General features: G+C 45.7%; 9 protein-coding genes across 21 annotated transcripts; 4 read left to right on the forward strand and 5 right to left on the reverse strand.

Moving 5' to 3' along the window:
- Positions 1-2,466: 2,466 nt before the first annotated feature.
- On the reverse strand, positions 2,467-12,463 carry serinc4 (serine incorporator 4). The gene is made up of 12 exons (XM_023843096.2): positions 12,395-12,463; positions 10,949-11,116; positions 9,158-9,336; positions 8,484-8,563; positions 7,015-7,108; positions 6,508-6,719; positions 5,083-5,178; positions 4,842-4,968; positions 4,677-4,749; positions 4,536-4,587; positions 4,256-4,406; positions 2,467-3,181 (listed from the first exon to the last, which is right to left on the reverse strand). Exons 1-12 carry the CDS (start codon positions 12,461-12,463, stop codon positions 2,968-2,970), a joined length of 1,515 nt encoding a protein of 504 aa, XP_023698864.2. The 3' UTR covers positions 2,467-2,967.
- Positions 12,464-14,898: 2,435 nt separating this feature from the next.
- LOC111859924 (huntingtin-interacting protein K-like) lies at positions 14,899-15,992 on the forward strand. Its single transcript, XM_023843090.2, has 4 exons — positions 14,899-15,098; positions 15,391-15,446; positions 15,562-15,613; positions 15,774-15,992. The coding sequence occupies exons 1-4, from the start codon at positions 14,937-14,939 to the stop codon at positions 15,867-15,869; spliced, it is 366 nt and encodes a 121-aa protein (XP_023698858.1). The 5' UTR covers positions 14,899-14,936; the 3' UTR covers positions 15,870-15,992.
- An 87-nt stretch (positions 15,993-16,079) lies between these two features.
- On the reverse strand, positions 16,080-19,065 carry mfap1 (microfibril associated protein 1). The gene is made up of 8 exons (XM_023843088.2): positions 18,831-19,065; positions 18,301-18,517; positions 18,060-18,201; positions 17,781-17,968; positions 17,347-17,616; positions 17,064-17,223; positions 16,860-16,949; positions 16,080-16,741 (listed from the first exon to the last, which is right to left on the reverse strand). Exons 1-8 carry the CDS (start codon positions 18,910-18,912, stop codon positions 16,562-16,564), a joined length of 1,329 nt encoding a protein of 442 aa, XP_023698856.1. The 5' UTR covers positions 18,913-19,065; the 3' UTR covers positions 16,080-16,561.
- Positions 19,066-19,492: 427 nt separating this feature from the next.
- On the forward strand, positions 19,493-27,276 carry LOC111859922 (protein regulator of cytokinesis 1-like). 6 transcript variants are annotated; one of them, XM_023843083.2, is made up of 16 exons: positions 19,493-19,689; positions 20,464-20,596; positions 20,703-20,825; positions 21,143-21,376; positions 22,159-22,329; positions 22,963-23,112; positions 23,609-23,756; positions 23,848-23,984; positions 24,092-24,187; positions 24,275-24,421; positions 24,532-24,642; positions 24,891-25,004; positions 25,118-25,223; positions 25,353-25,400; positions 25,583-25,620; positions 26,532-27,276. In XM_023843083.2, exons 1-15 carry the CDS (start codon positions 19,679-19,681, stop codon positions 25,600-25,602), a joined length of 1,749 nt encoding a protein of 582 aa, XP_023698851.1. In that variant the 5' UTR covers positions 19,493-19,678; the 3' UTR covers positions 25,603-25,620; positions 26,532-27,276. The 6 variants fall into 6 exon arrangements, with proteins under 6 accessions (XP_023698851.1, XP_023698849.1, XP_023698854.1 ...); XM_023843081.2 differs by lacking the exon at positions 25,353-25,400 and having other exon boundaries at positions 25,118-25,300; XM_023843086.2 differs by lacking the exon at positions 25,353-25,400 and having other exon boundaries at positions 19,494-19,689.
- A 1,803-nt stretch (positions 27,277-29,079) lies between these two features.
- LOC111859902 (solute carrier family 51 subunit beta) lies at positions 29,080-34,080 on the forward strand. Its single transcript, XM_072698266.1, has 6 exons — positions 29,080-29,985; positions 30,277-30,335; positions 30,964-31,296; positions 32,635-32,754; positions 33,254-33,344; positions 33,445-34,080. The coding sequence occupies exons 2-6, from the start codon at positions 30,299-30,301 to the stop codon at positions 33,656-33,658; spliced, it is 795 nt and encodes a 264-aa protein (XP_072554367.1). The 5' UTR covers positions 29,080-29,985; positions 30,277-30,298; the 3' UTR covers positions 33,659-34,080.
- On the reverse strand, positions 33,921-38,514 carry LOC111859905 (ras-like protein family member 12). Of its 2 annotated transcripts, XM_023843046.2 has the most exons (6): positions 37,567-38,514; positions 37,208-37,305; positions 36,850-36,906; positions 36,225-36,298; positions 35,543-35,733; positions 33,921-34,938 (listed from the first exon to the last, which is right to left on the reverse strand). In XM_023843046.2, the coding sequence occupies exons 2-6, from the start codon at positions 37,302-37,304 to the stop codon at positions 34,599-34,601; spliced, it is 759 nt and encodes a 252-aa protein (XP_023698814.2). In that variant the 5' UTR covers position 37,305; positions 37,567-38,514; the 3' UTR covers positions 33,921-34,598. The 2 variants fall into 2 exon arrangements, with proteins under 2 accessions (XP_023698814.2, XP_023698815.2); XM_023843047.2 differs by lacking the exon at positions 36,850-36,906.
- Positions 38,515-38,920: 406 nt separating this feature from the next.
- Positions 38,921-44,051, reverse strand: LOC111859915 (ubiquitin-associated protein 1-like). The gene is made up of 5 exons (XM_023843058.2): positions 43,822-44,051; positions 42,760-43,389; positions 41,411-41,620; positions 40,068-40,169; positions 38,921-39,780 (listed from the first exon to the last, which is right to left on the reverse strand). The coding sequence occupies exons 1-5, from the start codon at positions 43,951-43,953 to the stop codon at positions 39,646-39,648; spliced, it is 1,209 nt and encodes a 402-aa protein (XP_023698826.2). The 5' UTR covers positions 43,954-44,051; the 3' UTR covers positions 38,921-39,645.
- A 2,803-nt stretch (positions 44,052-46,854) lies between these two features.
- On the reverse strand, positions 46,855-58,336 carry LOC111859926 (ATP-dependent clpX-like chaperone, mitochondrial). Of its 3 annotated transcripts, none has more exons than XM_023843093.2 (15): positions 58,206-58,336; positions 57,658-57,727; positions 56,685-56,839; positions 56,296-56,416; positions 55,362-55,516; positions 54,931-55,090; positions 51,555-51,596; positions 49,898-50,074; positions 49,660-49,824; positions 49,434-49,522; positions 49,006-49,170; positions 48,619-48,918; positions 48,326-48,418; positions 48,140-48,246; positions 46,855-47,970 (listed from the first exon to the last, which is right to left on the reverse strand). In XM_023843093.2, the coding sequence occupies exons 2-15, from the start codon at positions 57,710-57,712 to the stop codon at positions 47,880-47,882; spliced, it is 1,875 nt and encodes a 624-aa protein (XP_023698861.1). In that variant the 5' UTR covers positions 57,713-57,727; positions 58,206-58,336; the 3' UTR covers positions 46,855-47,879. The 3 variants fall into 3 exon arrangements, with proteins under 3 accessions (XP_023698861.1, XP_023698859.1, XP_023698860.1); XM_023843091.2 differs by having other exon boundaries at positions 58,153-58,285; XM_023843092.2 differs by lacking the exon at positions 58,206-58,336 and having other exon boundaries at positions 57,658-58,142.
- Positions 57,838-62,785, forward strand: LOC111859900 (maspardin-like). 5 transcript variants are annotated; one of them, XM_072698267.1, is made up of 9 exons: positions 57,838-57,853; positions 59,461-59,528; positions 59,707-59,868; positions 60,002-60,082; positions 60,186-60,331; positions 60,429-60,537; positions 60,935-61,042; positions 61,138-61,278; positions 62,041-62,785. In XM_072698267.1, exons 2-9 carry the CDS (start codon positions 59,466-59,468, stop codon positions 62,149-62,151), a joined length of 921 nt encoding a protein of 306 aa, XP_072554368.1. In that variant the 5' UTR covers positions 57,838-57,853; positions 59,461-59,465; the 3' UTR covers positions 62,152-62,785. The 5 variants fall into 5 exon arrangements, with proteins under 5 accessions (XP_072554368.1, XP_023698809.1, XP_023698808.1 ...); XM_023843041.2 differs by lacking the exon at positions 57,838-57,853 and adding an exon at positions 58,960-59,115; XM_023843040.2 differs by lacking the exon at positions 57,838-57,853 and adding an exon at positions 58,961-59,115 and having other exon boundaries at positions 59,464-59,528.
- The last annotated feature ends 3,979 nt before the right edge of the window (positions 62,786-66,764 follow it).

Consider the following 66,764-nt stretch of genomic DNA (forward strand, 5'->3'; position numbering starts at 1 on the left):
TTTGAGCTGAACATCTGATGTGACTTATTATCTGATCTGGGGGTCAGCATTCCTTGCACTATGTGACCTTTGACTGTCCACTACCATCTTGGGATTCTTGACTACAGAGCTAATTAACTGAGACCGTTTATTCTTCATGTGTTTTGCTGAAGGCTGTCGGGCTCTCTACCTCTGGCCTTGCTGAGTCCGCCGGTGTCTCTGGAGCGTGTGCCGTCTCCAAAGGTGGGGGCTCCAAAGGTGGGGGCTCCCTGCCCCTGGAGTCGCTTCGGCCTGTAAGCGATGACTCACGGGCCCTGAAGTTCGGCTAACTCTCTCCAAGCGGCCGTAACTTTTAAAAGGTCCTTTTCGGTTCTGGTCAGCACATCATTTTCTTCAGCACACTGGAGCGGGAGGTGAGAATGAGCTGGAGGAGGTTGGATCTTACCTCCTGTGCTGTGACATCAGGAGAACTTCAGACACATTCATACGGACAGTCAGGGGTCACTTAGGGTGGTTCAGTACAGAGTCGCTACCAGGGCCGGCTAAGTACAGCAGCTATAGAAATGTTTTTATCCACACCAGTTGCATTTTTCCTCAAGTATATTGCTGGATATTTTTCCGGAGCAGTTCAGTTTAGGTACCAAGACTTAACGTGCTTCTGATAGTCGTACCAGCAACCTTCAAGCCCTTAAAGCTATACTACCAGCTGCCCAAATAGCTTACAGTATGCATGTGGAGTTTTCAGTGATCTTTAGGGAGGAAAGTTTTTAGACTTTCCCTGGACTGCTAATTAACACTGAGCATAAGAAACTCCTCAAAGCCGCCATGCCACCTCCTCCCCACCTCCTCCACCTCCCAACAGCCCAGGCGCAGCTCCCTCCTCGGAGCTCAAAGCTGAAGATCAGGTCCCACCACTGATCATTCACATGCAGCAACCCAAAGCTCTCAATGGTCTCTCTACTTGAGGCACAGATTTACTCACATTTTGAGGATTCTTCCTCATTCAGTTACTAATGTCTGTCTGTTCTTTGTGGGTTGTGTCAGACTGCTTTATCTGTAGAAATGTGTGAACACATAAATACAAAACGAGTATGTGCTACATCGATTGGGGGCTTTGGATTGGGAGGTGTCGTTTGTTTGCTCTAAGTTATGACTCGTCTCCCACGCGGCTCTCACGCAGATTATATCTATACCCTGGAGCGACGGGGTGTTTTATTTATGTCTCTGTGTTTCTGAGAGTGTGTGTCCTGCATTTTCATACATTGTGGCTGTGTAGCCATAGCATGTTTCCCTAAAAGGGGGCGGAGGCCCAGTGAGCGCTCGCCCACCTTGTGCTTACGGCTCCTGTCGTGCCCATCACACGCTGAGAGCTATTCTCGCTGCCTGACTGGTAGTTCCTGTCCCAGTATTCAGTGTCAGGCTTATGCTGGAGCTCTGCTGGCTAATAGCAATGTACTAAAAGTGCTCTCTCTCTCTCTCTCTCTCTTTGCTTTTCTGAAACCTCTACACCACCTCCCTACTTCTCTCTCCCTGTGCATCTGATTGAACTGGGACACAGTTCTACATGCCCCCCACCCCCTTACCTGACCAGCTGGCCCACCAGCTGTGTGGAGTTTTCCCAGGATCCATGGATTTCCAGGATTTGAAGTTCGCTGCCATAAGCATTTTGTGCAGTAAGCATCTCGCGCCGCTCATCCAGAAATGCACTTTTTCTTGAGCTTTCCAGCAATGTACCCATTTCTTTCTCGTTATTTGCCTGTTGTTACTGTGCAAGATTGATGGCTAAACACAGCTGGAGTTTTTTGAGTGCCTGGCATGCAATGCTGCCCCCTGCTGGAGGAAGGCCGCCAGTACTTGCCGATCGCTTGGCCCCACACCATTGTAAAGTGCATGCTTAGCCACGTCTTCTTGGAGCCTGATGCTAAGCTTTCTTGCCCAGGAAGAAGAGTCTTGTTGCGCTGCCTTGTGGCAATTTGGGGCAACAGCCAGAAAAAGAAAGCTAGATTCCACGATCTGGCCACACAATACTCTCCTTAATACCTCCTAAAACCTCAGATGAACAGCTTATAGTTCAGAAACAGATACCGGTGCCTCAAATGAACTTGCTCAGGTCAAATTTTTATATAGTAAGAATTAAAATGAGGTTGGCGCTCCATCTAGGGTTGTTCCCTGCCTTGTTCCCCTTGGCCTCTGGGATAGGCTCCGGACCCAAGCGGTTTCAGATAATGGATGGATGGTTGGAATTAAAATTAAGAACTTTTAATATGACCAACTGCAGTAGGGGAGGCAGTTTCAATCAGAAGACAGCTAATCAGAAAACAGCCAATCAGAAGACATCCAATCAGAAAAACAATGAGTCTGAAAGATCATTACTGTTATACCTCCAGCATTCTACTCCCTTTATTTAAGACACATGTTTTGCCATGTATTTATAATATCACAGGATTAATGTAATCTTTTTCATATTTACATTCAAGTTTAATAGTTTTCTGACAATCAATATCTAATTTTTAAACATTAGTAATGTTTAAAAAATTCACCTCCTGAAAGGCAAAGTTCGGGGATGCACACAGTGGAGCTACATTGTAACTGTTTGTGTCAGAGTAAATCACTGCGGAGATACAGTTTATAACAGTGATGTGAGTGTAACACAGCAGCAGCATCAGTGAGCGATAAACACATTAATGTCACGTGATTCCTCAGGCTTGGGCACCCTACAGCGCTCGGTGCCCCAGAGCTGCACACAGCCTGCAATAGGACTGACCCAGCAGCTCACTCATACGACATCCATCTTTGCTTCAGCTGCGCAGTGACCCCAGTTTCTGCGCAGTGCCCTTGGGTGTGCGCAGGCACCCTGCATCCCACCCACTCTCTTTTTCTCTCGCTGTACATGGCCACTGCCACGCACGCCCTACGTGACTCCGTGGCGTCACCTCCACGCACGACGAGCCCGCGTCCCCGCTGTAGCTCCGCCCGCTGGCCGCATATTCACACGCTGACGGCTATGCGGCACTGGGCTGCGGAGCGCCCACGGATTCGTATGCGGCGAGGCCGTGGGGCCCGCCCAGGCTGGCTGCAGCACACAGGACCCAGCAGCAGTCCCAGGTACAGCAGGACGCAGGCCCAACAGGAGCTCAGCTTCACGTAGAAGGTGGACCAGCTGCCCTGGGTGAAAGTGGTCTCCAGCACGGCCGACTCGTAGCTGTGGGGGCAGACGAGGCGTGGATCTTACCCAAAACCTGCAGCCAGAGTTCCACCAGCTGGGTATTTAACAAGAACAATTCAGGTTAAAGGCTACTGCACACCAAGTCCATATTTTTTGTATGTGTGTTTCTAATGCGTCATCTGATAAATATCTTTATGCACAGAAACCTTGCCCACTGAGTCCGATGCGTTTTATTATTTTATAATAGCGAAAATTCACAATATAAGACAAAACAGACTCGTCAAGCAGTGAGGATGATTTTGTGGTCCTTTCACGTCTTCTGAGAGGGAAAAAAAAGAGGAAAAAAATGTTTCTATCCTCTGAGAACCTGAGGATGTAATGTGGAGGTTCTTGTCCTGAGAAGGCATCAAGAGCATGGAGAATTTGAGCATGGAGAATCGACACAACCTGAGGTAATATTTATTTTTAAATATGCGATACTTTCAGTCGAAAAGTACAGACTTGGTATGCAATGGCCTTAAGTGTGCTGCTCTCGTGTCAAATAGCAGATGTTCTCATAGGGATCTTCAGTCCATGTCTGCAACCACTGCACTACTGCTACATCAACTTACTAACAGGACTCTACATCATCCACGTGTCGTCAAGACTGCTTGTCCAGTGCAACATCAAAGTCGGAGGTGGGTAGTTCAGGTTCAGAGAGTAAAAGTCTTGATCTGGCCCTTTTACTCTCTGGACCTGAATTGTCCACCTCTGGTCACAGTGAACTTGGAACGAGCAGGGGACACCATGGATGGGAGGCCTGTCCATCACCAAGCACACATTCACACAATCACACATCGTGGGCAATTTAGAGATCCTTCAGAATGCATGGTTTGATGCATGGCTTCTCCTGATTGCAGGAGAAAACGTACATGAACATACAGAGAACATTCCAGACACACAGCCAGGGGCACCAGTAATATACAGTCTACAGAAAACAAGGTTGTTTCACACCTAAATCCCATAAAAATTGGCAGGATAACCCTTCAAACCCTGAGTCTATAAAAGAACCTCGAGTTATCCATGTTTGCTCTTGTGTGCGGTGCCTCACAGCCTGAGGGACATACCCACCTGAACCAGTTGGTGAGGGTCATCATCACATAGAGAGATGCCAGGAAGAACACGAAGTGGAAAAAGAAGTAGCTGTAGGTGACCCGTTGGTTCTCGTTGTGAATGACCCTCTGTCTCCCTTGAAAACCTTCATCCACCTCAAACACCACAGCTGCAGAGGAGCGAGACAACGGCCCTTTAGGGCGGGACATAGCGGTGGAATGCCGTAGATAGACAATAAAAGCAAATCTAGGTCATAAAGCAAGCAATTCCAGAAATTTCTACAAATGCCTAGTCTTACCTGGTTCCTGAGCCACTGGTTCTTCTAGGTAGCAGAAACAGCAGGTGGCCTTCTATAAAGGGAGGAGGATTTATGACATTAGGAGGACATCCCCATGGCCTACAGGCGGAATGACAACGACCACTTGCCGAGGATGTTTACCTTGAACTCGTAACGATAAACTTTGATCATCCAAAAAGGGCCGAACATCTCAGCCAGGTAGGAGGCCTCGTTGCTGAATGGATGAAGGGGGTAAAATTGGTTTCATGGGACACATCAGCCTTTGAGTCAGACTAACCCTGCTTCACTGTGTGTCGGGGTACCCACCAGGCAAACAGCACACAGCAGTACATGATAGCCGCCCCAATAATGGCCACAGCATTGCCCTCCTTCTGGATGCCATCTTGGCTCACGTTGGGGTGACACACGGTGATATTTGTACCCTCGTACACTACTACAGACACAAAATACAAATATAGCTAAGCCGGTTCTTCCTCTCTCAAATGCTAGCAGTCGACAGGAAGAGGGGAAGCCTGCTGGGAGCGAATAACTTCCCAGGCCATGGTACCTGTGTCTGGGGGGCGACTGGAGAGCGCCGAGAAGGTCAGGTACATGACGTAGCAGCTGATGATGGACGCCTGCAGCAGGCCGGAGCGAGGCTGCCCTGGCGATACCAGAGATGGGAGCAGGTCAGCAGGCGAGGGGGTGCAATGGGACTGGGGGTCTGTAATAGTGAATGACTCTGAGGCATAGAAACAGTGGAATGTGGGAACACTTTGGGATTAATGAATCTCATTAGCAGATGTAGCCCTCAAAAGTACCTAAGGAAGACAAGGTTAGGTGGGATGTTTGAGTGGCTTGGACAGGGAATGTGTCTGGGTCAACCCCTGTGGTCCCACTCTGTGTCCCTTCCCCGTTTGGCCAGCAGGTGTCGCTGGTCATCCCGTCCTTCGTGTTAGTCTGTGTTCTCCCCTGTTACCTGTCTGGTCATGTGGCTCAATGTGTTGAGCATGTGGTTGCCTGTGATCCTTGTCCTGTGATCGAATCCTGTCTCCTCTGTTTTTGTATTTTGCTCCCTAGTGTTTCATTTGAGTTTTTTACTTGAGTAGTTCTTGTATCTGGTGATTTTGTATTTGGTTTTTGGTTTTGTTCCTTGTGCCCCTGCTTGTGTCTTTACCTGTCTGTAATTCCCCAGTGTTAGTTAGTATTTTTCCTTGGTTAATCCTTAGTTTCCCTGTTTTTAGTTCCTTTGAGTTTATTAGTTTCATCTGTGCCCTGTTTCCCTTGTCTTTGTTAATTAGTCTCACCTGTCCTGTGTTAGTCTCGTTACCCCTTAGTATTTTAGTTCCTGCTTCTGTACAGTTCCCCAGTGGTTCATTGTTGTTGCTAGATGTTTGAAGTTTTATTGTGAAGGTTCTGTTGTTTGTGCTTGATTATTATTCCCTGAGTTAGATGTGTATTTGGTTTTTGTTATTTAGTCTTTGTTAATCCCCTTTAGTCTTTGTCCCCTCGTGGTCCTTTGCTGTGTCCGTAGTGTTTAATAAACCCCGTTGTCGTTCTTGGAGCCGCCAGTGGGTCGTCCACCTTTTTTGTGCCCGTGTCATGCCACGTTCCCGCACCAAACCTGTCTGGGTCCATGACAGGAATGGAGTTAAGTGATATGTGGAGAGTAAAAGGATGTAATGTGGAGGTTTGTGTGCTGTCCACCCAAACGAATCAGCCTCATAAGTCCCCATAAGTCATTATGGTTGAATGTATGTAAATGTTTTAATGTCTTTGTGGAAACTATATGTCAGAAACTACTGAGCATGACTTCAGGGGGGTGCACACAAAATAAATATGAGGTTTCATAAGTGTCTGCATAACAACACAATGTTCTTCAGTTTGTTTTTCATGTATGATTTTTGAACGGCTGCAAATTCTTCATTTCCGTAAAACGAGAGTCCTTAGGTAATGCATTTGTGTGTGTGTAGAGACAGCAGGGGGCGCTCACTCCTCTGTACGCAGGGCGTGACGGCGAGGAAGGACATGAGGACGCAGAGGCCCAGGTTGGTCCACAGCAGGGCCTTGTTGAGATAGCAGGCCGCCGGGTGCGTGTAGTACTTGTACATGAAGTTGAAGGCGGAGGCGGCGACAGCGTAGAAGAGAAGGGTGGCCAGCATGATGGCTGCATACCAGCACTTGTTCTTGGCAGCGCCTGTTAACCTGGGGGGGGGGCAGCAGGTGACACGTTAGCTGGGAAGATCTCCCAGTGCAGCCATAGGAACAGAGACCCTTAATATTATCTGGGTTCTGCTCATATATATATATATATACACACACACACATATACAAAATACACATATACAAAATATATATATAATATAAGCTATGATGATGTATTGTGTATTTTCTATGCCTTCCCACAAACCCACAAGCTAGCCCCCACCTTATAAACACCCCTCCCAAACTAGCCGACCCCAAGCACCTGTACCCACAGCTGTGCCCTTAAGCCCCTCACCAGTTCTTATTCCAGGTGTGAGCGAAAGCTGTGATGAGGATGAGCTGGATAAGGATGAAGGCCAACCCCCCCACCACTCCAATGTAGTGCCAAGCTGGGCGGGGGAAGAAGAACGCAGAGAGAAGAAGGACAGACTGAGAACCGCCGAGCACCAGGCTCCGCCTCAGCATCACTACATTCCACGTTCTAACACTCTAGAACCTTACGTGGAGTGACTCATTGTGCACCACAGCTATCATTTATTCAATAGTGAGAGCTGCATCTGTATAGCAAAACCTCTGAGACAGAACCGCAAATGACTATCAAAAGAAACCAAAATAAGCTTACGAGCACTTACCCTTCACCAACATTTAAAAACATTTTTTAAAGCATGATTTCACGTAATATGTTTGGCTATATCAGTAGTTCTCATACTTCTCTCGGAAATCCCAAGCAATTCCCCATTTTCATTAAACTCATTTCATTAATCTTCAAGTCCATAATTAGTTGACTCAGACGTGCGGAAGCCAGGACTATAACAGTTATGTATGTAGCGCTTCAAGGATGGGTCTGCGTGCTGTCCCAGGAAGATTAGGCTCTCGTTAATGAAGGATACCGGCACGGTCTGACTAATAATTGTAAAGATGTTCTTTAGTGGCTGATAAGCTTTAGCATTTGAAAAAAACTGCTGAAAATATTAAAAGAGATGCAGCTCAATGAATCTGTTGAGTTCCTTGCATGTCTTAAAGAAGTCTCCTCTTAATAAACTTCAAACTAAAACGATTCCCCTAATATGCAGACAGGCTTAGTGGTTTGGAATTAGAAACAGAGGTGTGGATCTGGGCATTGCTTTGATGTATGTCTTGTGCGCGTGTGCATGTGCATAAAAACCTGTTGTTTTGACATTGTGGGGACCAGTTTTTCAGTCCCCAAAAGGGGAGACTCAGTTTTACAAATCGACAGCAATCACCCATCTATGTAAATGCTCATCCAATTGAGGGTTATGGGGGGGGGCAGAGTCTATGGGCAGAAGGCAGGAAACAATCCAGGATGGGGCACCAACCCATCACAGGGCACTCACACACACACCAGTCACACACACATGCACACCTATGGGCAATATGGTAACTCCAATAAACCCCAGCATGTTTTGGGACTGTGGGGGGGGAAACTTGCACACCCAGAGGAAACTCCACAATCACATGGGAACGACATGCAAACTCAACACACATGGAGCCATGGTAGGGGCTCAAAACCAGGCCCTAGAAGCGTGAGGCAACAGTGCAAACCACTACACCACCACGCCGCCCTTTGGCAGCACTCAAAGAATGGCCAAAGTCTTTGTTTGCTTACTTATGGTTACGGTCAGGGCTGGGTAGGGTTGTCATTGCTGGGATTAGGGTTTTTCCCATAAAAATGAATGTATGGTCTCCAGAAAGATATGAATACAAATGTGTGTGTGTGTGTGTGTGTGTGTGTGTGTGACTCACCATGCAAGAATGAGTCTGTCGGGATGAAGAAGGCAGCAGTGCACATAGCCACCAGGATTATGAACTTCAAAAGCCAGAACCTGTAGTTGGGGCAAGATTGGGGCAGGCGATGGAAATGAGGATCAAACTCGGTGAGGAGAAAGACGCCGTCCAGACGAGGCGAGGGATGAAGGGGATCAACTGAAACCAACGTGGTGCATTTTGATAAAATAACCTCCAGCCCCACCCCCCGAACAGAAATAAAAGCTTTGAGAAGGATATTGAGGTTGTCCCAGTAACTGCTCCTAAGTCCTTAATCCCTGCAGCCTCAGCCTTCAAAGTCAGGTGACTGATATCAACATGCCGAGGTGGGGGGTGCCTACCCTACCATTTGACTTTCTGGTGGTGCTTAAAGTCCCTGTTACTTACTAATGTTCTCTTCACACGTCTGTAAGTAACTTTTAGATGAATGTCAGACAAAAAAAATCCAGAATTCTAGGAGAAATGCACACTAACGAACTTCTGGGATCTCTGGACTCTATTGAGTTTAGTTTGATTTTAGAGCTGAAGCAGAACGGCAGGTGCACATAGAAGACGGTGCTGTTTGTCATCCTCGGTCTATAGAAATGTGACAGGGAGAAGCTGTGCGAAGCTGCCCACTGCTAAAAGGACTGGAAGCTTCAGATGGTACTGACCCGTTCTGGATGAGGGCACGGTAGTTTTGGCTGGACCTAACGTCGATGAGGAAGAGCGCCATGACGAGATGGAAGCAGGCGGTTCCTAAGCAGACCCTGTATACTGCCGAGTATCCCACCAGAATCTGACAGTCCTCACCCCCGTGGGCGGGGCCACACAGCAGGGTGAAGAAAGGCACCTGTAACACACACACACACACACACACACACAACCCTTACTGCTGCATATTCAGATTCCAGTACATTTCTCCCATTTTATATTTTATTACAGCACAAGGGACATTAGCTATGTGTGACTCATTGGGCTAAACCACTCTGCATATGTTTGTAAGGTCGCTGGTTCAAGCTCAGCAGTGACAGAACAGTCACACATTGGTGGGCCCTTGAGTGAGGCCTTTAACCCCCCCCTGCTCTCTGGGTGCTGGATGCTGGCTGCCCCAGTGCTGTGACCCCAAGCTCACTCTCCCCTGCATGTGTGTCTCATGGAGCGTAAGATAAAATGAAAACAGAATTTCCCCATGGAGACTAATAAAGTGTTACTATTCTCTAGCCTAAGCATTTAGTCAGCAGCAGAAAGAGCCAGGCCAGAGTAAATGAATGAGAATACTCCAGTTCAAACGCCTATATACTACAGTAATTAAGGCATTTATTCTAAAGTAAGAGAAACACTGTTTATCTCTGCTTGCTGTTGCGTTCCAAGGACGTGGCTCCCATATTGAGCCTTAGTGCCACCTGTGACTGAGGGAACAGATCTGTCCCAGGAGAGGGATAAGCTGGATCATTACTGAAGGTGACTCACCGTAATGAACGAGACATTTTTAATATTCACACCTGCGGCCTTCAATGGGACAGTAATGACGACGGAGTCGTGGGCTGATATTCAGATGAAGAGTTTGCGACAAGAAGCCAAGCGAGATCTCAGATACAGGCGACTCTGTATCCCAGTATTACATGTTCGGTGAGGGGATTTAATCCGAGCCACAATGGTGCATCCAACCAGCCGATCACCATCGTCAAGATGATCTTACAGATTTTTGTAGTTGATTGGGATAATCCCACCAGAAAATACCAAAGGGGGACACCCCCAGTCTCAAATGTAACCCCCAGTATTTCGTATCCGCACAGATGTACAACACTGTACAAAAGTCTTAGGCAGTCAAAGAAAATGTTTAAAGCTATTTACCTGGGTTGTAGGTGTATTTGTGCTCAGAACAAAAACACAATTTAACAGAACATGTATAAATTTACAGTAACACCATAAAACCTAACAAGAACTTCTTCTGTTCCCCAGAAAGTCAATGACATCTTGGTGGATGGCTAGATGAACACCACCCGCTTCAGCTCCCAAACCTCTCCTCAGGGGCACCTCAACCCTGCCATGCATTTGTTACATTTGATCATCAGCTCAATTAATTAATTATTTGAATTAGTTAAATAACTGAATGAGGTATTGATTAGCTAAACCGGGTTGGGGTAGTGATCAAGTAAAAAAATACATGCGCGTTTCGCACAATTGCTGCAAATATCGGGGTGACTGTAGGAGATGTTCTGAAATGGCTAAGCTGACACACTCTGACAGACTAATATCATAGTTTTGCACCAACATGAAGATCATTCAAATATCATTTTCTTTGATTGCCTATGACTTTTGCACAGTGCTATAGCTCTAACTGTAAAGATGATTGGAGACCGCTGTACTAAAATCACTTCCCTTTTCACCGAATCGTTACTTTCTGCTGCTGATGAGTGTTTCACTTGAGCCACCTCTTGAAGGTAAAAACAGGAACTCACGTTCTGGCTCACTGCCTCGGAGACGGTCTTGGAGAACATGAGGCAGGAGACGGTGCAGGCCAGGACGTGGAACAGGGTGTACATGAGGCGTGTGCTGGTGGAAGACTTGATGGAGGGGCAGCCGGAGCAGCAAAGGGAGCAGGGGGCTGGTCCACAGCAGCAACATATCTGAAGAGCAGGCAGAGGTTCGAGGCTCAAACCCATGGACCATGGAACCGGGGGTCCACACCGGACCCCCACCCAGGGAACTTCCAGAACATTGTTAAGAATGCAGTGGTGACCAATCATGAACAAATCACCTACAATTATTTATTTAAGGCAAATAAAACTTTATTAGTAAAAACCTGAATTATATACATCTTTTTTTAAAACGAAAATTGTGATTCTTAGGCAAATGATGATTGATTGATTGCTCACTGAGTTGTACAATCTCATAGCTACCAGTCAATTGTAATTTTAGACTGTATTTAACGTTACTTAATCGCTGGCATCAGTTACATCCCAGCATGCTACCTGAAGCAAAACAGTGTTTTGTGAGGTGAGCAAGTATTCACAATTTACAGTAAAAATGAAGAGGCAGACAGTTATATCTGCGTTTTGTTTTCAATCAAACACACAAGTAGAGATGATTTTATATCATTTTATCAGATAATCTCCAAGAGTTTACAGGACAGACCCTTCAAAGAATTGCCCAATAGAGTCTTTGCATCTTTTTCTGGCAGATGCATCTCTCTCAGCCTTTGTGTAAGTATCGGTGTGACTGAGGACTGGCCAGAGCCACACTGGTGCCGCGCGGAAGCGTCCGATTTCTGAGACCTTTCAGCAACAACATCCAAAGAGACTACTAAGGACTGCTTTGATTAGTTCCACCACACCACCATTAAACCATTACAGGTCATGATAACATTATTCTGCAAGACTTCTTATCATCAGCCACAAACGTCTGTTCTCAGCTTGAAAAATGTCCCAAATGAGTCTATATTATCAAAAGATGGCTGTACCTATGAGGAATTTACTTGTATTCATGGACTGTTTAGAGAATTAGCTGTCTAGAGTTAAACTAGAAGGAATATGACGGGTAAGCATGAAGAAAAGGAGCTCAATCCATTAGTATGTAGCTCTGTATGACTTCTGGAAATTCTGCAATCAGATGCTGGTTTATATTTCTATTTAAATGTATCACTTTTCAGGATCTGCTCTGCATCTGTCTCCCACGGCCCGTGAGCATAACTAAACCTGAACAGAAATCTCTATGGTCCTCTTTTACACCTGTAGAAGCTAGTGATTTTAGGGGATGAGTCTGCATGTATAAACATACCTGTAAGCCATTCAGTTTCCGGACAGCTGGACTAAATCTAACCACAGGTCGCAAACCTTCAGTCTACACATTAGCCACATTAATATTAGTCCATGCAAATCAAGCCTAGGACTGGACCTCTCTCTCACCTGGTAGGCTACCATGTGTAGCAGGTAGTTGGAAACACCACTGCGCTGGTGCACCAGAGAGGAGGACATCTTCATCCACAGGAATGGTTGTTTCTGACCCCCTGCCCCCCCCGCCCCTTAGGTACGGTGTGAGCAGGTGGGTGGCAGGCCTCAATGAAAGCTCACAAATAATCACCAAATGAAAAGGGCATCAATCAGCAGCTGTGATCCAGATCCAGAACATGGTCCTTCAGATGATCCATAAATGATCTTGTCCAGCAGATTTTGGAGGACAGTTGCATTGTGAGGACATTATTCCCGTCTTCCCCTCCCTGGCAGATTAACAGCCTCCACAGGAAAACTGGACTTCAGGTGTCACTCACTCCGTGCATCTGTGATGACCTTAACCAAAAATCCAGAACGAACACAAGCCTGGCCTCCCTGCTCCACCCACTCTCCTCCCCCAAGGAAGATTAGCCAGCTATGGCCTGCACATCATGTCTGCCCATCTGTCCCCCAAAGCCCCTCCCCCACAAGCACTGCTACCTTATTGGCAGATACAAAATCTCAGTGAGTCTTGGCAAAGTTTTAGTACCACTTTGGTAAAAACAACATAATGGCCAATGAGGCGATTCTGCACGGTATTGGTCAAAAGAGGAGCCCCACGGTTTGTCAACAACAGGCCTAATTTCAGCCTCTGCATCCAAGAATTACAGCAAGAACTCCTTACTGTAACTTATTTTCCAGTGACCATGTGGAGTGTCTGATTATTTTGTTTATATGTGCCCCAAGGTGTTACTGCAGTGTGTGAACACACTGCACTGACTGGGGACTGTGTAGGACACCGGATTAAATGTGGGTCAGTGTACAGGGAAGCCAGTAGGATAATCCCACTTTTTTCTCCTCGGTCTTTTCCTGGATGGCTCGTGCTCCAGTCTGACGCACTAATCCATCTAGGAGATGTTAGGGTGTGGGCACACCTTGCTCACACATTCACCCAGAGCTGGGCATATGCTGACCAAGAATGTGCAAACACGCACCTCTCTGCCGCTCCCTTTCACCATTTCATACAGCTTGACCCCGAAGCACTAGGCCGTTCACTCACCAGATTTGTCATCAATGGGTTTAAACGTTTTGGATGCTAAACTCAGAACTTAGCTATTGTATGTTCCTGACTCTCAAATTCTAAAAGCCAATTAACAGATATTAATTATTGAGTTAAGTATTCAACTAAATTCTATTAATCATTCATTTTTATTCTTAAACTTGTACATCCCTTTAGACAAATAAAATAAATGTAAATACCAGCACCCTAAATAATCCTGCACAAGAAGCAGTAGTGCCACGTTAAAGAACTTCCCAAATGCACCATGTATCTGTCCTTCTGTGCCTTGCATTGAAATGACATTTATATAAGATAAAACAAAATGAATGGCTTACAAATACACCATGAGACAATATACTCCTACAGTTTGGCCCAGGATTTAATATTAGACCAGTAATCTTCTGACAGTTAAACCACTACAGCCATGAATTCACATAAACCAATTAGGGGTCTACGTAAGCACACATGACATCAGTTTGTTGTGAGACAGAATAGAATAGAATAGAATAGAACCTTTCTAATAAAGTTGAGAATACACACACACAGATAGACATTTTAAAAATACAAATCAGCAGAGGAGGAAAGTCCAGAATTTAAAAATCCAGACCAAGATTTTCTTTCAAGCAGTCAGTATGACGAGTCATGGTCACAGAGTTACTCTTGGTCTGGATTTTTATATTCTGTACCTGAACCTTCTATCTCTGCAAAATTGACAATTACAGATAATAAACAGCTCAACTTTCAGGCTTTTAAATATAAAGTTACCTATAAACAGCCAAAGTCAGTAGCTGTAGGGCAACAATTAACTGTAGCTGTAGGTCAATGAAACAATTAACAGCATTGCTAATGAAACTGCAAATTGCAAGAGACGATGGATTATACCCTCCCCCCCCCCCCCCCCCCGATACACAAAATAAGTCAATGTCAACATGACAATCAAATCTACACTGATGACAATATTTCTCAGTAGAATAATTATTTGTGCCCTACGAGTTTAGTATTCCCAGTATTTATATTTTATTAGTGACTGAAACAGGATAGAAAACTGTCACGTGCCCAATTAAGAGAAGGAAATCACAAGTTAATCAGTCTGTAATTATTATTAGAAATCTAAGTCAGTCTTCAAGAAAAATCACAAGAACAAGTGTCTGTAGCCGTGGTGACTTTGAATGATTTGCAAAAAGTGGCTTTCATGAAGATCAAACAAGCTTAGGCAAGCCAAACACGACCAAGTCAGAGATTCAGTTAATTCAAGTCACAAATTTGCAATACTGGTAGTTAATAGTATTGTGCTTTGTAAGTTGCTAATAGTGTTAACTACTACGCTTTTTGGGCCCTTGACCGCACATACACCATTCAGCTCTAGATCATGAGAGCACGTGATAACGGTGTTCCCCACATTTCCTTCCGAGTTCCCGCTCAGCCGGCGATAAACAGTTCCGCATTTCCACATACAACATGGCTGCGGAGGGGGACGTAGAGTTAGACCTGGAAGCGGAGGAAAACTGCACTGGAAAACCAGTGGAAAAACCCCGAAAACATGACAGCGGGGCTGCCGATTTGGAGCGAGTCACAGACTATGCAGAAGAAAAAGAAATCTCCAGCTCCGATCTACAAACGGTAGGCGCCAGTTTTCGCTTTCATCAGTAGTCTGTCACTGTGGTACTAGAAACTGTGGTGTTGCCATTGTGATCGCCAGAATAAATAAGAAATGGTCTAGAAAGTAATGCAATGTTTTGTATTTAATTGTAAAAAGGATTTATAGTAGCTTTTTAAAAGTTTTCCGATTTTCCCCCTACAATCAATAATATCCGCTATTCCATTTTAGATTATATTGTTAGTGTTTGGTTGAGCCATTCAATATGTCCCTGTAAATCACAATAGGAAATTAACAGTGCGTTTTTGTCATCAGGCCATGTCAGTGATCGGTGACAGACGATCGAGGGAACAGAAAGCGAAACAGGAGCGGTTAGTTGTTTTTACCTATTGTTTTTTACACTAGCTATTTTTCGAAAATGTAGTGCCCCGCCTGTCGTACAGTTGTATAATTTACGAACGTTCTGTTGCTTTTATAACATTCCAGGGAGAAAGAGCTAGCCAAGGTCATCATTAAGAAGGAAGACGTAGAACTAATCGTAAGCACACTACACATTTATGTACTTGTAAAAACAACAGTTTATACCCAGTTTACTGGGTGTCTGCGGAATCAGACACCCAGTAAACCTTAAATGTGATCATCTATGCACTTCTTTGCACCGAATCTCGATTAACCACACGCCTGTTCCCGGTCCACAGATGAGCGAGCTGGAGATCCCGCGGATCGTGGCCGAGCGCAGCTTGAGGGAGCACATGGGCAACGTGGTGGAGGCGCTGATCGCCCTCACGAACTGAGCCGGGCGGACCGGCAAAGCCGGCGTGCACTGACCTCATTCAAAGCTGGAAGTGACTCATGGGCCAAGTTATTTTAGGACTGCAAATAAAGCATTTCGGGATTTTTTCCCCTCCTTTTCCTCATTGAAGAAAAACGATTCCTTACCTGTTGGACATTTGATGTGAAACGTTACTGCCCCCAACCTTAATCTACAAAAGACAGGCTACAAGTGGAATTACTGGATTTAATCAGTCTATAAAAGCCGTGAACACTCCAGAACATGGTTAATACAAGAATTAAGTTATTTACACAATTTCAAAGAATTAAGAAAATGGAAAAAAACTGAAAAAACATTAGTCTATGCCTAGAAAAAAAACAATGCCTTCATGTTTTAATTACACAGAAAACTGACAGATTAAACTGAGAATATACATAGACTGACAAATAGCATTCCCTGGGAAAAAAGCGAGCACCCATGCTATCCCCATATCAGGAAAATAGAACATATCCAAAACAATCACTTAGGAGAAATGTGTGTCTGTGTGTGTGTATCCATGGGCTCCCAACGTGCTATGAACAGATGGTCCTGTCTCACACACAGCTGTTCCCGTCTGTTCCTGTGGTGGGTGGTCTAGGGCCAGCATCAGTCTGGGTCTATCAGTTTAATGTACATCTTCCCCAACCCCACTCGTCTGCTCCATAGGGGATAAGTTCAGGTCTTCCTCTTCTGTACAGTGGGACGCTCAAACACATCTCTCACACCCCCCGCTTTCTGTTTAAAGAACTTGCTGTTCTGGGCACTCTCTTGAGCCCACGGGGAATCGAAGGAGGTGGTGTCCTGGTCCACCAAGTGTGTGTACTTAGTGCGTCCGGAGCGTCCAAAATTTTTGACCTGAAATTCACAACAGGACAAGACATAAAATTGTAAAAGGCCAATCTTTTGCAGGCATTAATTCAATACGTTATGCAATTCAATTTAAAGGACACGCAGCAGCAAATCCTGCACTGACCTGCATGACTTTGGGAAGGATCGTCTTGTTGAAATGGTCCTCCAAGGTGGGGGCACTGAAGTCTCTCTTGAATACATCCTGCTCTTCGTCCTGTATGGGAGGTGGGAGTGTAGGGTTGAAAAATGTTAATCAAACCAGAGACAAATCAGGCATGCTCTTTAAGCCTTCTGCGCACATATCATACAGTTATCCATGTCTGCTCACCATGAAGAAGGCTCCTCTGTGGTAATACTTCTGGAGGAACTTGTATTTCCCCTTAATGGCCTTGTTGGTAACCTGTCTGCCACTGTTCCGGAGCTCAGCCCTGCGCTCCTCGTCTGTGAGGTTGTGGAACCTGTCAATTTCAGTCTTTTCCTTCTCCATGCTGTGCAACAACACAGTACAGAGAGTCAGGACCAATTCAGCAGGCAGACCCAGCTCAGCCAATTTCTGCTTGGTAGCATTCATGAAAAATAACAGCAAGAACTTTAAAACAAAAAACACTCACGCTTCTCGTGTTTCACGGTCCCGCTTGATGCGCTTCAGCTCACGGACCTTCCAGGCCTCATACTCTTCCTCCTCGTTCTCTCCATCTGTGTCCAATGCTTCCAGGGCGGCCAGCGTGCGTCGGTTCTCCTCAAACTCTTTCTTTGCCTCCTCCTCCACGATCTTGAGGGTGTAGCGCCTTCGTTCCTCCGCCTGTCTCTTGGCTTCGGCCTCCAGCTCCTTCTGCCTCTGCTCCTCTGCCTCGCGCTCAGCTACAGTCACCCTGTCCTTCCTAGAAGAAATGGGCAAATGACAGGCTTAAAAAAAAAAAAAACACACCTGCATGAGAATTAAGTAGGTGAATGAATCGTTGACATTACGACCAGACTTACAGAACACTTAGTTATCTGTAAATAATGGGAGAGTGTGCTCTTGCCATGAGAAAGAGCCTCTTACTTGCGGATGAAGACGGGTTTGAGCCGTGGCTCTGTCTCGTCTTCGCTGTCTGTGTATTCCTCATACTCTGACTCCGACTCTGACTCCTCCCCAGATTTGCCCTCTTCTTCCACCTCCATGATCTCCATTTCTTCATTCTTGCGCTCATGCGCTCGCTGACGCATCATCGCCCTACGCCTCTCGATTTCCTGTGCAGCGGCACCAAAGGCTCAACTGGCTATAATGTCCCAGTCCCCCAAGCTGCTAAGAAAAGAGTAAAACAACCGCCATCCCCTTTACCTCATCATCAACTTCCTCTTCCTCCTCCTCGTCGTCTTCTTCGCTGCTCTCGTCACGTTCAGGTTGCCATGTTCCTTCATCTGACTCCTCACTGGCCTCTGCCACCAGCTCTGGCTCGGCAATCTGTCTATGTCGTGCCAACCTAGGGGAGGGACAGGGAACCCACTCAACATGTTCAGGATACTCAGGCCATCCCAGATTTCACAGAAGCATGAGGGAAGATGCCAGGACCAACTGGTACCTTTCCTCCACATCCTCGGAGACACGGTTCATCAGACGCTTCAGGCGAGGGTCGGACACCTCTTCTTCCTCCAGCTCCACCTCAGGTTCTGCCTCCTTGCCCTTCTTCACAAACTGAAAATCCTCCTCCTCCTCATCCGAGGATTCCATAGGGGCATAATCGGGCCGCTTACCTGATACGTAGCGCTTCACCTTCACTTTCTCCATGGAAATCTCACCTGTAGAGCGATGGCATTGGAAATATCCCGTCTGTTAAACTGTCTCGCCATTGCTGTGAACTGATACTTTGCACTCAAATGCAATCAAAATGGCAACTTTTCACGTTAACGCTGAACTGTGCTAAAGTTATTAGATTAAGTCACTAAAATTGCATCACACGTCACACGTGTCGGTGTATAATATTTTTTTGGAAATTGGAGATATTGCATGTCAGTCGATTTAAACGTATGAACGAACATCAGAGCCGACGTTTCAGAAAAGCTCTGCGTGAGCTTGCGGTCTTGGCTGTCTGTTGCCGTGGCCTCTCCTTACCCTTTTCATTTCGCACCGGCACGGCTCCAGCCGTGGACTGGATCGGCGGCTGCTTCATGTTGAGAGCGTTCTGTCCCGACATGATGAATCAGGTATGCGAATACACACTATTATATGTATTATTTTCTTTATCCAAAGACACCCTTATTTTGCGCCTTCTCCTCTTAGGAACAGGAAGTAAATGTTAGCAACCGGATGTTGATGCTGTCCGACCACCGCAACATACCGTGATCACAAAGGTTCCGAGGTTCGACTTCCGGTTTTGGCCAGGGAGCTGCATATTTATCACTAGTGAAAGGTTGCTGTTCAAAGTTTCGTTCATTAATTAATTAATTAATCAACGCTTGTAGTAAAAATAAGAAATAGTGCTTGTTAAAACGTAAAGTCATAAATAAAATATTAACCTAAAATGCAATTTTTTATATGTAAATTGTGCTCAAGTTATGCTTAGTAGTTCCTTTATCTTCATTGTAAAGATGTTAAGTATATGAAGAGATAGCATTATGAAATGTGCAGAAATTCTTAATTCTAGTTATCTCATGGTGACATGGTAAATATTGCATCTATATGGTCCTACTTGTATACAAGAAAGTAAGCGTCCTCTCAATGTTATAGCAGGGCGCATGCGCAGTTTTAACAGTAGCCCTTTATTGCTATACTGTGACGTGTGGCTGTCCGAGCCAATAGAAAACGCGCTTACGCTCAGACGCAGGATTTGAATTCGATCGAAACTGTCAGTGGGAGAGAGTTGCGGCGAGGCTCTTCAGAATAAAAATATACGCATATATATTTATCGCATATATATATATAAGAAGAACTGCGAAAAGGTCGTTTGGAGCGTTGGTACCATGAGAAAGAGGTAAGTGCGAAATTTGATCGTCATTCTAACGGTCACGGGTGGAAGAAGTGGCCAGTTTTCTTTCTATGAAACTTCTAATTCGACTGTTCAGTGCGGTGCTGCCTCTGGTCTCTGATTCCGGTTCTTTTTGCGGTTCTGCTTCGTCACAGATTTGTCTTTGTGTGACTAGCAGTTTATATCCTTATATAGCTCAATGCTGTGCTTGTAACTACTAAACTAGACAATCCCGGTTAAACCAAGCAGCCGATTATTATCCGAGGCTCCTTATTTAGGGCTGCCGCATAAAAACAGGTGTCTGTACAAAGCGACGTCTGGTACAGCGAACGACCACAGCGCCATTTTGCCCAACACTTGTAACGTTACCTTAACCTTCCTAGAATATAATCCACCCAACCCGTCGAGACATACAGTACAGTCCAACATTTTTCCTAGGAACGCACACGACACCTGCTTGCTCGGTGGTTTGTTTGCTTGACCAGGCATACTCCTCTAGTCGCTTAGCGCTAAACGCAACTGCAGGTCGTTCCTGTGTCGGTACTTTTAAGTTTCAAAGCAGCCAAAGGACGATCATGGTACTGGGAATCGTTCTTTCTTAATACGGACAAGGTTTGTTTCTCATACTGGATCACTGAGTGTAGTTGGGGTGTCAGTCGAGAATAGGTGTGGCTCGTTCTGCTTCTGAGTAGAATTAATGGAGCCTGGCTGCTTGTAATAGGGGTGTGGTGTCCTAACGTCTGCAAAGTGCTCACTTAGGTTGTGGTCGTCTTTTGACAGTGAGGTCCTTGCCGCTGAATCTGTGGCATGCCTAAATAAAGCCCTGTGCCGCCTGAAAGACATCTGGGAGGAAATCGGGATCCCAGAGGACCAGCGGCTACAGAGGACAGAAGTGGTGAAGAAGCATGTCAGAGTGAGTGCTTATGCAGGACATGGTTTAATGGTTTAGGATTGTGCCTCCCTGCCTTTATGTCTGCCTGTGCTGCGTGGTACTCATTAGACTCCTGCTCTGGGTGCAGGGTTTGCTGGACATGATGATCGCAGAGGAAGAGAGCCTGAAGCAGCGATTGATGAACAGCATCGAGACGTGTCGCAAGGAGCTGGACGACTTGTGCAAGGAGCTGCAGCTACCGCCGTTCGAGGTGAGCCGGAGTCCTGAGGCCTCACCTGTGACTTCCTTGTGGACAGCCTGGTGTCTTGTGTTTAAGAGCACACTTGTGGTAGCAGTTCATAGGTCCTGGGAGGTGCCCTAATATAATATAAGGTTCCAGTGCGACACATTACACTGCATTACTCCAACATAGATGTTTCACTTCACCGCTATATTCACGTCAGAATGCTCCTGTTTCTTCCTAAACGTTTTGGCTAAAGTATCAGCTGAATAATCACATGTTAATAAGAATCCCTGGAGAGCGAATTGTTATGCTCAGGTAAACCTGTAAGGTGTTTGGCTCGGTAGGACGAGGATGGGAGCAGCATGCTGCAGCTGGAGAAGGACATCCGCACCCGCCTGGAGGTGATGTTAAAGCAGAAGAACCAGCGCATGCAGGAGCTGAAAGGCCTTCAGGACCAGGAACGTGACCTGTGCGATGTCCTCTGCACGGGTGCTTACATCATCGACCCCGCATGCGTGCCCACCCTGGAGCAGCTTGAGGCCTTCCAACAACACATCGCCGGCCTCGTCGCGGAGAAGGTCTTGCTCTGCTCCCGTCTACAGCCGTTTGTTCTTAATAAACCTTTTTTTTAAAAGTGTATATGAATATATGTATTACTGTTTGATAAAGCTTTACAGTGGGGAATGTACTGTATGTGATCTGAATGATTTTTAATTAGGATTGTGCCAAATGTGGAAGTTATGTGATTTTCACTCATTATAGTGTCCTGAGTTTACAAAGCATGGTGCTTTAAACAAAACAGATCCAGTGGGAAAAGTCTTGATGACAGCAGAGGTTTCCAGCGTCTTGTTAAGTCCTTTCTAGTTGTTCTGTGGGCCGAGAGGCTCCTACCTTGTCTTAGGCAGGAGTAAATGATGGACTAGCCATAGAGTGTATGTGTACTGCGTATTGTGTGTGTATAGGTGTGGGTTGGTATTTGTTACATTGTGTGGACCAAATGTCTCCACAGTGTGGTAAAACCTATTACTTTCATCTTGAGGGGTCATTTTTCAGCTCCCCACAATATAAACCTCAATTATATAAGAATCTGTGAATGCAATCAAAAAACTAAAGTAGCCAAAAGTCTTGTTTTGTCTTGTTACTTATGGTTAAGGTTAGGGCTGGGTAGGGGTTAAGGTTATCATAGTTAGGATTGTGGTTATGCCCATAGAAATGAATGGAGAGTCCCCACAGTGATAGGCGTGCGTGCGTGCGTGCCGTAAACCATCAAGCTGGGTTATTTAGACTGATACTGAGACTCTGACTGTGCAGATGTTGGTAGATTTTGCAGCTGTACTAATAATGTTTGTGTAATCTGCAGGAGCAAAGGCATGCGGAGTTTGTTGACATCAAGAAGCAGATCATACTGTGCATGGAGGACCTGGAGCAGGTGCCTGATACCAGCTTCGAGAGGGACGTCGTCTATGAAGAAGAGGAGGCCTTCTGCCTCTCCAAGGAGAACATCAAAGCTCTTAAGTTGCTCCTGGCTCAGGTAACTGGCTGCTTGGGGAGGGGGGTGGGGTGCTCTTCACACAATCTGGCTAGCCCCCCCCCCAAAATAAAAACCAGCAAGCTCTGCTGGTATTTATGTCTCTACTGCAGGTGTATTCTGTAAAATTCAGTATGTTGTTTTCCCAAAACGAACAAGGCAGAAATCACAGATGTTTAAAATCTTGTACTTACAGTCCATATTTATCTAGGTTATTAGCTTTGCTAACAAAAGCTGCTTTCACGATGGAGTCCCAGAATCTGGTCCCAGTTTACAGGTCCCTGGGCCGCCTCAACCGGGGGACTTTCGTAGCTCCCAGCCACTCACACCACACAACAGGAAGTGGCACCTTTATGCTAGTAAGCATGGGAGACACAAAAAGCTTATAGCTTAAACTTGACACATAATATGAAACTACTCCCCCTTTTATACTGTTTTCATATGATCTGCGACATCCCTGTATTTCATCATTAACCGGCAAATTGATCTTTCGGTCTCATAATATATTGGCTTAACATATTCCGCTAGGAAGCCAGTACCGGCGAAATTAACCTAAAGTATATTGGTTATAGATTCGATTTTATTTTATTTTATTTTTTAAAATAAATTTCACACTAGTCCTGTTTCCTTGAACAGCTGGAGGAGCGTAAGGCTGAGAATGAGGCTCTGTGCAGCTCCTACCGCAGACAGATCCAGGAGCTGTGGGATCGGCTGCAGGTCCCCCAGGTGGAGAGAGATCAGCTTTCCGAGCACATGGTCACGTGCAAGAAGAGGAACATGGAAGCGGTAAGAGGCGCTGAAATCCCGGCACAGCCGGGCCCTCGATGTGGCACCTCCATTCACAAACAAATCACAGTGACTGCACTGATATCTACATCACGTAACGGTGTGATGGAAATGACTGTGATATGCTGTCCTCAAATCTGCTGATTGGCAGCATTTTGTCCAGATTGACCAAGGACTGACCATTAGACGCTGAAAGGAGCTGGATGGAGCTTGTGGAGCGTGTTGTACTGAAAAATGAGAAAATATTGCTTTTGTTCAGATTGACTTAAAGTGAAGGTTTCTTTAAAAAAAAGAATTTAAGATTGTTTAACTTAAGTTCTTTTAATTGTACATTCAGGTGTCCTTCAAACATGTGAGGATTGTCTGTAGATGAATACAGTGATGATGTCATTTTTGGACACGGTTGGCCCTGGAGGATGCTGATCCAGTGTTAATGCTTATGACTATGGCTGTGTACAGAGACAGTGACACCCCGGTGTGTTCTCCCCCCTGTCAGCTGGCGGCCGAGCTCCAGCGCCTGGATCAGTTGAAGATGGAGAACATCCGTGTGTTTACGGAGGCCGTCCGGGCGGAGCTCGCCTCCTACTGGGAGAAGTGCTTCTTCAGCGCCGAGCAGCAGCAAGACTTCGTGCCGTACCACCACGGTAAACGGGAGGATCTGACCCGGCCGACACGGTTGCCCCGGGGTCTCAGCTTGATGATGTCAGCGGGTCTCATGGTTCTCTGTGTGTGCAGAGGAGTTTAGTGAGGAGCTGCTGCGGCTGCACGAGGATGAGCTCCAGAGGCTGAGGCAGCACTTTGAGGAGCACCAGGAGCTGTACGAGGGGGTGCACCAGTGGCAGGAGAACTGGCTGCTGTTCCTGGAGCTCGAGGTGAGCAGGGCAGGCGGGAAGGAGACGCCGCGACGGGCTTCGGTGTACCGCTCCATTCTGTTATCACGTCTTAGCCCCACTGATTCTGTATCAATAACCCACTCCAGAAAAAAGCGACAGATCCCTCGAGGTTCACCAACAGAGGAGGAAACCTTCTCAAGGAGGAAAAACAGAGAGCCGACCTGCAGAAGAACCTGCCCAAGGTGAAGTCCGTTCAGATAGCCGTCGGCTGCCGCCGGCCTGGCGGAGCCTGCGCTCTCTAACCCTCCGCTGCTGTTTGTGCCCTGAAGCTGGAGAAGAAGCTGAAGGCCCAGATCGATGTCTGGGAGCAGGAGCAGGGCCGCGAGTTCCTGATCGACGGCAAGAAGTTCCTGCAGTTCGTGGAGGAGCAGTGGGAGCTTCACAGGACGGAGAAGGAGAGGGAGAGGGTGGAGCGGGTCAGAAAGCCGCCTTTGGCCCTGGAGCAGCATGCTAGCATTATGTCCATAACGTTATAGTGGCTACTAAGATGTTTGTTTTGTTTTGTTTTTTGTTTGTTTTGAAACAGCAACTGAAAAAAAGCAAGCAGACGGAAGAGGACATGCTGTATGGCACTGCTGTACGAACTCCGTCAAAACGGCGACTCCCGGGAAGCACCACCCCTGGGAAAACGAGAAAGGTATCTCATTTTATTACTCGCACGTGTGGCAAGAGCTTCATGTCTGTTACTATCTATTAGATGAGACTGACCTGTCATATTGACCTGCCACATGCTTGTGATTGGCCTTTAACCTCTACCGTAGGCTAACGTAGCCTGCGATTACACTGCTGTCGGCCACTGGCTGTTCGAGCTTGTACCAGTTGATGCTGGGAGGACTTTAACATGAAAGCTGCCCACGCAACTAACTGTACCCGCCTCTTCCCTAGCTCAACGCCACCTCCAGCATCTCTAGCGCCACTCCTAATAGCACGATGCGCTCCGTTTTTGGAGGAACCATCTGCCATTCACCCATGTCCCGCCCTCCACTCTCTGCAGCCAAGGTTTGTGTAGAAACTGGGCGGGCTCTAGGACCCAGGGTTCTTGCCTCAGTGAAACACTAGTGGATGACTCTGATTGGGTGGAATTTCTGTCTGTCTCCCTGTCTCTTCCCAAGCCTGGGCTTTCGTCACGAACGCCGGGACATGGCAGGCCTCCACGCAGTGCCCTCATGGAGCGTAACAAGGAGAACATCACTCAGGCTCCGGGGTCTCTCCTGAGAGGTGTGCTGAGGACCCCTGCCAGTCCACAGCGTAACTACAGCATAAACTCTATCGCCAGCACCTATTCTGAGTTTGCGGTAATTCTCTGTTTTAAAAATACTAAAACTCCTTTTCCCTGGATCTCTTCAGCAACACACAGTCTAGGCAGAGGAATTTCCTTCAAATGGCATTTAACTGGTGCGTGTTAATAATTAAACATGGGTAAACGGACGCATCAGTGATTGCCAAAGTCAAGCCATTTAAATGTATAAATACGACGCATTGCTCTGATGCAATGAATTCCCTTTCAATCTATAGTTCTCTCTGTAGTTCATTGCAGTACTGGTCAGGTGTATTTCTGATTCTTCGTTCTGTTTTAGAAAGAATGTGTCATCCCTGACCCCCGCATCCCTCCCAGGTACTTGCAAGCAAGCCCCCCCACTTGTTGAGTGCATGAGCTGTTAACCACACCCCTGTAAATGCCTAACATTTCAGGTTTTATTTTCGGCGACCAGCCCCCTATTCTCAGCCTTGAGACCAATTTTCTGTGAGTTCCTAATTAGGCTTGACTGTGTGACATCAACCTTTTTTTATATATATAAACATAATGTCATTTTTACAGTCCTATAAAGTATTGAGTAGTCATTAATAAATGTCTTTTATCTTAAGGGTTATAAATAAGAAAAATTTGTGTTAAAACTCTAATCAAAACTGTCGCAAAGGCAGAGCCGTCGTTTTCAGCCAGCGGGTCCTTAAAGTGTGATGTCATTAAGCGCAGAAGCTGCATATTGAGGGAACCCCCAGGACCAGGGCAGAGCCGGGCTGGGCTGTGTGTTGCTGTTTTTACTCTGTCTCCATACTGAGGGTTTCTGGTTAACCGGTCTGTCATACTTGCACTCCAGCAATCTAACCACCTGTATGACTTACCCACCAACTCAGGCTCCTGCTGCAGACTAATTCATCTGATACTTTTCAGTGTTTCACTAGCCTTTCAGCTTAGAACCACACTGCTAACTTAGTGTTGGGATAGGTAAAGTAAAAAGTCAGGGACTGGTTTCAATCACCTGTGCTCTGTCTGACTCTGTCTCATCTATTTAAATGTGTGTATTTGCACAACTTAGTATTATATTTCATTATACATCCATAAAAGTTGTTTTGAATAAAGTGACTAATTTAATGATGATTTGCCAAATAGTAAGATTAATAATTTTAGTATATTTGTTGGTTCTCTAAGTGTGATATGAGGGAGTTGTACCATGTCTTGGTGTAGAACAAGTGGGTTTCAAAGAGGGTTGATCTTGTTTCACATTCTTTCCTCTTTCTCCTCAGCGTGAGCTCTCAAAGGCTTCCAAATCTAACTGCAAGACCGGTGCCCTGAACTCTACCATCACTCATCGGTGACCTGGGGGGGGGGGGGGTACTTCCTGTCACTACGGTTATGAGACATACATGAAGGTGAATCTGACCTTAGGATGAACACTATAGAGACAAGCTTATGTAATGACATGTATTTTTTTTAAATAAATGTACACTATTTTAATTAATTATTTTTGCACATACCAAAACATGTCTCTGTTAATTAAGCTGGCATGTCTCGTGTATATTAAGCTTAGTCAAGCTCGAAATGCTGTGTCATAACTGAGTCCTCTTGGTAGAGCTGAATGTAGGTGATTGTTTAGCTATGAAGTAAGAATCAGTGCGATAGTGTTTGGGTGCGCGGCGAGGCTGTGGGCTCCCCCCTCCGAAAGCGTGCCGTTCTGCATGCTCATCTTCATTAACATTTTGCACATTACAGATAGTCGCAGAGCATTACTTTTTGTATTTATTCATGGTGCTTTTCTGTTTTTATTTGGACACTTCCTTGATTGATTTTGTGCCTGTATTTGCTTTATGAATGGGCAACTCTTCTGAGCTGTTCCAGCAGCCCGCCTGTACACTGTAGTTTACACTTGCTGAGAGTTGTTACTTGTGGTCCCTCCCTCTACCTAACCTGTCTCTTGTAAATAAATGTTTCATATTTGTGCTTTTTTCTGATGGCCCTGTTGTCATATTAAGTAAAGAAACTTAAAATCTACTTGTACTGTCTGAAGTTTGTTACTGTAAATACACTACGTGTGTTAAACGGTCATTGTGGAGTTGTGTGACAAAATGGCTTCATAGCTGATTTAACATTTAAAAACATTTTCAGCTTCAGTAGTGATGTTTGCCATATCAGACATAGATTTGACTTGTGAATGTTTGTCACAAATACTAGACAAAGAAGACTGATTCAGGTACATGTGTGCATTTGTTAGTGTGTAATCAGAGTGTTGTGGAATGATAGTCCTTAAAAAATGTCTGCAGAGGTATTCTTTATTCATGCACGGTCTAGCACACCCCAAAAGTCGCTGGCAGCGAACATGCCTAGCAATACTACAGTGAGGAGCACAGATCAGCAATGTGATGTAACAATCTTCTGTTAAGATGCATGGATTCTCTCTGAACTAAATGGCCATTTATTTGTATATAAATACAACTAGCGCTACTAAAACCCAGAACTTCCCAGTTCTCTCTTACATGTCCTAGGTTTACGTTTTGCATTACTAAGTCCCTTACTCAGTCACTATATTCATTGTCTTTATATTTTTCCACATTTCAGTTTGAACCATTTCCACTCCCACAAGGGGAATGAGGGCCAGTTGTAGCTTATTTGCCTGAGAGTATGACTACCTCTCTACATATCACCGTTTCAATGTGACACCCCTCCAAATCATTGAATTCAGGTGTTCCAATCACTTCCATAGCCACAGGTGTAGAAAATCAAGCACCTAGTCATGCAGACTGCTTCTACAAACATTTATGAAAGAATGGGTCACTCTCAGGAGCTCAGTGAATTCAAGCGTGATACCACCTGAGCAATAAATCTGTTTGTGAAATTTCCTTGCTATTAAATATTCCATGGTCACGTATTATAGCAAAGTGGAAGCAATTGGGAACAACGGCAACTAAGCCACGAAGTGGGAGGCCATGTAAAATCACAGAGCGGGGACAACGCATGCTGAGGCGCACAGTCTGCACAGTCAATAGCTACAGACCTCCAAACTTCATGTGGCCTTCAGATTAGCACAAGAACGGTCTTTAGAGAATGTCATGGAATGGGTTTCAATGGCTGAGCAGCTGTATCCAAGCCTTACATCACCAAGTGCAATGCAAAGCGTCAGATGCAGTGGTGTAATGCACACCGCCACTGAACTCCAGAACAGTGGAGACGTTCTCTGGAGTGTCTAATCATGCTTCTCTATCTGGCAATCCGATGGACGAGTCTGGGTTTGGCAGTTGCCAGGAGAATGGTACTTGCCTGACTGCATTGTGCCAAGTGTACAGTTTGGTGGAGGGGGGATTATGGTGTAGGGTTGTTCAGGGGTTGGGCTTGGCCCCTTAGTTCCAGTGAAAGGAACTCAATGCTGCAGCATTCAAAGCCGTTTTGGGCAATTTCATGCACCCAACTTTGTGAGAACAGTTTGGGGACGGCCCCTTCCTGTTCCAACATGACTGCGCACCAATGTACAAAGCAAGGTCCATAAGGACATGGATGAGTGAGTCTGGTGTAGAGGAACTTGACTGGCTGCACGGAGCCCCGACCTCAACCCGATAGAACACCTTTGGGATGAATTAGAGTGGAGACTGAGAGCCAGAACTTCCAACATCAGTGCCGGACCTCACAAATGCTCTCCTGGAAGAATGGTCAAAAATTCCCACAGACACACTCCTACACCTTGTTGACAGCCTTCACAGAAGAGTTGAAGCTGTTATAGCTGCAAAGGGTGGGCCAGCTCCATATTAAAGCCTATTATTAAGAACGGGATGTCATTAAAGTTCATGTGTTTTTAATGGCACGTGTCCCAATACTTTTGGCAGTATAGTATATCTGCATGAGCTGTGGTCTGTGGAGGCCGACCTGATTATTTTACTTCAGGTTTGTAGGACCTGTCCCTAAAAGATGTTTGGTAACAGTTACCATGGAAGTTTTCTAAGGATTTCATACGAGCCTAATCCACATCCCAGTCCATCTCAGGATGTACAATATGGCCAGTCTGGGATCTAATCTCTTATAAGTAACGTTTCAGTGAAAGGTGGCTTTTTGTCTAGATACTTCGTCTTCACATGTTCTTTAAGGTGGTGACTAACTAATAAATCCAGAATTGTTCTCTGTTCCTGAATATCTCTGGCTGTAGCGTGAGGGTCATTCACCTTTCCTGGTGTGCAGTAATCTCACCATAAAGGAATAAAGTCATCACATCATGCTAGTTAAACGGACACACTCCAGCTTACAGGCACACCTGCATGTTCGCTCCAGTTACTCTTGAAAGGTTTTACTCTAAGGGATCCTTTTCTTAAAAGCCTTAGATCCAGAGTGGATCTAATGAAAGGATGAGCAGAAAGGGACATTTTTTAGAAATGAAGATAGATGTCTCATAAGCAAGAAGCATATTTTGGAAATTTGTGTAACACACCTTTGATCTGTGCCTTGTAACCTAGATGAATCTGAGCTCAGGAATATCCGCAGCCCTTTGAAATGAAAGTTTATTTATTTATTTAGTTCTTGTAATCATTATGTAAGCACTAAGATTGCATTGTCTGTGATCCTTCATTTTGTGATGTTTTTTTTCTTCTCTTCCTTATGAACATGTTGCCAAGTACAATGTTCTCAGGAAGGAGAGAAGTTGTTCCCACCCACAAGAGTCTTAGAAGTCCTCTTCCTGTGAGAAACTTGTCCTGGAGGTAGAAGACTACGAAGAAAGAGGTATGTTTCACTGTACTGGCATTTAGACTGGTAAGACTGTAATGAATATTTGATCTTGAAAAAGAAATTGTTTTTTTTGTTAAATTTCAGACCTGCAGACGGGTTTATATTCTCCTCTGCATACAGATATTTAGATGATATCACAAGCGAAATAAGCACAGAAATAATTTTTGATGGACATACTGAGATGCCTTTCGGTACAGAACCGAACAGGAACGCACTGCACTAGGTCATAGGGCCTCTGTTAGGAAGCAGAACCCAGGCTAAACGGAGCGGACTCCTGTGTTTCAGCCAATCCAGTGAGGCAGACAAGATGATGCTGGAAGGGTTTGTGCTGTTACTGCTACAAGGTAAAAGAAACAGAGGCTTTGGTTAACCACAGAAAGGGAGTGTGTGTGTGTGTGTGTGGGGGGGGGGGGGGTTAAGTATATATTACATTGAAGGGACTAAATGTCCCCACAGTGTGATAAAGACCTGTGACTGCAATCAAAAAAACTAAAAATGCCAAAAGTCTTGTATTTTGTTTGCTTACTTATGGTTAAGGTTAGGGCTGGGTAGGGGTTAAGGGTGTCATAGTTGGGATTAGAGTTTTTCCCATAGAAATGAATGGAGGGTCCCTAGAAAGATATGAATACAAACGTGTGTGTGTGTTTTCTTAATGGTTTTGTAACTGAAAAGTATTAATGGCAACATCGCTTAAGCTCAAAATGTCTCACATTCTGTCTTCTGTCTACTTCTGTCACCATCATCCATCCATTTAATATAACCGTTTATCCTATTTCAGGTTGTGGGGGGGTCCAGAGCCTATTCTGGGGGCTACCGGCACAAAGCAGTATAGAGGACACCAGAGATTTTTAAATAAAGTCTACTTAACATACAGCCTATCCTTTTGATTAATTCAGCTATGTATTACATTATGCTGCAGTGTGTAACGTCGGCATAGCGCGTTTCCATGACAGCACATGTGTCCATATTCAGGGACGGGGGCTTTCGTGATCCGCAGCCCTGTCCCCAGCCCATGCCTGGGGGCCTCCTCTGGGAAGGAGCGGCTGCGCCTGAGGCCGTGTGACCTGGACTCCGATCCTCCATTAGCAGCTGTTCATCTCCTGGTTCGCCGTGGTATGGAGCAGCCCCTGACCACAGAGCCGCCGGGCCCTTGCATCTATGACCCCAAGACCCATGGAAAGCAGAGGCCATCCCCACGGATCTGCCTTGACAGTGCCCTGCCGCTGGCTTCTGACAGCCGGGACGTCACGCTGCCTTCGGGAAAGCTGCTCCTCTGGGAGGCCAAGCTCAGAAAGGAGAATCAGCGTGAGTACTGATCTCCGGACCAGTCACATGATCACATGGCGGTTATGTGGCATGCAGTTCATCGCTGTGCACTTACTCTGTGCACTTATTCAGTTTTCTTTGTGTTTGACTCTGTGCGGATAACTGTGCACTTTGTGTCCATCCCTGTGTATCTCTGTAGTTTCTCTTTCTTGATTTATAAGTTTCATTCTTTATCCCTGTATAGTTAAACTATACAATATGGAAAAAAGTATTGGGACACCTGCCCATTACACCCACAGGAACTTTGATGACGTCCCATTATAAATCCATAGGCATCAGTACAGGGTTGGTCCCCCCTTTGCAGCTATAACAGCTGCCACTCTTCTGGGGAGGCTTTCCACGAGATTGTGGAGTGTGTCTGTGGGAATTTTTGCCCATTCATCCAGAAGAGCATTTGTGAGGTCAGACACTGACGTTAGATGTGAAGGCCTGGCTCACAATCTCCATTCTAGTTCATCCCAAAGGTGTTCGATGGGGCTGAGGTCAGGTTCTGTGGCCAGTCAAATTCTTCCATTCCAGACTCACCCAATCATTCATTCCAGACCCCGCTTTGTTACTTTACGTGGTCTACCACTTCATGGCTGAGTTTCTGTTGTCCCTAAACACTTCCACTTTGCAGTAATACCACTTACAACTGGCTGTGGAATATCTAGCAGGGAAGAAATTTCACAAACTGACTTATTGCAAAGATGGCATCCCATGACAGCACCACACCTGAATTCACTGAGCTTTTCAGAACAACCCATTCTTTGAGAAATGTTTGTAAAACTGACTGCATGGCTAGGTGCCTGATTTTATACACCTGTGACAATGAGTGTGAATGAAATGCTTGAATTCGATGATTAAGGTGTGTTTTCTTTGAAATGTGACTCTGTATTGGTCCCTGTCTAGTTACTGTTTATCTCTTTATATCTTTGTAGTTTCTCAGTCTTTATCTGCAAGTTACACAGTTTATCTCTGTGAAGTTACTCTGTCTGCTTTTTCTGTTTTCCTTGTATACTTACTCTGTGTTGATCTCTGTGTTGTTATCCTGTGTTAGTGCAGCGATATAGAGGGACAATCTCTGACTTTATCTGTAAGGTACACAGTATATCTCTGTGCAGTTACCATCTGCTTTTTCTGTTTTCCTTGTATATTTACCCTGTTGATCTCTGTGTTATTCTGTGTTTGTCCCTCGATATCGCTGCACTATCTCTGACTTTATATGTAAGGTACACAGTATATCTCTGTGCAGTTACAGTGTGTGTATCTCTACATGCTCGTTCTGTGTTCCCATTATGCAGATGCTGGCTCTAACACAGACTCGCTGTATTTCAGGTTACAGAAGGGCTTTTGATAATGGAGATGATTCTGAGGGAGAGTCAGGGGATGCAGACGAAAGCGACCCAACGGAGGAACAGAGGGAGTACTTAAAATGGTATTACCGCACAGAGGACCGTGAGTGCCTTAGGCTTACTAAATTACCAAATACAAACAGCAAACTAGACATTTCCCTGAGAAAAATGTAGTGACTATCTTTAAATACTTTCGGCTTTACAGTATGCTATAGCAGTGTTTACCAGCCCATTCTTTGCGGAGCAAAAACGTGGACTGTCAGGCAGGGAGCTGAGAGGGAGCAAAAACGTGGACTGTCTGGCAGGGAGCTGAGAGGGAGCAAAAACGTGGACTGTCCGGGGCTTCCCCTGGGACCGGGTTGGGATACACTGTACTATAGCCTCATGATACCCTTTAGTCTTCATTTTTTAATGCATAACAAAAGCAATAAGGTGTTAGTGTAAAATCCAGTAGCGGCTCCTTAATGGAGTTCCTTTCCCGAGCCTCTTCACGTCACCAAAAAGAGCCCGACGACATTGACGGTATTAGGGTCATTTAGGATTTCGTAAATATTGGAAGTGCGCTTGCATCTCAGCTTGGCCTCTCTGTGTCTGTGTCGCAGCCTCTTCCTGGAAGTACGCCATGCTGGCTCTGTCCTTTGTAGCCCTCCTGCTGGGCTCTTTACTCTTTGGCCTGGGCATCATGGCTGACAGGTGAGCGGTTAGCGTCCAGCGCTCTGGTGTAGCGTTTCTTCCCAAAATGCACAGGGTAGCCATTTTGGGATGCTGACCCCCCCTCCCAACTCCCTTTCAGGAGCAGGAAGGCCATCGCCATGTACAAGCCTGCCATCCAGCTGTTAGAAATGGAGAAGCTGGACAGTGGGACCCAGAAGAGAGGGACCTCAGATGCTTCACCCCAGGGAGACTGGGCCACAGTCACTGCCCTTGTGAACCGCGATGAGGTAGACAGGATGAAACCAGGAGACATCGTGTTAAAGTGGAAGGACGGCAACGTGTCAGTGCTGTAGCCGGAAACCCAGAGCCCCGGTCCCACTGCCAGGCGACTGCTCCCTCCCAGCTAGGGGATCGGGGGCCTCCTCAGCAGTGCTCCCCAGCCGCTCCTCAGGACCGCCTTCACTGTGACTGCCAAGGACATGCAAAGCAAAGACCACACCTCACTGCACAGCCTGAAGAACAGCTGAGTCACTGCATTGCAGTTCAGGGTCAGGCAATGCTGAACTGGCCAGTCTTTGCAGCAGGGCTGGGGGTATACAGTCACATTGAAGTCAGTCATAAATAATCACCTTTATTTTCCTCATTTTGAATTTACTTTAAATGCTCCTCCAATTAAACAGAATTCTGTTTCCAGCAAGTTTTTCAAATAGAACAAATACCTGAATATAAGATACTTCCCCGTAAATATAATGACAAATAAAGATTAGACAATCAATACATTTCTTTGATAGCTTCTCTACTGAAGATGAAATATTTTATCAATTATATTTTTGGTGTATTTTATATGTGGTCTGCAAAAACAACATGACTTATGCCTGAGACAATCTGAAGAGAATAAAAATGATGAAAATATAAATTAAAAATCCATCCACCAGGGTGAGCGCTGTATATGTAGCACTGACCACTGGCTGAACTGGAACCACAGGCTTTTAAATGGATTAAACTGTAACAGGGTTTCAAACTGTACGATCTTTGCTCTTCCTGTACTTATTGTCCTGGACCACTAGAGGGTACTCAAGAGCTGGTCTTTTGGGGCGTCGCTAACTGCGCATCAGTCCGCAAAGCTGGAGCAAACTACAGTGAAACACTTTGGGTGGTGTGTCTCTGTTCATTCCAGTAGTCTTTTTTTTTTAAATCTCAGTTTTTTATTCGCTGATTCTTTGGCTCGTATGTCCTGTTCCTCAAAGGTAAATGTCATCCATGGTTCTCATCAGCTTTACCCCCCTCCCCAGCTCAGAAGATCCTGAAGCCTTTCAGCAGAGTAAGGGTGGGTGCCCGGCGTTTGCTCTGTGCCCGTGACGACTTGACAGGGACGACCCTGGCACCGGCGGGTGTCGGCGGCTCTGCGAGGCCGGGTCCCAGCGGCAGGGTGGTGGCCAGGCTGGCGGATGGCCTGTCCTCGCTGATAAAGAGGGGGCTTGTGGGCCGACCCCTTTCAGCGTCCCGCCGCGCCTCTCGCACGGCCTCGTGAAACACTCGCTGCACCGAAATGAAGTCCTGGCAGGCGGATACTTCGAAGAACAGGCAGCTGTAGTGGGAGGCCAGGGCGCAGCCGTCGGACTCGCTGACCTGCCTGTGACGGAAAACGGCAGAGCAGGATCCACTGACCACCAGCAACACCGCGGCTGACTGGCCGAGTAGATCACCCACAGGCTTACACACGTGTTCTCACATGGGCCCGCTGATACTCATGTGAGCTTATTGCCCCAGGACCTGTATTAGCTTGTGTAACACCTGTTAGCCTCTTTAGCATGATAATGTAAGTCAGTGTAAGTCAGATAATGTACAGTAACTTTGTAAGTCAGTGTGCACACTTACATTCAAATCGGTTAGGGAACTACATTTATAATGCCCAAAACATTACAAACCATGTTACAAATATATAACATGTAAACTCCACATGCACAAAAGCAAAGGTGGGATTCGAACCCAAACCTCTGGAGCTCTGAGGCAATAGTGCTACTCACTGATATTTACCATGCTGCCTACATAATGTAATATGTTGATATATGCATTGTGTATGTATGTATGTGTGTGTATATATATATATATATAATATACACACACATACATACACTCAATATATTATTGGTATATATGAAGGGACAAAGAGTCAATAAACTGCAATATGACAAAACCCCAAGTTGATGAGTTAGGTCCGGTAGTCCAAAGCTGACCGGTATCGCTCCATGTCCAGCTTGTTCCCCAGCAGGAGGACGGGCAGATCCACCTGCAGCGACTTGGCGTGAGCCGCCACAACGTCTAGGTACCGCTGGCAGCCCTCAAAGGTGCGGCGGTCATCGATGCTGTAGACCACCAGGAAGGCGCCGGCCCAGGTCAGGTATCGCTCACAGTTCACCGGTCCGTCCTGCAGTTTCCAGGCGGGATTTAAAGTGCAGTCAGAGCAACAGAACTTCCCCGTGTGTCAGTAAACCTCTCTGGGTCTCTGAGTTATGTGCAAAGAACAAACTCAAAACAGGTTCTGCTCTGCGGTGAGAAGTGTGACAAAGCTATACAGAGCTTGTGAGTGCAAGAAGCTTTTTAACATTTGTAAAGATTTTTATCCTGTCTATGGTAAAAGAGCTTTATACAGCTGCAGGGATCTACCTTACTCAACGCATTACAGTCCCTAAACATCCATCCACCTTCATATCTGCTTAACCAGTCTATAGGTCACAGTGAGACAGTCTGTCTCAGGATGCCACACCATCACAGGGACAGGGAAACCTACCAGCTTTAATTATAATTAATAAAGATGGTGACTGAGAGAAACCCTATTTTAATAGAACCTGAACTAGACCGGAAACCTAAATTACACTCATGGTCAAACAGATTTCATCTCCCCGATTGTATATGTACCTGGTCAGCAGTGTCCATAACCTTTACAAGAACTGGCTGTTGGTCCACAATCTCTTCCGAACTATATATATCCTCTAAAATACAAATAAGTTAAACAAAAATGTTAACATTTTTAGAAACATCGTTCTCTTTTGTTGTCATATATTTCTAGTTTTCATTTCTAGCTTCATAAGGACTTCTGAAATGTTTAGTTAAATCAATTAAATCAAATCCCCATATTTCTCCCGTCCAATTAGCGTCTAATTAGCTTAAAATGCCTTTTCTGTCTCACCATATGATCTTTATGTCTTTTCATCTGAATTTCTACAATTTTTTTAAACGATCGTTAACACTTCAGACGCAAGGCGAGGCTCAGCGGTAAAACACGCCGTTGTGTTCGTATGTGCGCTCGAGTGCGGCGTTTGATCCAGCCCCGTATCTGCGATCGCCTTGTGCCCCTACCACCCCGGTCCAGCCACCGCCGCACGCCTTTTGGAGATCAAAGCACACTGCGGGTCCCCCAGGGAAGCTCGTTTTGGGGATTGCAACGTTAGATAGACTTTCAAACACACGTGTGAGCACTTTACAGTGTCTTATCTACTGAAGATGAAAGCATTCCTGTCATCTCTTTGGGAGGGAGACTCACCCATGTTAGGGTCATATTCACTGATGAATCGCCTCGTTAGAAACTTCACGGTCAGAGCTGGAGGAGAGACGCTTCCTGTTTACACTGAGCAACGTGACGATGCAGGCGACAATGCGAGCCGCTGTACATTTGAGACCTGCAGGGGCTGCGGGGGCTTCGGGGGCATGAGAATCCCCGCTTTACAAAAGCAAGCGCATTTAAAGCACTGCTCACTCACGCAATGCTTTAGCTGCATATTATGTTTTAATATGTTTATTTTAATATAGATGTTGACTGAAGAAAGACTTTAGAAGACTATAGCGTTTGTTCTCTTGAGAAATCTATTACATAAATGATTAAAAATAGTAAGTTATATTACCTGATTTGCCCGAACCCCGTATTCCTAACACAGCAACATTGCACTCAGCTCGGTCCGGCATAGCGGAGGTCCTAGTTTTCCCAAACATCGAAGACATCCTAGATTATTGGAATGTACAGATATATAAAATAGGTTAGTTCGACGTATAACGTGGTTTACGTGTGCGTTCATAAATTATAAGCTAATAATGGGCACAGTGTTTAATGACTTTACTTATTGTATTGACAAGCACAATATTCTGTGTAAATTGTAAGTATACGCTAACGCACGGCAACTTTGCTCTTTTTAGTTCAGATTTAGGGTTAAAATACGGTTACTGTCTTGCTCCAAATAAAAAAGAATTAATGAACGCTGCTTACCTTCTCACTTCGAACCGCTCATTCGAAAATGCAAATAAATAAAACCTTTTTGGTAGTGTCAAATTCGAATTGGGCTATTCAATTAAATTCCCTCAAACGACAACTGCATTTCCCGTTACATTAATCCGTAATTATATTAATTTAAGAAATGTCCTGATGTGATTCCGAAATTTCTGCGAGCACTTTGCGCCCTTTGAGAGGAGACGGACGTATTTAAAGGGCTGATTTGCTGTTAATGGTGCCGGATGCGTATCTGATTGAATGCCAAGTTCCTTGTGATAAACTCGTCGTTTTTTTCCGAAATATGCATGCAGGGAGACGACCTTCCCTCTCCTCTCATGGGAGGTCTTTTTTAGAGGGATTTATGAATATTGACGGGATACACTAAAAAGCAACAGTTTATATTGCAGCATGCGTAATAAGAAATACTATCGGTTTGATCCCATAACTCATGTTGGATTACAATATTTGTATTTGTCGTGACTGTAGGCACAGCATTACTGTAGTTTTCGGACCACAGCTCGTTAATTTAAGCAGTTTGGAAATTGATGGTAGACAGAGAGATTAATCATTTTCAGTAAAGTAACTACACTATACTTGGATAGAAGTTAACATACACGAAACACGGTGATGTACACATTAGTAAATGTGTTTTGACGTTATATCGTACTTCAATTTAGATGAGGATTACTCTGAACACTACGCGCTTTACTAATAATGAAGATTAATTAAATCAACCGCTACGACCAGCAGCATCGCAGCGCTAATTGATTATCGTGTTTGTTGGATTCTCGGAAATATTGCAGTTTTATTTTAGCTTTGCATAGTATTCACCCTTAACCAGGGGAGTTTCTAGCTATTTCTAGCTAAAGTCCAGGGGTGAAGTCAAGTTTACGTGACTTTTTATTTTATTTTTAAAAAAAGAGGAAGATTGGTGTCACGCCCCGCTCCGTCCGCTCCTAGTGTGTGCCACGCCCCCTCATTATCCACGTGTGCTTCCCCGATTGTGCCCAGCTGTTTCCTGTTTCTTTTGCCTTGTTCTGTGTATATGAGTCCGTGTCTCCCCATGTATGCTAGATCCGGCATTGTATTGTCCGTCGATGTCCGGCTCTTGTGCATTAAACCCAGTTTACCTGAAGTCCTGGCTTGCTCTCCTGCTTCCCTGCTCGTCTCCTTCGCCGATCGTGACAATTGGCGTCGGGGATAAAATACTCTGAGCTAACCTTAAAATACTCCAGGCTATAATCCCAGCCCGGAGTATTCAGGCCTGACTGCCGGACAGCATAGGAACCTCAATATATGTGCCAAACAATACATTTCAAGACAGGGATGTCTGTTCATATTCATTATTTATTTATATTTATTGAAATCGTTTCTTAAGAGGAATTGGAGATTTTTGTTGTTCTGACCCCTAAGGCATATTGAAGCAGAAATGTAATGTAAATGTTAAATGTAATCATGAAATTACCCAAAGTAGCTCTATGATTTACAGATGGCAACTGGGAAAGTAGAATCATCCCAGAATATCTACAATGTCAGCTACGGAAAGTTCCAACTATATCCGACAGCCAAAATGCTGGAAGGATTCAATTTACTAGATTATCAGGAGGCATCAGAGGAGTTTGGACAGTTATGGTTTGCTAAAGAGACAAATTGGTCAGCTGTGATTCATTTTGATTACTTTACCTTGAGCTCAGTTCTCAATTATATATGGTCAATCAAGTAAATGTCAATGAATAAAGCAGGTTATGTGATGAACACCTCATCGTCTGAAGGTTGCTGATCCAAGTTCTAGGAGGGGCTGTCCATATAGACTGTTAGAAAAGGTATTTAACCTGAAATCCTCCAGTAAAATATCCAGCTGTATAAATAAATAAAGTCACATTGAATGAAAGCATCAACTAAATAACCAAATGTGGTCTAAGTATTTTGTTTTAAAATAAACTGCTATTGCTGTGTTGTTCAGCTGTTAACTGTATTGTAATGCATTTGAACCTGGAACCTAAACCTGTTTTTTCAAAGCTTTGAAATACTGCTAGTGGTGGACTCATTTCATGAGTGGATTTGGGTTCTCATCGTTTAGCCTGTTCGTGTCATTAGCTCCTCCAGGGCCCGCTCCCTGTGGTTCTCGTGGACGAGCAATGCCTCTTTGATCACATTCTGCTGGAAGCCCATCTCATTGAACTGGGTGAGGAGATGCAGGAACTCAGCGGCCTGTAGTGGCAACAGGAGAGAAGCAGCAGACCCTGATTAAATCTGTTGGTTTCTTCAGAAAGCAACCATCTGCTGTGGAATGTGGGGAGTTTTGTGGGATGTCATTCAACCCATAAAAACAGCATGTTCAGATGAAGGCTCCTCAGCTTCAATCAGAGACTAGAAAGAAGAGAATCCAGTTGTTGCAATGATCTAGGTGAGACCAAGATTAATGAAACGTGCATGGAAGGAGAACAGCTTGGAAGTGTGATACCACTGGTGGCAGTAAAACCTGAGAGGTGACTCACCTTCGCCTCACAGTTCTGGAACATCTCAAGGGCCTCCTCTACCTGCGTCTCATCGTAGCCCAGTTTGCAGAGACGGTCATGGGCCAGCAGGTAGCTCAGGACCTGGGGATGGGCACATACAAGGGGTGAGAGGAGGGAGGAGCTGCTCTCTGAAGCTGATTTCTCCATAAAGCATCTTTATCTTCATCTTTACTGAAGATCCATTGGTGCAGACCTAACCCCTGTGTTCACTATGGCACTAAAGGTGAATAAATTTAGTCTTACACAGGACTATTTTATTATTTATAATTGTTAACAAAACAAAGTGTGGATGGGTTTGGCTTCTGCGGTGTGGCAATGATGGTGATGTTTGGTAAAGGTCCACTGGAGGAAGTCAGACCTGGTGGTGGGGTGAGATTGTTGACCCCCCCAGCAGAAAACGTAAACTAGGGGAACAGGGTTGGAGTTTAAGTAGAGTTTCCATAAACAGCTGATGCAAGAGGAAATGGATTATAGGGACTAGGTTTGATTAATAATAAAACTTAAGTCAAAACCTGGTGTAAACAGGTTAATGCAGAGAAGCAGATAACTGACTAGACACCTGTGCTGAAGTGACGTAGAGGAAGCGGGGAGGCCTTATTTTAAGAGATCCTCCTCAAACAGGATGCAGTGAAATGGCACTGGCTGCCATGTGTAACTGTACACCACTGAGAGGATGATAGTGACCTAACAGCAGGCTGCGGAGAAGCAGGCACCTGCTGGCTATTTTCATCCACAGGCAGTCAGCAGTAAGTTTGTGAAGATGGAACCGGATGTTTCTTCTTAAGCAACAACCACAGCTGCTTTTAGCGTAGGCCAGGCTGAGGGGCTCGCAGCCGCGTGATGTTACAGTCAGCACACTGACTTTTGTAAGTCTCGTGAAATAAGATAAGATGAACAAACATATGGAAAACGTATCCATGTGACAGGAAACCAAGAATAAGCAGTGGAACACGTCTTTTAGAGGGGGAGATCTCCGGGAGTCCAGCTGCCTCCGAGCTGCCCCCCCCCCCCGGGGTTGTGCTGCTGTGCTGGTAAGAGGGGGCGTTTGCCAACTGGTAGGGGGTCCCATCAGCAAACTAAAACAAATATTGACCAAGTTGTGGTGATCGTAGGCGGTCCAAAAAAGGCAGTCAGGCCTCAATAGGGAGACACTTTCAATCTTCCGGGCAAAAGGGGGCCCCACAGCCCCCCCATGTCCCTGCCTAACTATACTCCATTATCCTCTACTCCATGTCTTATGCACTATAGGGCTACATCAGCAGTGCTCTTCTCACCCTCCGTCAGTGAGGGCAGTACCTCGCACAGACGTGTGCAGCGCTCACCCTCTCGGCACTCTGACGACCCGTCTTCTGCAAGGCGGTGATGGCCGTGTGTAGCGGGTAGCCTTGGTCAGTGATGGCGTCCAGGAGATCCCTCTCATCCTGACTCAGGGCTGACAGCAGCTCCGCCGACGAGTCCGGGAGCGTCGCGTGGGAATCGTGGGCCCGACGCACCGAGCGGGGTGGTGGCAGCCGGGAATAGCGGCTCAGGGACTGCAGAGGAAACAAGGCAGGGTCACGACCCCTGACCTGGAGCTGGGAGCATCCTGGGAACACCGCTGCAGGGCTCAGTTTAAAATCCTCATTATAAATCAAGTTAAATTTCCTCCAGGGAAATAGAAAATGTGGACAAAACTAATTCTAAAGTCTGCTAAAAGCAACTGGTAACATGGCTTTTTTGAATCATTGGAAAGAGGAGCAAAATCAAAGAGATTTTTTAAATGTGTTTGAATATGTCAACAGTTCACATCCCAGGACTGACTGGAGGTAGTAGCCCTAAGACACAGGCCCTCAAGCTGAGTAGTTCCAGAACATTCACCAACTATACAAATGGGTTGAAACATATTACTCTGGATAAACCAATTGAAAAAATCCCCTGAACAGATTTCCTAACACAATAACATTTACAGCTATATTAATCCTAACATTTTCAGTGAGTATCTGTTTTTGGTGATCAACACAGGTTCCTAAGTGTCTGTGATTCACTTCAGGTGCCATGAGGGAGCCAATCAGAGCTGCTGTTACATCAAGTGTTCAGATTTCTGATTGGATGTCAGTGTGCTGAGTGACCTTTCAGGGTTGGGAGTACATCTATACTCTGATGGTCCTGTGTGAATTGAGTTTAATTGACTCATGTCATTGGATGAAAGTTTAGTGGCCATTTGCACTGCTATCTGCCTTGTATGTCAGTTTGCAATTTGGAAAGTTTATTTTAGGGAAATGCACTGCACTATAGTTATACCATAGTAAATACATTCTTGGAGATGCCCATTTGTAGTGATGGACAAATGAAGCTTCGTGAACCATTTGCTGTATTTTCTGACCCCACTAGATGGTGCTCTCTATCCGTAAAAGGGCTCAAAGCATGCTCCAAAGCAAACCAACAGCACCATCTAGTGGGGTCAAAAATACAGCAAATGGTTCATGAAGCTTCATTTGCCCTTCACTACCAATTTGTAGATGTTAAGTGATTTAATTCAAGATATGCAGTTGAATCAGCTGCTTCATTACAAAACAAAGCCTTCCTGAATTTTCCCAATAAATGGCCTTCATGTACCTTTAATAGCCATGCCCTAGGGGTGCAGTTCCAAATGTACCGCAGTGCATTGTGGGTAGCGAAGTCATACCAGTACCGAGGATTTGTACTCTGCGGTTGAGGGCCTGGGTGGTGGCCGGCTCCTGGGCGGAGAGGAACATGGTGGCTGAGGCGTTAGGGAACGTCTGTGGCCCAGTGTGTGTAGCTTCCTCTTGGGGTGCCGCTGGCTCGTGAGCTGCAGGATACTCTCAGTTGGCTGCACGGGCTGCCCGGAGTCCTGGGGGGCCAGTGGGGAGGTGGTCCTGCGCCGGCGGTGCTGGCATGGCGATCTCTGGCGCCGCAGGTGTGGTGAGGAGCTGCGGCGACACTCCCTCGGTGTCCTCGGCCTGTGCCATTGAGCCGCCCTGACCCGTGGAGATGCCCCGTCCTCCTCCGTGGAGGACGACTCGTCATCCTCAGAGTATCCACCCTCACCTTCTGAATCAGAGATGAGCAGCTTGACACGGGGGTGCATGCAGCGGCCTTCAGTGGCCGGCAGGCTGCGGCTCCGCTGGCGCAGCGGCGCCTCCCAGAGGTCGCTCCTGAGTCTGGCCAGGCGGCTCTCCTGTGGGCTGCTGAACATCAGCCAGTACGGAGGACAGGAGGGCCGGGGCTTAGAGGATGACCGTGGGCAGGCCGAGCCCTCCTGGGTCCCAGTCAGCACCCAGTTCTCCAAACAAAACTCATACTGCCGTATGCAAAGAAAACACAAAGACAGACCACGATGAACATCCCTGTACAATAATGCTAATTCTGAGGAAACATCAGGTTAGAGAACAGATTCTGCATCTTCAGATTTCCTGTCATATGTCTTAGATTCAAAATTAGTGTTGTGTTGTGTCTAAATTATTGCTTTGTACCTTGTTTCCTGGGATCAGCCCTAGGATCTCTGTTACATCGGCTAAACGGTCAAGGAAGATACAAAAATGGATTTTATTTCTATTCGTAATAAATGTACAAGTAGTGATGGGCAAAATGATACTTATGAACCATTTCATGTCTCCACTAGCCCTTATTACGACAGCAAACTGAGGTAGAAGCTGCAGGGTTCCTGCCTAGGACTGCACTACAAGATGCAGATAAATCATTCAGCAAACGTAGGCTCTCATGGGGTCCTGACCTTTGTTTCTAGGAGGATCTTCTCACGGTCCAGCGTGGTGAGTTCTGGGGCAGTGACAAGCTCCACTTTGTCCTGGGGACCTTCCAGAGGGCCCAGAGGGATCTTGAAGGGCACCTCATCCAACACATTCATTCTGCTCGCCAGATGGGGTGAGGGAGCACAGTGACTGTTGAGATCCAAAGGGCCTGTTGCAGATGACACAGAGAACAATACAGAATAACGAATTAACCTTCTACCTTCCGCTCCCTGTCGTCCCGTTTAATAGAATGGATTTAATAGTAAATTATGGAGAGTAAATCTTTCCAGGCAGATGTAATAAATTTGTTCCCCTGGTTCTCAGACCCAGTTGCTGGCTAAATTTGTCTCCAGTGTTACGCGACATAAGAGCAGCCTGCAGAGTGGATTAGGGATTATGCCGCCCAAGTACATGGGAGCTGCATGCCACATGCTGGGGGGGCGGTGCTGAACGAGACCCGGGCACAGTGCCCTGGAAGTATCCAGGTGAATCTATGGCAAGCTCTGAGGGTGGCCCCTCCTCATTGCTGCTTAATATGAAGAAGAGCTGATTAAGCGCTGATGCACTGTTTGCAGTGAGATCTCTGAAAATGGTTTTTCCATTTTGATTTTTCATTTCTTCCTTCTCGCTTCTTGTCCACATGCTGTGCAGGAATTCCTCTGGCCAGGCACCACCATGCCTCCCTCGTGATCCACATGCCTTCAGAGATCCTGCTTCTACTACGAACCCCCAGATGTGTTTCAGCAGCTGCTACATACAGCTGGGAGCTCAAATGTGAAGCCAAAACTCTACACGTTACTGCTTGTCTGGGGTTTCTCCTACTTGGTGCTACATATCCTAGTTTATGACAATCTCTGCGAATATAGCATCAATGTTTCTTTTATTATCTAATGACTGCGGCAGACATACAGTTGACTTAACACTTTGGTGAGTTGAGTCACTGATCAGACTCCACAAGACCAGTGCTTTGCCTTACACTCCTGCGCTTGTATGCCCCCTTGTGGATAGTTTCATGCCGCAGTTTCACACTGGTTTAAATCTGACAGCGATCCAGCTATGAATGATTTAAATCCCATGTCATCACAGAAATGCAAAGGAGGTTTGCTGAATGTTCCCCTCACACACCGCACCTGTACAGGAACCTTTGCGTCAACAAAAGACTGCTTACTGCTTTCCAGAAAGGCGAGTCATTCAAGCTAATCTCTCTTAATCCAGTGATGTAACTTGCTAAGATCCAGTGTTTACCCAGCGTTACCCAGCAGGAACGGAAGAGTGATGAAAACGATCATGCAGACGCTGACAAAGAAAAACCTTGGATGAATCATTCAAGGAATACTGAGCAGAATGTGGCTGTGAAAACCAACTTTATCTCACATGGACAGTAAGAAGAACCTGAGAAGGACGATGGACAAACAGTCCAGCCGAAAAGCAGAATAAAATAGGTGCCATACAGCAGCTGGGGACGCGCTGATCACAACCCAGCTAATTTGTCACAGATTCATAGGAAGCTTTAACTCCTAACAGTTTGACTTTAGTTTGCTTCATCTTGCTTCTGAGAACATCACTGAATATACCTGTTACTTCTAATCCAGACCAGGAGGTCTGTGCATTGCTCAGTCAGAATGGCTCAGCAGCCCAAAAGCCCCTATCAGAACCTGTAATAGGAAACATTATAACAGGCAATTAATTCATTAATTCATTCATCTTTTATACTGCTTGTTCTATACAGGGTTTTGTGGAAGTCTGGAGCATTTCCTGGAAACGGAGGGTGCAAGGCAGGGAATAATCCAGGGTGGGGTGTCAGCCTATCGCAGGGCACATTCACACACCATTCACACGTACTGTATAGCAAAGCAGCCTGTTGCTGAATTTAGCCCTGGTGGTGCTGAGAATCTGTACTGTGTTACGGTTTACCCCACTGGGCCTGCTTTCAGCAGCTTGTTACGGCGCTATTTTTGGTCACAGGGGGATTCAAAAGCGCTGAGCTCATGGGAAACGGTGGGGATTTCAGCACAGCCACAGAGATTACACACACGCAGAGGGAACGGGCCGAGCCACACTGCGGAGGGGATCCGCCTTACTGGGGGATGATGGTGCTCTGCAGCCAGATTGAGCTGCACTGGATCCATTTTCTGTTTTGTCGAGTATCATTTAAAACTGTCTGTTCATGAAAAATGTGCTTATTTGAGCAGGAGATTTGATCACAGCCTTATCCAGTTGGTTCAATGCCTTTTTCAAGACAATCACATAAAAAATATAGAATCACACAAAACATAGGGATGGCTGCAAGGATGGTTGTTGATAGTGGTCACATTTGTACACTCAATCACATTGCTACATGAAATCTTGCATCATGGACCTGTTACCAGCTAGTGCGGGAGAACAAGAGCATCCTCTGCTGGTCGAAGAAGAAATGGACAGGGCACCTGCAACTAGGGACTCCCTTGTCCTTAAACGCTGTGATATTGCATTTCTTTTTAATCACTCTTAAAAAACCCGTGTAATACACAAACAGATCTGACCCAGGATCTCTGAACCATTTCTGCATGAAAGTTAAACCCATAATGCTTATGTCATACTCCCAATACACATCAGATTCACCACCGAGTTGATATTTGACTCTGCAGGATAGGACTTTCTGTGATCAGAAGGCTGCTGGTTCAAATCCCCTGGCTGGCAGAGTGATCGTGTCATTTGGCCTTTGATGGGAACCCTAACCCACAGCGGTGCACTCTGCTGCCAAGCTTAGCTCACATCTGGGTCTGTGTGTCTGTGTGCCTCGCAGGACATTAACATGCGATTTGTTAATATCCTGCTCATTCATATTCATCCTGGCAACAGGTTCTAAGCAGAGAAACATCAGTTTCTAGTGCTTCACCTGCTTATAAATCACACTTTAAAGAGTGTTTCCCTGTGACAACTTCCCGCAAATCAGTCATCTTTATCCCATATTTTTTAACAGTAACGAATTACATGCATGTGTGACTGTGTGTACTATTCAACAAAATACAAAATACTTTGTGTGGATACATTTTTATTGAAACAGGTACATCTGCAAATCTATTCAGATTTTATGAACAAAACGGATTATTTTCAGCTTTAGAGCAAATGCTGCCAGGTATCCATTTCCAAATCAGTACTTTGCTTTTCCTTCAAATCAGCCCCAGACCCAGAGAAGGACTTAGGAGGACAATGACAGTGAGGGTGGCCTGAATGTCCCAAAGGCGTTAGGCCTGTTAGCTGTATGCTGTTCTAGATGTCCCATAAGGAACTCTTAAACCACCAGGAATCTAACACATCCCATCTCCACCAGTACCCGCGTTTCAGGGCTGCTTGGGGCCTGTGCCACTGAAACATGGACCAGGCCAACGTCTGTCCAGACGTGCACGTGACAGGGGAACGTGGGAGACGTCTTATTCCCCCGAAATACAGCAGCAACTCAACTGTAACAGTTAAAAACCTCAGTCAGCCTTTAAATGTGTTCTATAAAATGTACTGGTTTCGATGATTGTAATGGTATATCTTATTTTTCGGGGCTGTGCTCAAGAAAAGAATCATCTGACATTTCGGCTCAACTTTCAGCAAAAAAGTACTTCAGGTCGTAACCCAAGACGATCGCTCCAGAAACACTGGAATAACTATGTGACCAGAGTTCGTGTCGCAGTTCAATACTGGCTGAGCCTTGTTAATATGAACCCCTTCAACTTACTAAACCATTTGCACTCTATCATTTTCAAAATAAAATTTTACATTTCAATTTTTAACCAAACAAAAAAAAACACCCCCTTTACAGACTTACCCCCCCCCCCCCCAGTTAATATAAAGTAGATTTTTAACCTGGTGGTAATGCAAGGCCTAGTGTCCAAGATACAGGAACATGAAAGGGCCCCCGGAGAGTGTGAATCGGCTGCCTGCGGTGTGCACTCCAGCAACAGAGAAGCAGTCTAGATCTGCAGTCTAGGTCACGGATCAGGTATTTCCCACCGGTCCCAAGCTTCCCCTACAAACGGGGACACTCAGGCTCGATGTCAGCGACTCCACGTCAGTTATTGGCAGCGTCTGCCTGCCTGGGCCAGTTCTCTTCCTCATTTCCAGAATCGAAGTCCTCCTCATTAGAGTCCTTTGCGGGCGCTCTGAGGGGCAGAATGATAGAGTCATAAAATTTTATGAAATACATGAACCAGAATCCCTGCTGTGTACCTTTATACCCCACAGAACTTCAAGCCTCATGCTGAGGGTCAAAACTCGCATCCCAAGCTCAAAGGCTCAAATCAGACCCTTGCTTAAGGTTCCGGTACTTGCCTTATGTACCGAGGTTCTGATAGGCCAAAAACCACATCTTTAGTAAGTTCCACGGCCATGATATCTGAATGTGGGACCTCAAACATAGGTTCCAGCAGCAGTTTCTCCTACAAAGACAACAGCAGGTCACGCACATGGAAGTCAAACACGCAAGACAGGTATGTCAATGGGTCTAGATGTCATTACCATGATGGATCTAAGGCCACGAGCTCCAGTCTTCCTCTCAAGTGCCAGTCTAGCTATGGCCCGCAAGGCATCCGGGGTCACAGACAGCTCACACTGCAAAGAGGAGTCCAGCTCACATCACTCTCCGACGTGTATCATTGTTGACAGTGCGAATTATCAAAAGAAATATCGTTGGGGCTTAGAAACCCATGACATAATGACCAAAGTGGTTTAAACCAACCAGTATGGATGGATAGATGAATGTAGCAAGGTGATGACTTAGTACCATTACCAAGAGCGGAGTAGTAGGATACCTTGTCCATGCTGAAAAGCGCTTGGTACTGGGGCACCACTGCATTCCGCGGCTCCGTCAGGATGCGCACCAGCGTGTCCTCGTCCAGGCTATGTAGAGGCACCACCACGGGCAGCCGGCCCACGAACTCGGGGATCATGCCAAACTCGATGAGGTCACGGGCTTCCACATGCCGGAGTAGCCGGTCCCGCTCCTCCATTTCCTGCACGGTGTCCACCTCGCCGCTGCTGTTGGCCAGGTCGGCTGCTGCCGCCGCTCGCCGTCCCTGGCCCAGGTTGGACGGGCTGCCGAAGCCCAAGTACTGTCGGCGATTGGGAAATAAGTCATTGTTTTAGCCCATTAACTCTAGACACACCAATTCAATTCATACCCTTCACATGGGTCCCACCTTCTCATTCTTCCTGCGGCTGATTATCCTGTCCAGCCCATTGAAGGCTCCAGATGCTACAAAGAGGATGTTTGTCGTGTCCACCTGCACCGTCTCACCCCTCAGTTTTCTGGAGTTCTTCTCAGGGACGTTGACGATGGTGCCCTCCAGTAGCTTGAGTAAACCCTAAAGCACATGGGTGAAAACCGACACAACCCCTTAACGCTGAAGAAGAAAGACGCAGAGTTAAGCTCTTTCCAATATCTTTAACACCTTGTGATTCTTGACTCATAAAAATGGTCTAGATACAGGAAGTCAATGAGGGAACATTCCATAAACATTGCAGAATCCACAGTCTGCATCTCAAATTTTGTAAGACATGACGTACACAACACCCCGGCAACAGTCAGAATGATGATCTTGAATCCACACCGAACTGTCAAACTAACCTGCTGCACTCCTTCCCCACCCACATCACGCAGTTGGTGGATTCCAGGAACACTGCCAATCTTGTCTACCTCATCCAGGAAGACGATGCCTGGAAGGAAAACGTCAGCACTGACGTCTGCGATGTGTCACAGGGCTCACAGGCAACGAGGAACCTAAATGAAGGTGCCTCAGCTCCAGCAGATGGGCATGAATGACTTGTAAAGGCATAGACCCAAGGTGCCCCACCTTGCTGCGCCTTCTCCACCACGTAGTTGGCATCCTGAAGCAGTTTCGCGATCACAGACTCTATGTCCTCTCCCACATACCCCGCCTGAGTCAGCGTGGTACAGTCGCAGATGGCAAAGGGAACATCCAGACATTTCGCAAGAGTCTGAGCCAAAAGTGTTTTACCTGGAAATACCACAATATTAGTACAACATCTTCGAGATAAACTGATATCCCAGTTGACTTCCTGCTGACTGACCTGACCCGGTGGGACCTAACAGCACAATGTTGCTCTTCTCCAGCCTGATGTCACTGTGTGGGGAGTCCAGCACCTCCCCTCCTCGCTTCTCCTGAGGCGGGTGTTGGTTCACCTGCTGTTGCATGGAGGCCCCCAAGGCATTACCATGGGGACTAATCCCTGCGATTTGGAGCAGCTCTGAAATGAAAGGGGACCAATCTGTGGGGTTGGGAATATGACTGAGGGGTGGGGGCTACAAAACGGGATCATGCTGCAGTTTCAGGCAAACATCAAGCAAGGAACACAACCTCTAGGACAGGGGTCACCAACTCCGGTCCTGGGGGGCTACTATCCAGTAGGTTTTCTATCCTACCTGGCTTCTGATGAGCCACACTAGTTCTCAGGTAAATACCAGGAGCAGGTGTGGGTCATCAGAAGCCAGGTAGGATAGAAAACTTACTGGATGATAGCCCTCCAGGATCGGAGTTGGTGACCCCTGCTCTAGGATATATTTCATTCATGTTTCACATGGCTGCGAGTTCTCTCCAGGCACCAGAGGTGGAAAGCTGGTTTCAACCAACCAGTTGAGTACTCTGTGAATGCGACTCTTTATACTCAACTGGTTGGTTGAAACAAAATCCTGGTCCAGATTCGTACTTTCTGAACCTGAACTATCCACCTCTCCCAGGCACCATGAAACACATGGGTCACAGGGTGAAAAGAAGGGTATGTGACCTCTAAGGCAGTGTTTCTCAATCCAATCCTTGGGGACCCCAGACAGTCCACATTTTTACTCCCTCCCAGCTCTCAGCCAGTCAAGAACACCAAATACAAGGTACAGGGGAGCTGGGAATTGGGAGGGAGCAAAAATGTGGACTGTCTGAGGGTGCCTGAGGACCGGGTTGAGAAACACAGATCATGTGTAGTGGATTTATCCAATTTTTAAAGTTAGTCATTTTTGCCAAAAGCAAACACCACTACTGCTGGCAACATGTCAGATTGAATACAAAGACGACACACTAATTTGTGTGTCGTTTTGAAAAACTGCACCCTTTGAGTGTCCAAGAAATGTGAGGCTAGTTCTACACTCCTGTAGAGGAACGAATATGGCTGAATGGAATGACAAGCACCACCCTCACCCTCTGAAGCGAATGCATTACATAACTATGCTTGTATTCAAAACCTTTCAATCTGTTCCCTGTCACACCACCAATTACCAGGTACAAGAGGACGTTGGCCAGCACAGCAGTCTGTTATTGTACAGTATTTGTGGGGAAAAAAGAATCCTTCCGCCTTGGAGCAGTGATACCCTTAGAAGAGAGGAACCCCAATGCTTACTGGAGGAGACCAGCCTCAAAAGGTTTCAGGTAGGTCAAGAGAGTAGGATAAACTGGGACAATATACAAGCAAACTCTTCAGACTAGGGCGTTGTAACAGCCAAAAAAAAAAAAACAAAAAAAACATGTATGACAGGAGACTACATGACGATTTTAGAAAAAAAATCCTGGCATTAATGTTTGCGAAGTCGACAGGTGTGTTTCAGTGTGAAGCGGGATTTTTGGCATTTGTACAATTCTGTCAAACTTGTAGGAGCATAAAAGTCATTGCACATGGTCAAATTATCCAACATCTACCTCTGCATGTCGGGAGTAAATATGCGGATGGAATCATCACTTACTTGTGAATCTGTACTCATCCTCCCGTCTTCGTATCTCTAGCTCTATAGAGAGAGGATGAAAGTCATCACATCATGAGCATCCACCAAAGCTGGAACCTAAAGCCCATTAGCATCCACCTTTAGTGCTAGCCTTTAGCATCCACTCACAGCACTCACCGTTAGTGTCCACCCTTTAGAATTTGCCCTCTAGCATCAACCCTTAGCATCCACCCTTAGCACTCACCTTTAGCATCCATTGTTAGTTTGCCCTTTAGCATCCACCCTTAGCACTCACCGTTAGCGTCCACCCCTAGTGTTTGCCCAGTAAAATTTGCCCTACAGTGTCCACCCGTATTTCTCGCCTGTTAGAATTTGCCCTATAGGGCGTTTTTCCACCGTACCAAGTACCGTACTTTTAATGCTTTGAGAAAACACTGAAAGTACGGTACTTCAAGGTGATGCTTTTACACTGTCGCAAAAACCGGTACCGGTGCCGAATGACATCACAGCAAGAGGCGGGGTTCCTTGTACTGAATTTGAAAAATGGCTGTAGTATATTATACGGGTTGGCGATGTGCAATATTAATACCAACATTGCATGTTATGCACATGCAATTCTTACATCGCTAGTTAGCTATATTAAAATAATGCTTTTTCTTACTTTCAATTCTGTACGGACATTGTAGCGCAGGGGGTTAAAGTTTCGCTAAAATATTTTTACTCTTATTCTGTCATAGGAAAAAAACTTAGTAAGCTTTGCAATTTTAATTATCGTTCCTTTTATAGATTCTTATATGCTTAAAAATCAGTTTAAAGTTTACCTGCCCTGCTTTTGCATGAACACTGCATACATTCTTTGAGACAATCATAATCATTTTCATCCTTGGTGTTTAAATCACTTGAAGACAGGTGTTGAGGAATTTATGAATTCCTTTTTTGTTTTATAAATACCCCAATATTTATTACAACAAAATCACATTGCAATATTTATAACAAAACCACATCGCTAGGACAGCAAGCTATATGCGTGCCATACTAGTATATTCAACAAAACACTTTAATTTCTCTTTAAACCATCTGGATCTTTTTGTTGTATATGTTCTCACAACCTAATTGTTTTTTTTTGTTTTTTTTTTTACTTCATTTATCATAAATTTTCTAAGTTTGCAGCTGTTTTCAAGGCAGCGTTTGTATTGTGTTTCAGCGGCAGGTTATTTGCATAACCAATCTACAAAGAAAGCATCTCCAGTCCCACCCCAAAGTACCAAAGAAGTACCCCAGCTAGTTTGGCACTTTGGGTACTGGTACTTGACCAGAAGTCAATGGAAAAGGGAAAGTACGGTACTTGGTGTGGTGGAAGAGCGCCCATAATGCCACCCTTTGCTGTCCACCCTTAGCGCTCGCCCTCTTCTGTCCGCCCTTAGCTCCCGCCCTCTTCTGTCCGCCCTTAGCTCCCGCCCTCTTCTGTCCGCCCTTAGCGCACGCCCTCTTCTGTCCGCCCTTAGCTCCCGCCCTCTTCTGTCCGCCCTTAGCTCCCGCCCTCTTCTGTCCGCCCTTAGCGCTCGCCCTCTTCTGTCCGCCCTTAGCGCACGCCCTCTTCTGTCCGCCCTTAGCGCTCGCCCTCTTCTGTCCGCCCTTAGCTCCCGCCCTCTTCTGTCCGCCCTTAGCTCCCGCCCTCTTCTGTCCGCCCTTAGCTCCCGCCCTCTTCTGTCCGCCCTTAGCTCCCGCCCTCTTCTGTCCGCCCTTAGCGCACGCCCTCTTCTGTCCGCCCTTAGCGCACGCCCTCTTCTGTCCGCCCTTAGCGCACGCCCTCTTCTGTCCGCCCTTAGCGCACGCCCTCTTCTGTCCGCCCTTAGCGCTCGCCCTCTTCTGTCCGCCCTTAGCTCCCGCCCTCTTCTGTCCGCCCTTAGCTCCCGCCCTCTTCTGTCCGCCCTTAGCTCCCGCCCTCTTCTGTCCATCCGCCCTTAGCTCCCGCCCTCTTCTGTCCATCCGCCCTTAGCTCCCGCCCTCTTCTGTCCATCCGCCCTTAGCGCACGCCCTCTTCTGTCCATCCGCCCTTAGCGCACGCCCTCTTCTGTCCATCCGCCCTTAGCGCACGCCCTCTTCTGTCCGCCCTTAGCTCCCGCCCTCTTCTGTCCGCCCTTAGCTCCCGCCCTCTTCTGTCCGCCCTTAGCTCCCGCCCTCTTCTGTCCATCCGCCCTTAGCGCACGCCCTCTTCTGTCCATCCGCCCTTAGCGCACGCCCTCTTCTGTCCATCCGCCCTTAGCGCACGCCCTCTTCTGTCCATCCGCCCTTAGCGCACGCCCTCTTCTGTCCATCCGCCCTTAGCGCACGCCCTCTTCTGTCCATCCGCCCTTAGCGCACGCCCTCTTCTGTCCATCCGCCCTTAGCGCTCGCCCTCTTCTGTCCATCCGCCCTTAGCGCTCGCCCTCTTCTGTCCATCCGCCCTTAGCGCTCGCCCTCTTCTGTCCATCCGCCCTTAGCGCTCGCCCTCTTCTGTCCATCCGCCCTTAGCGCTCGCCCTCTTCTGTCCATCCGTCAGCTCCCGCCCTCTCCTGTCCATCTGTCAGCTCCCGCCCTCTCCTGTCCATCCGTCAGCTCCCGCCCTCTGCTGTCCGTCCGTCAGCGCTCGCCCTTAGCACTCACCAAGCCTGATTCCCTTGACACCAGCTCCATCAGCATTTGTGACAGCAGCACATCCATGAGACAAGTTAACATATGAGACACTGTACAAATGCCAAACTACATGGCCCTAACCAGTACATGGGTGTGCTTAAAATATCAGCTTGGCACTGGGAATCAGCAGATATAAATACTAAAAGGATTGGATAGGAGTACCAAAAATGTGGATTGGCACATCCATAGTTATAGATTTTGAAAAGCAAATAAAAGGATGGCATTATTGTGTGTTTTTTTCTTTCCATGATTAATGCATTCACACCCTTTTCTCAGCCCTCACTCCCTGGTGACACACGACTGGGTGCAGCACCGAGATTGTGGTACTAGCTGACAAATGGCTCTGCATGCTGAATTCCATGTGTTTCTGACAGACCCAGAAATGGAAGAAAAAAAACAGCCTAGAGCTGTAAGATATAGAGTCCAGATTAATGGCACAGAATGACTATTGGGTCACAGGGTGAAATCAGTGAGATTCATTGGCTGTAAAATCATTCCTTAAATACAAGTTTTGGGGGACTAATTTAATCTGCACTACCAAACCCATCTAACTTACAAACATCCAACCTATAAGCAAGCAGCTCAGTTTGTCGTCAAAACTCCATGAAACAAAACTGCAAAGCATTCAACGTGGACAGACGGCAGCCCCCTCTGCCGCAGGCATGAGGGGCCCCTTAAGGAGCAAACCGGCATTTGGGTTCCTTGCAAAAACCGCCCTCACCTCTGGGAGTCAGACTGGCCTGCTTGTCCACTTCCACTTGCGGCCTGGAGCTGGCTGGGATGTTGTTGTAGATGCGCTTGTAATGGTTGTACACAGCCACGGATAGCACCTTCTTGGCATGAGATTGGCCCACCACGTACTTATCCAGATAGGCGTAAATCTGCAATGAAATAACAGCAAGCCTTTGTTTGGCTGAAACAGCACAGGCACCCAGGCTGGACAGGACACACGACATCTGGAGTGAACACTTAACATCTGGATTATGGGGTTCTTCCCCTTCTCAGTTCACAGGTCCCTTGAAATCAACCTCATTCACATCCAGTAAAAGAACCCCTACATTAGATTTCCTAGATATCCAGAAATCCAGCCAGCATCAGATAAGCAGGATTAAAGACAGAGGACAGCTAACCAGTCGCCCAAATGTGGCTCACCTTCTTCGGGGGTGGGGGGGGCTTCTGCTGGAAGGCCAGTTTAACGGCCTCGGCAGCCGAATCCGGGTCCTTGTTCAGGCTTTTCTTGGAGTCCGTTTCGGAGAGCACCACGAAGAAGTGCTGGCATTTCTCACATTTCACGAAGCGCGTGGATGCTGATGAGCCGGAGGGAAGAAAAGAGGCCACAGAGAGCAGGCAAAGGAGCACGTTAGGGGAAGTGACACGAGCAGGACTAAATGCACACTGACGAATCACCAGCAGGCACTGGCCTCTTGGGCACAGAGGAAAGTACAATCCCAGAGAGACAGTGAACTACAGCCAGCAATGGGGGTCCATGTGCAGCCTTAGTGACCATGTGAGCTGGACCTACCAGTACAGTGACCATGTGAGCTGGACCTACCAGTACAGTGACCGTGTGAGCTGAACCGACCAGTACAGTGATCGTGTGAGCTGAACCGACCAGTACAGTGATCGTGTGAGCTGAACCGACCAGTACAGTGATCGTGTTAAAAGGGTTCAGACTAAGCTCAGATGGTCCAGGGAAATATACAGCCTTCAGTACTCTACTACAAAAAAGACTAAACATTTTTTGCAGTAAAGCATCAGATACACTGGAAAAGAAAAATTAAACATGGATAATTAGGAAAAAAACATACAAACTTAAATTATGTATATACACACAAAAAAGGTATATACATCTTTGTGGGGACTCTCCATTCATTTCTATGGGCATAACCCTAATCCCAACAATGACAACCTTAACCCGAACCCAGCCACCAAACAAAATACTTTTGGCATTGTTAGTTTTTTGACTGCAGTCACAGATTTTTATAAAATTGAGCCCGGAAGAATGGTCCCCACAAAATCAAAATAACAGGTTTTCATCACGGGGGGATCCCCCCCCTCACACACACACACATCCACACACACTTACAGACAAATGTCTCCACATGAGTGCAGGGGTCCCCACATTTGGGGCAGCGCAGGTGGGCCCCCCCCTTCCCGCTACCTCCTGAACCCGCTGATCTCTTCCCACCAGCGTCGCTGATCGTCTTCTGCACATGAAGAGAACACTTAACACATACAGTAGAACATGGGGGGGGGCCTCGTTCTTGGTACCTCTGACATTTCAGAATAGCAAGGTACCAAAAAGGAAGACTTTTACATTAACCTGACCCTTTTATCCAAAGTGAACGGGTACACTGTCATTATGTACATTGTCCCTAGGATTTGAACACACAACCTTTGTGCTATTATTACAGTACTATACTTGTTGAGCTACATGAATTATTCAACTCAGAAAACAAGCATAAATTGATGTACCTTTCCACCATCACCATCTTTAGACATTCCATCTTTCGAGGCAGAATAGACCGGCGTCACTGAGAATAATCTGACAGGCACTCGGCATGTCAAGGTGCCATCATATGGCACCACTCTGCCCAGGGCCACCAGCTGAGCGCGAGTGCAGGAGATCCCTGCCAATGTGATCAGATCGAGGCCCAGACTTAGGAGAATAGGAACAAACTTCTCAAAATGCATGAACATATATGAGGAGCCTATCTGGTTTGAAAAACATTTAGTTAATCACTTAACACACTCGTATAAGAATAATCGGCAACTGACTCACTAATAAACTAATTTAAATAAAACAATAAAGGACGGCTGATATTAAAATGACTGAAATCTCTCACATCATCAAATAGTTAGAAATAAACATGAAGACATTGTCCCTGAACTAGTAAATCATTCAGACCCGCTGTCACATGCAGAACATTGTTAGCTAACTGACACGTATGCCCAAGGCCGACAGTAAAATTAAATATTAAATAATCTTCCAATCTGTTGCCCACGTCAGTAATGCTTTGGGTCCGGGTTGGGTTCGCCTTTAAAAGTTCCCCGGGTTGACAGGCAAAAACAGTCTTCGTCACCCCAGCAGAAAAAGTCACGTTTCTCCCCCGGTTTCGGGAAAGCTGGTCTGATTTTATCAGTACTTTAGGTCTCATTTCCCCAAAAGGAATGGGTTTTCGGTCAAACTGAACTTACACCTAAACGTAAACTAATGATAATTGTTATTATTATTATTATTATTATTATTATTATTATTATGAGTCGGTTTGCTGCTTGTTGACAGCTCGTGACGTGGGCAATGTCCGAGATAAAACACAAATCGATCCACTAACATGCCGCTAGCAATCCGGCCACTTGCCAATAAAGTCATATAACAAACAACTAATCACTTTCTACTAATAAAATAATAAGACAAAAAACACACACGACTTCAAATCGCACTTACCCCTTTGCGCCGAGCTTATTAACAATCTTGCTGCCGAAGTGCAAGTACAGGACATTTTGTCCTAAAGGTTCTGCCAACAAAAACAAATACAAGAGTCTTTAAAAAAAAAAAAAAAAAAGCCACCAGATTCCTGCTGCAGAGAAATCAAACGAGAAAAGGGGGCGAAGTGAAGCAGCGCCGATCGGGGTATTCGGAGGTAGGCCGAGGCCCGCCGGATCGAAACGGGAAAACGATCAAGTCGGATTAATAGTCAGCCATGCGAAAAAGATGATTATAGTGTGTAAACAAGACCAAGTTCACGGCACGGTCGCCTTTCGAGGCCCTTTATTGGACATCGGTCGTGATCCCGAACCAAAAAGCCCCCAGCCTTACACCCGACAACAGGAGTTTTAAGCGAGACAGCAGCAGGAAGCTGCCAGCGTATAGCGGCGGCCGCCGAGACCCCTCCGAGCCAGGCCGCCCCCCAGCACCCCCCGAATGACGGCGCTTCCTCACGTAGGTGGGCTTTCACGGACAGGGCCGGTCAGCGTCAGTACGGAGCGGCTTACGGTGCTGAGGCTCCGGCTTCGCACCGCTACGGGTTATTCCGCGCAGGTCTGTTTGCATCACATGTCACCGAGAAAAGGGGGGGAGAATCGGGTTAGCCGGAGTACGGAGGCCGGGAAAGCCCTGGGGGGTACACGCTGCGGCTAGCTGGCGTTTCCAAACAAACAGCAAGCAGATGATACTCTTACGACTGCAAATCTAGTCTGTAACCCCCCAACAAGGAAGAACGTTATCTTTCCTTTAGTGAAAATTACAACGATGTAAAGAAAAGTCAAAAGATTACATTTCGAAAAATAAAAAACTAAGGACTCCGCTTTTTCAAAGAACGAATAAAAACACTCTATCACCAGTATAGGAAGGATAATGTATCAATATGATAATGTCCAGCATCTGCTAATACAGGGGTGCCCAACTCCAGTCCTGGAGGGCCAGAGCCCTGCACATTTTTGGGTTTCCCCTCATTTTCAACGCCTTGTGCTAATTACTACACAGTTCTTGAGCTGAATAATTTATGGTGGAACAGGGAAAGAACTAAGCTACACAGGGCTCCTGCACAGCAATAATAATGATGGCGAATAATGAATCGTAGACATGGCTAGAATCCCAGTCAACGTATCTTTAATATTTTATTTCTCAATGTAAGTGTGTAATTAGTCATTTCGGTGCTCAGCCATTAGTGCCTGGTTGACCCCCGCAGATCAGCAGGCAGCAGCTCTCGCGCGTGTGGTTATCCGTGACGCAGCGAGGGCACCCCCCCTCCCCGCCCCTCGTGCTCAATGCGGAAGTACAGGCGCGAGCTTGTCACTCTGTCGCGAGCGAAGCACACGGAGCGCGAGGGGTGCAAAGGGGTAAATGCGGTCTTGTGACAGCGGCTGCTTCAAATAAGGGCGAATGGAGTCTTAGTTACAAACGGTAATTAGTGATTATAATAGTTTTTTAAACTTTGCTGCGGAGTAAAGATCAGGCGTTCTGTCGGACTTTCCCGTCGTAATGCGAGTTAGAATTAGGCTTGCTTAACTTTCGCTTTGTTATTCTCTCTTGTGCAATTCTTTGGTGTTATGTGAAGTGCTTTTCAGCTGACCCTTGTGATATGTGCAACACTGATATTAACGTATGGCACGTCGCAATAGAGGGCGGGTTATAGCACCACATTATCTTTTTGCCCCCTTTTCGATAGATTTTATTGTTGCTATATTTTTCTTATGTTTCTGTGATTTTAATTTTTCTTCATAAAAACTAATATAAATTCCCTTGCAGCAGATATGGATGAAATAAGTCAATCTCCTGATTACAACTGGTTCCGAAGCACAGTTCCTCTCAAACGAGTAAGTCATTTTTTTCTCATATTAACACTCCAATATATCTGGACTATGTTATATGTTGCTGCTAGTTACATAGTTACAGTGGGTTTTAATTGATATTTACCTAAAGGAGCCCACTTTACTTGTAGTATGCAGTGTTTCGCTCTTGGTCTCGCAACAGTTGTAGTTGATGCTCTTGTAGATCGTTGTGGATGACGATGACAGTAAGGTATGGTCGCTGTACGATGCTGGTCCCAAGAACATTCGCTGCCCCGTCGTCTTACTTCCGCCCGTCAGCGGAACGGCCGATATCTTCTTCCAGCAGGTTCTGGCCCTGACCGGCTGGGGCTACAGAGTTATCGCGGTGAGCACCACTTTCCTGACGTCGCACTGTTATACTAAAATCGCTGCCTGTTGGATAGTCATTTAGATGACTTAGATATTATTGTATTCGACTATAATATTGGATTACTTACGATTAATCGTGTTTCCCGCAGCTCCAGTATCCAATTTACTGGGATCTACTGGAATTCTGTGATGGATTCAGGAAGCTTCTCGATCATTTACAGCTGGACAAGGTTTTGCAGACCTCATTGCTTTGTAAAAAAAGAAAAAGTTTCCATCAGTGCATTTATGCTTATTGTGTTTGATGGTAAAATAAGCCTTTAATTTTTCTGTTAGATACATCTGTTTGGAGCGTCCCTAGGTGGTTTCCTGGCTCAGAAATTTGCAGAATATACTCACAAATCCCCCCGAGTGCACTCCCTCATCCTCTGCAACTCCTTCAGTGATACTTCCATCTTTAATCAGACTTGGATGGCAAACAGGTGACTGAGTCCCGTCCTCCTGACTGCTCCTCATTTGGGCGCCAGGCCTCATTGTTGGCCGCTGAGCCCTTCATAACAATCTCCTCTCCTTGCACAGTTTTTGGTTGATGCCGGCCTTCATGTTGAAGAAGATTGTCCTTGGAAACTTTGGGAGTGGACCTGTAGATCCGGAAATCGCCGATGCCATAGACTTCATGGTAGATCGGGTAAGACAGACGGCCCAGGGTTCCCGTGTCAGTGGTGAATTTTCCATCTCATGTCATGTCTAGATTTCATCGATTTGTTGCATAAGCATTGAGTTTTTGCTATTTCATTCAGTACAAAATCTGCCCTGTGCACATTATAATGCATATTTTTATACATATTCCAATAAGAATACTTTGCAGATGAGATTTCAATAACTCAACTCAAACAGCACTTGTTATTTTTTGGCTTTGAGTATCTGTGGGAGTCTTTTTTTTTAAATACCTCACGGTCATTTGGAAGAAGGCATGTGTACTGTACTCCCATGATGGATTGCGCCGGTGCAGGTGCAGATTTTTGTATGGGAAGCATTTTGGATATAACCGCAGTGAGAGATGTGATTTTCTGTTCCTATATAAGCTGGAGGGCCTGAAACAGAGTGAACTGGCCTCGCGACTGACCCTGAATTGCCAGAATTCCTACGTGGAGCCTCATAAACTGAGGGACGTCACGGTGACCATAATAGATGTAAGCTCTATATTGTATGTTAGCTGTTTCCACAATGGCTACCCGGTTTCACACAGGTAAGCTTACTGCTCTGCACGTGTCCGTTTTTCTCCGAGGTCTTCGATCAGAGCGCGCTCTCCCAAGAGGCTAAGGAGGAGATGTACAAGTTGTACCCAGATGCAAAACGAGCTCACCTCAAAACGGGCGGGAACTTCCCTTACCTTTCGCGGAGTGCGGAGGTCAATCTCCATATCCAGGTATGGCCTTAGTCCTTGGGATTTATTCACAAGGCCGTACATGAGTCATGGGGGGCGGGGGGCATTATCTTGGGTTGCATCACAATAACTGTACCAATTTGAAATCAGTCCCAGAGTGCAGACGGCAATTATCCACTTAGGTGCTTTTAACCTCCAAAACGTCATCTACACTGTGCTCTGTCATCACATCCAGGTGGGGGTGTCATGGGTGGGCAATCGTGGGCCATGCCCCCCCTCCAAACACCACTCACTAAGCACACCGTTTCATTATATATTTTTTTATTTTTAAAGAAAGCTGTTCATCTGAAAACGAATAAAAACATCTTGAATATTTAATGTTTGAATATTTAATATTTAATCATTTGGTTTGTGTTTAAAAAAAAAAGAGTCAAGATGCCCCTTAAAATGCATTTATAACATTTATGATCTCATACATGGTTTAAGTACAAAGTTTTGATAAAAGAAATCTTGCAGTTAAAGAATCAGAACTAGGGAGATTTCAGTGCTGTGCTGTTACAGAGGAACTGAAATTCTGACAGGTGCATAGTTTTTTTTATTTAAGATAATTTTCATGTCTATGTATTTTGCATAAAAGGAACAATGGTAAACCATGTTTGGTAATTATTCCTTATCCAAAATGAACTTTCTTACTTTTCTATTAATAAAACAATTTCATCCATGGAGACCTAGGCTACAGGGTGTTCAGGCTTTATGTAATGCTCATGTAAGTGGCTGGGTTTGACCTCTGACCTCTGGACTCAGATTCATATGCGGCAGTTCCACGAGACGAGGTACGCAGCTCTCGGCCTGGCCTTGGTGAGCACAGACGAGGTGCAGCCGCAAGCTCCCGGCCCTAACAGGACCGGCCAGTGAAAAGAGGACCGGTGACACTCCGTCCCCATTCCGTGGCTGGGACTGGCTCACTGCGCTATCAGGAAAGCTACTACGGTCTGAATGCTGTTCATAGTGGCCTCTACTGGTCTGTAAACTCAGAGCCATCAGGGAGGTGTTCCACAAAGCAGGATGTCTCAGTTAGCTGGGTTACCTTAAGCTAGAAATCATGATCGTCCAATAGGAATGCTTCTTACCTAAACTCTTATTATACGGTCGTCCCTTCATGAAGTTAACCCAGGTAACTGAGAAATCCTGCATGGTGGAGGACCCGCCTGGCCTGGTTTTCGAATCCTTTCTACTTCAAGATACTGTTTGTGACCATTCAATAGCATAATGACATGTGAAAAGGCATTCTGCTGCTTTGCCGAAATCTATTTTTGTAAGCACTGCTACTGTATATAACCGTAAATTGCCTAAAAGCCTTTGTTTTAAGAGACTTTTCTATTTTTTCTATGTGAATTCTCTAAAGACTCTTTTGACTTGTTTATGTTTAAATGCTGTCGTTTTATTGAGCGAATGAGGACTGTTTCAGTGTCAGGAAAACACTTACAGAAAACACTGTTTCTGGAGCTAATATTTAATTTCCCTATAAAATAAAACATGCTTCATTGCAGATCGCTTGTGATTAGTTATATTAAAGTAACCTCTGTCAACAATAATCTTTAACCGAGGAGTAATTAATCTTTAAATTCCATTCTGCAGGTTGAAAAACATATTTAATCTTGAACAAAAGTCCTTCTATGTCAGCATATGTTTAGATACAGTGCTGTGTTTCTGTTTAATCTTTAATCCGTCGTTTGGGACTGCGGCTGGGTGAAGACTCTTGAGCGCTCTTCGGACCCAGGATTGGCCAGCCGTTATTTTCAGTGTTTCGGACCTGGGGCCTGTTTCAGAAAACAGGATTTCTTGTTTAACTGGATAACTTCTTGGATTTGAGGTAGTCTGGGCTAAAATTTAAGTGAATGAAGATAAAGTCCTTTCAAACTGGGATACCTAACTAATGTGTAGAATCTACATTCTGGTACGGCACACGTAGCCGCATTCCCTGCGCCGTAGCCTGACGCATACCTCCCCAGAAATGTAACTACATATCATCCAGACTCAGATCTCAAGCTGACTGAACATCTGTGGGATGTGCTGGACAAATAATTCCGATCTATGGGGGCCTCACCTCACAACTTACAGGATCTGCTGCTAATGTCTTGGTGCCAGAAGCAACTGGAGTCCATGCCTCTATGGGTCAGAGCTGTTGTGGCGGCACGAGGGGGACCTACACAATATTAGGCAGGTGGTTTTAATGTTGTGGCCGATCGGTGTAGATTTATAATGATGTGTCTTTATGAGCTGGTTTGGGAGCATGATTATTATGTGTACAGATATGCTATTACATTTTTTATTTAAGGAATTGCGTGTTAATGTAGTTTACAACTTACTGGGTGTCACCATATCTGCTCACCACTGGGGTCTGACTCTTGTGTCCGAGGAAATGCTGTGGGGTCACCGTGTCCCCGCTGTGGATATGTGACTATGGGAAATGCATAGATTGCATATCTGCTTATTTGGATTCTTTAGGTACTGTACATTTTGCCAGTACCAGGTAGGAGCCTCTTTTGCCTCCAGAACCACAAGATTGGTGTTCAGAGAAGCCGTTGTGCACATCACCATTAAATCCAGCTGTCATTTTTGCACTTGTGTCCTTCCTGTTAGCTTTAATGATTCTGACCATTCTCCTCTGAACTCCCTAATTAATCTGTTTTTTCCCATCTACACAATTCTCTATTAACTATAGACATTGTAGTTTGTGAAAATCTCAGCCATGTTGTTGTTGTTTCTCAGATGCTCAGTCCCGTGTGACGGGTGCCCACAATCACCACATATGACGTCACTCATATCAGGTGTCTTAGCCCTTCTGGCACTTACCCTAACAGTCAGTGAACCCGACTTAACACTGTCTGCATGCTGTATATATACAGTTGTAGCCACATGATTCTCTGCTTGAAGGAGCTGCCTGTTTGCGTTAGTAAGCAACCATACCTAATAAAGTGGCCAAAGAGATCATGTTGTCTGGGAAATGGCAGCTGGCAGGCAACATCCATCCGTCTGTCCATTCGTCCATCCATCCATCTTGTGTGTCCACTTCTCCTATGTGGCTTCACTGGGGTCCGGATGCTAGGCAACACAACGGGAATATTTTCTCAAGCTCTGTAGTCAGTTTGTGTCCCTATTCAACCCTTTTCAAGTCTGCCAGGTCCAGCTGAGCCGATGAAACGGCCCTCTGTGTTCCTCTGGAGTAATTCAGTCACACGATGCTGCCTTTATTCTTAGAGCCCAAATCGTGGTTCATTTTAAGCGTCTTACTGTGGAAATTACACAAAGAAACGTTACATAAGGTGAAATGCAGTGAATCCACAGCTGCACATGAACACAAGCTGGTGCCGTAGGTGCATCACTGCAGTTTGTTCCTGTTATTTAAATGAATTTCTTTGTTAGAAATGACCGTTATGCAGTTTCACCAACTACGGGTATCAGCTGTATGTTGCTTTTAAAAAGTACCTCATGAATACTTTGAACAAGAATTACTGCAGTGGGCTGTACAGTAGGAATGTGTGTTTCTCTAAAAATGCGAATTTGTGACGTGCATGTAGTTTAAGGACCAGCCCTGATAAACCACAGAAAACAACAAAAACACAGATGTCATCCAAAGGCACAGAATGCCTTGGCTTTAATAAAGATGTGTGTCTGAAACAGTTTTACGTGCCCTGAACACACCAGGTCTGCATAATTCACTGCATGTTGATATGATAGGAGCTTGATAGGGCAGTCAGTCACGTATAGCATTATATAAATAGATATTTAAATCTGACAAATACAGGAATAAATTATTTTGGTGTAATGTTACACAACACAAACATATTCTGGTTTAAATGGCTATGTACAACACATATAGTGTAAGTGAGAAATTAAAAAACAAATCCCTCCTCTTGCTTTCTGGCAGAATGTCCTGCTTTAAATTTGATTGCAGAAATCATTATGGCATATGCTCAGTATTAAATGTTTAACTTAATATATTATGAAAATGCATGACTTTTTTATATGTATTGTACTTACTTTATTGTTGCTTTAAGTTTTCTTTATCCTGCTACTATTAGATGTATGAAGTGAATTTGTATTCCCAACAGCTCCCTCTGCTGTATTCTGCAGGCACTGCATCGAGCCCCACCGGCCTTATCCAGAATGCCGGGTTTACCCTAGGCTGTCAAAATCCACTTTGCCATCTAAGCATTATTTCTACAATAGGTCCGCCATTTTATTTGTATTTTTACCATAAAGGATTTTTTTCCAGGTGGGGGGGGAATAAGGTGCAGTGCTATTTGGGACACTGGCTTAGGGAATGTGGGCCGTTGCCTCTCTGGTGGGAAGGAACCTGAGCTAGCAGGGAGGGAGGTATCAGCTAGATTTCATTGGCTTTCCCTGCAGGCACAGTGGGGGCCCTGGATCCAGACATCTTGGCCCCTCCCAGCAAAGGCCTCAGGCTGAGCACTGGGCAGCTGCAGCTGTTCCCACTGGCTGCCTCAATGCAACTGCAAGCTGCAGAGAGGGGATCCATATCTGTGGTTTATGTGTCTGCCGGGACGCAGCCTTCTTAAAATGGGCGGGATGTGTGAAAGGGTCCTGTCTGTGTACTTTGTGGTGCTGCTGGGAGATTTCAACACATATCTGGGGAATAGGGGAAGTACATGGCGACGCATTAACTGGAAGACTTAAACCCAAGTGGTGAACTGATATTATTTATTGATTTCTGTGCAAGCCATCGATTGCACACATCTTGCAAGCCATCTATTGCACACATCTTGTCTAAACATTGGCATGTTCATAAGTGAACATTGTACCAGCGTACGCTAGGGGAACAGTCTGCGTTTTGGACACAGATTGTCCAGGAATGGAAATTAATTTTCTAGAGAGAACATTGGATTACTATGAAAGCAATTCCACAATTTAAAAGAAAAAAAACACAATTGTGCCAAATGAGATGTATTTGTATTCTACTTTTAAAGCTGGAATGAAATCAAAATATAAAATCTGCGTAATGCTTTTTGACTATATATATTTAAAATGTACAACGGTGGTGTAATTTTCAAGTTTAAATATGCACCATGTAATATTTTGAAATGTCCATCAGAGGGAGCATGTGAGCTATTTATCAGGTTAGCAAGATAGGCACTTATGTCAGCTAAATATCTGTACTGACTAGTTTCACTGCCTACGAGTCAAGTGGAAAAAATGGTACTTGTGCCAAAAATAACTCAGTGCAGACTAAAAAGTGAAGAAGCAGCATTCTCTGTTGGGGCACATAGCCACTTCTGCGTTTGCTATTTTGGGTGCCAAAAAACCTAGAAATGAATTGCATGAAATAAGAGGTTAAATACCTGGTGAAAACTGTGGTGTAGGATGTTCATACATTTATGAAGGACCATCAGCTAGATGTCCTGAAATGCCAGCTGACTCAGGCTGGGTCCATTAGGTTGGCTTGTTGCAGTGTCCCATGCTGCATCACTATGGGGGCTTGTCACCATCATCCTGAAAGTGAAAGC

This window comes from Paramormyrops kingsleyae, chromosome 13 (genome assembly GCF_048594095.1).
Source record: "Paramormyrops kingsleyae isolate MSU_618 chromosome 13, PKINGS_0.4, whole genome shotgun sequence".
NCBI lineage: Eukaryota > Metazoa > Chordata > Actinopteri > Osteoglossiformes > Mormyridae > Paramormyrops > Paramormyrops kingsleyae.

Excerpts from the sequence above, each read along its gene's own strand:
- LOC111859902 (XM_072698266.1), top strand. The coding sequence starts at position 30,299 with ATGATGCTGGAAGGGTTTGTGCTGTTACTGCTACAAG. Across the intron at positions 30,336-30,963 it reads TGTGCTGTTACTGCTACAAG|GGACGGGGGCTTTCGTGATC; the intron begins GTAAAAGAAACA and ends GTCCATATTCAG. Across the intron at positions 33,345-33,444 it reads CTGGGCATCATGGCTGACAG|GAGCAGGAAGGCCATCGCCA; the intron begins GTGAGCGGTTAG and ends ACTCCCTTTCAG.
- LOC111859926 (XM_023843093.2), bottom strand. The coding sequence starts at position 57,712 with ATGTCCTGTACTTGCACTTCGGCAGCAAGATTGTTAATAAGCTCGGCG. Across the intron at positions 55,517-56,295 it reads TCATGTGGAGACATTTGTCT|CATCCACGCGCTTCGTGAAA; the intron begins GTAAGTGTGTGT and ends CCGGCTCATCAG. Across the intron at positions 47,971-48,139 it reads TCAGAACCTCGGTACATAAG|AGCGCCCGCAAAGGACTCTA; the intron begins GCAAGTACCGGA and ends TCTGCCCCTCAG.
- LOC111859900 (XM_072698267.1), top strand. The coding sequence starts at position 59,466 with ATGGATGAAATAAGTCAATCTCCTGATTACAACTGGTTCCGAAGCACA. Across the intron at positions 60,083-60,185 it reads ATCATTTACAGCTGGACAAG|ATACATCTGTTTGGAGCGTC; the intron begins GTTTTGCAGACC and ends TTTTTCTGTTAG. Across the intron at positions 60,538-60,934 it reads TAGACTTCATGGTAGATCGG|CTGGAGGGCCTGAAACAGAG; the intron begins GTAAGACAGACG and ends TTCCTATATAAG.
- LOC111859924 (XM_023843090.2), top strand. The coding sequence starts at position 14,937 with ATGGCTGCGGAGGGGGACGTAGAGTTAGACCTGGAAGCGGAGGAAAAC. Across the intron at positions 15,099-15,390 it reads CCAGCTCCGATCTACAAACG|GCCATGTCAGTGATCGGTGA; the intron begins GTAGGCGCCAGT and ends TTTTGTCATCAG. Across the intron at positions 15,614-15,773 it reads AGGAAGACGTAGAACTAATC|ATGAGCGAGCTGGAGATCCC; the intron begins GTAAGCACACTA and ends CCCGGTCCACAG.
- LOC111859915 (XM_023843058.2), bottom strand. The coding sequence starts at position 43,953 with ATGAATGTGTTGGATGAGGTGCCCTTCAAGATCCCTCTGGGCCCTCTG. Across the intron at positions 41,621-42,759 it reads CCGCAGAGTACAAATCCTCG|TCCCTGAGCCGCTATTCCCG; the intron begins GTACTGGTATGA and ends TTTCCTCTGCAG. Across the intron at positions 40,170-41,410 it reads GTCGTCAGAGTGCCGAGAGG|GTCCTGAGCTACCTGCTGGC; the intron begins GTGAGCGCTGCA and ends GCCCATCCCCAG.
- LOC111859922 (XM_023843081.2), top strand. Across the intron at positions 23,985-24,091 it reads TGCTGTTCCTGGAGCTCGAG|AAAAAAGCGACAGATCCCTC; the intron begins GTGAGCAGGGCA and ends AACCCACTCCAG. Across the intron at positions 25,005-25,117 it reads CTCCACTCTCTGCAGCCAAG|CCTGGGCTTTCGTCACGAAC; the intron begins GTTTGTGTAGAA and ends TCTCTTCCCAAG.
- serinc4 (XM_023843096.2), bottom strand. The coding sequence starts at position 12,463 with ATGTCCTCCTCTCTGGTGCACCAGCGCAGTGGTGTTTCCAACTACCTG. Across the intron at positions 6,720-7,014 it reads CACACCTGGAATAAGAACTG|GTTAACAGGCGCTGCCAAGA; the intron begins GTGAGGGGCTTA and ends CCCCCCCCCCAG. Across the intron at positions 4,750-4,841 it reads TGCTGTGTGCTGTTTGCCTG|CAACGAGGCCTCCTACCTGG; the intron begins GTGGGTACCCCG and ends TCATCCATTCAG.
- LOC111859905 (XM_023843046.2), bottom strand. The coding sequence starts at position 37,304 with ATGTCTTCGATGTTTGGGAAAACTAGGACCTCCGCTATGCCGGACCGA. Across the intron at positions 35,734-36,224 it reads TTATGGACACTGCTGACCAG|GACGGACCGGTGAACTGTGA; the intron begins GTACATATACAA and ends TGGAAACTGCAG. Across the intron at positions 34,939-35,542 it reads CTGGACATGGAGCGATACCG|GCAGGTCAGCGAGTCCGACG; the intron begins GTCAGCTTTGGA and ends TTTCCGTCACAG.
- mfap1 (XM_023843088.2), bottom strand. The coding sequence starts at position 18,912 with ATGTCGGGACAGAACGCTCTCAACATGAAGCAGCCGCCGATCCAGTCC. Across the intron at positions 16,950-17,063 it reads ACAGAGGAGCCTTCTTCATG|GACGAAGAGCAGGATGTATT; the intron begins GTGAGCAGACAT and ends CCTCCCATACAG. Across the intron at positions 16,742-16,859 it reads TCCTTCCCAAAGTCATGCAG|GTCAAAAATTTTGGACGCTC; the intron begins GTCAGTGCAGGA and ends TGTGAATTTCAG.